This window comes from Lemur catta, chromosome 16 (assembly GCF_020740605.2).
Source record: "Lemur catta isolate mLemCat1 chromosome 16, mLemCat1.pri, whole genome shotgun sequence".
Lineage (NCBI taxonomy): Eukaryota > Metazoa > Chordata > Mammalia > Primates > Lemuridae > Lemur > Lemur catta.
This window is the reverse complement of record NC_059143.1, coordinates 2,563,995-2,635,001: the sequence shown is the minus strand read 5'-3', so window position 1 is coordinate 2,635,001 and position 71,007 is coordinate 2,563,995. Positions and strand designations below refer to the sequence as shown.

The following is a 71,007-nucleotide window of genomic DNA, read 5'->3' as shown; positions in this document are numbered from 1 at the left end:
GATCCTCCCACCTCAGCCTCCTGAGTAGCTGGGACTTATAGGCATTCACTACCATGCCCAGCTTGTTGGTTTTCAAATATCAAATCAAATTTGTAGATTTGTATTTCTGCAGTAAATCCAACTTAGTCTTGATTCATTATCCTTTTTAAATATTGCTGGATTTAATTTGCTAATATTTTCTTAAGGATTTTTGCATTGATTTTCATGAGGGATATTAGTCTGCAGTTTCCTTTCCTTTCCTTGTAATATCTTTGATTCTGGTATCACAGTAACATTATCCTCAAAAAATGAATTGGGAAGTTTCCCCTTCTATTTTCTGGGAAAATTTGAGTAGTAATGGTGTTATTTCTTCATTTAGGTTGGAAAACTAATGAAATCTTCTGGGCCAAAAGCAGAAGACTATGGAACAGTTTGTTTTGTTTTGTTATTTCCTGAGCCCATTCTTCTACAGAAAGTGGGACAGTTTTAAAGTGCAGGTTCAGTTTCTGCGGCTCTATCTTTCGTGGCCCATAGATTGTAGCTACCTCAGCCTTCCCAAATGCTGATCTCTGTCCCCTTGATTCATTGGGACCCCTAGGCTCTGTTTTGGTCCTGTGACCTAGAAGCTGCCTCCAGGGACTAAACTGGGGCATCCGTTGGTCTTTTCGTGTCTGTTTCTTTTCTGTCAGGGATCACCATCCATCATTGCCATTTGTCCATTGCCTGAAAACAGTTGTTTCATATTTTTTCTGATTTTCTAATTGTTTATGGCAGGAATTCTCTATTGGGTTTTTAATTTCCAAGCTTTTTTTTATAAGCCTTTATTCTTATTTTACAGGTAAAATGTCTTACCTCTAAAGATACTGACTTTCAAAGACATTTTCTTCTTCCATCATAGGCTCTGTTTTCTCTAATTTTCTGTTTGATGATTTTGTTCTCTCTTCTTATTAGAGGTTTTCCTCAGCTATCTATTATAGTGATCCCTGATTGCCTGCCCAGTTAACCAGTGGGAGGACTAACGTCCCTTTTGGAAGCTCTGCGTGGGTGAATTGGGGCTTCAGTCTTCAACACGGTTCTCCTGCCACCAGCTTCCCTGGTGTCTTCAGTCCAGGGCAGCTTTGTTTTACTCTCCCCTGGAGAAAAAGCCTCCAGTCTTCTAGGTTGAAAGAGAGAAATCCCCCACCTCCTCTTGAGTTGGGAAGAAGATCTGGGGACATAAAGGCAGGTCCTTAAAACAGTCTTCTTTATGTTACCTACCCCCACTCCCCACTTCCAGATGTGCTTGAGGTGACCAATCCTCAAACTTTTGGTGATTTGGGGATGAATTGGGTTAATGTTTGGTCCCTCTCTGGGTGTGACCTCTTGACTACATTGTATGGTGAGGGGGCTTGGTGCATACTCCTCACATGCCTTGCTTAAAACCCTAGAGTTATATATTTTAAAATCATATTTAAAAAAACATATGGACCAATGCAACTAGGGATATGGCTCCTTAATTCAGCCCACCCCGCAGAGACTTGGGCCCCAGTGAGCGCTGACCTGAGTGCTCACACAGAGCCTGCTCTGTCATACTGACGTCTAGATCAGTTTCAGTACATCCAGTCTTCCCACACCTCAGTCAATTTTCAGTGTGGTGAAACCAGGATGCATTCGACTCCCTTCCTGGTAAACTCGTCTTGATAGGTGAGTGTTACTGTGTAATATAAAACATGTAAAAAGCCAAATATTCTCTTATATACAGATGATGTGTTTTTATTATCACAGTCAATAAAAGGCTTTTAATAGATGTAAGTATCCAATAGCAAATAGAAAAGAAAGCTAGAAATTGCTATTTTTATTATTTATTTTTGAAAACCATCACCCAAATATTTTAAAGTAAACTTTTTTGAAGTAATACATAATTCAGAAAGGTATACAGACGATAAGTGTACAACTCAGTGAATTCTCATCTGTATAATCAGCACCTATATCAAGAAATAGAACATTACCAGCACCCCAGTAACCCTCCAGTCCTCTCTGTTTCTTTTGTCCCAAAGGTAACAACCACCCTGACCTGATTTGTTTTGCCTGTTTTTAAGCTTTATATAAATAGAATCATGTAGAATATAGTCTTCTGCGTCTGGCTTCTGTTTCAACAGTACGTTTGAGATGCTTCCGCGATGTCACGTGAAGTTGGTTCATTCTCATTGCTGTATAATATTTTGCCATGTAAATCTATTAATATTTGTACATTCTACTGTTAGACATTTGTTTTATTTCTAGCTTAGAACTACTATGAATAGCACTGCTGTGAACTTTTCTTGTACAACTTTTAGAGAAAATAGATCCATACATTTTTCTTGAGTAAATAGTTAGGAGTACTACGTTTATGCATATGGAAGCTTTAGTAGGCATAGCCAAATAGTTTTCCAAAGTGTTATACAAATTTATACTCCAACCAGCGGGCTATGAGGGTTCCATATCCTCTTATACATTTAGTATTGTCATTTTTAAAAATTTTTTCACCATTCTGGAGGATGTGTGGTTGTGATTGGTAAAGTTGCTCATCTTTGTATTTTTATTAATCATTTCAATATCCTCTTTTATAAAGTATCTATAAATCTTTCTCTCATTTTCTGTTTAGTTGTCAGATCTTTTCTTATTGATTTATAGGGTTGTATATTTGGGATTTGAGTCTTCTGTCATATGTATATGTATTGAAAATATTGTTTCCCACTCTGGACAATGGTATCATCTGATAGACATAGTTTAAGATAATTCAATTCATCAGAATTTTTTTCCCTCCTATAGTGAATGCTTACTGTGTCCTACTTAAGACATCTCAAGGCCATGAAGATCTTCTGTGTTTTCCTCTAGTGGCTCAATTGTTTTGTCTTTCGTATTTAGGTCTACAATCCACATGGAAGATTTATTACTCATTATTTTCCATGTGGGTATTCACTTGACCCAGGATCATTTACTGAAAAGACCATCTTTTCTCCATTGTGCCACACTGTTACTTTTGTCATACATAAAATGACTGCATGTGCATGGATCTGATTCTGGGTTCTATAATCTGTTCTGTTGGCCTATTTGTGTACGCGTCTGTTTCTGGACTCTCTATTCTATTTCTTTTTGTCTAATCTTGTGCCAATACAACATTGTTTTAATTACTCTAGCATTATAATGAGGCTTACACTAGCTGATGTAAGTCCTCCAGCTTTGTTCTTTTCTTTGCTTTTAGACTTTTAGAATTGGCTATTCAATTTCCATAAAATTCCTGCCAGGATTTTGATTAGAATTGGCATGAATCTGTAGATTAATTGGGGGAAATTGAGAGTATTCTATTTATTTCTTTTTTTTTTAATTTCAGGATATTATGGGGGTACAAACATTTTGGTTACATGTTATAACTGTGCCTCACCCAAGGCAGGGTTGGAGGCGTGCCCTCTCCCCCATGCAATGCTCACCGTGTCCATTAGTTGTGAATTTACACCCCCCATACCCCCAATCCCCAATGAATATTACTACCGTGTGAGCACCTTAGTGTTGATCAGTTAGTGCCAATTTGATGGTGAGTACATGTGGTGCCTATTCTTCCATTCTCATGTTGGAGGATGGGCTCAAGCTCTGTCCAGGAAAATATAAGAGGTGCTAGTTCACCATTGTTTTTTGTAATTGAGTAGTATCCCATTGTATACATATACCATATTTTATTAATCCACTCATGGATTGATGACCACTTGGGTTGTTTCCACATCCTTGCAATAAGTGAATTGTGCTACGATAAACATTCGAGTGCCGATGTCTTTATTATAAAATGTCTTTTGTTCCTTTGGGTAGATGCCTAATAGTGCTATTGCTGGATCAAATGGTATTTCTATTTTTAGCTCTTTGAGGCATCTCCAAATTCTTTTCCACAGAGGTTGTACTAATTTGCAGTCCCACCAGCAGTGTAAGAGTGTTCCTATCTCTCCACATCCTCGCCAGCATTTGTTGTTTTGGGATTTTTTGATAAAGGCCATTCTCACTGGGGTTAGGTGATATCTCATTGTGGTTTTGATTTGCATTTCCCTAATGATTAGAGATTTTCAGCATTTTTTTATGTTTGCTGGCCATTATTCTGTCTTCTTTTGAAAAGTTTCTGTTCATGTCTTTTGCCCATTTATTGATGGGGTTGTTTGATTTTTTCTTGTTGATTTTTTTTGAGTTCTACGTAGATTCTTGTTATCAGCCCTTTATTGGATGTGTAGAAAGCAAATATTTTCTCCCATTCTGTAGGCTGTCTATTCTCTCTAATGATAGTTTCCTTGGCTGTGCAGAAGCTTTTTAATTTGATCAGGTCCAATTTATTTATTTTTGTTGCTGCTGTGATTGCTTTAGGGGTCTTATTTATAAACTCTTTGCCTAGGCTGATGTCTGAAAGAGTCTTCCCTATATTTTCTTCTAGGATTCTTAAGGTTTCATGCCTTAGGTTTAAGTCTGTTATCCATCATGAATTGATTTTTGTAAGAGGTGAGAGGTGGGGATCCAGTTTCAATCTTCTGCATGTAGCTATCCAGTTTTCCCAGTATTCCATTTATTGAATGTAGTATCTGCCTACAATTTTTAGATTTTCTCTAATTTCTCTGAAATTTTTTATAGTTTGGGATATACAGTTCTTGCACATCTTTCATTATATTTATTTCTCAGTATTATTTTTGATGCAATTATTAATTTTTTGAAGATTTCATTTTCCAATTATTTCTTGCTGGTATATATAGATATACTACTGGTTTTTATACATTGAACATATTAATATATTCATCAACTTTACTGAATTCCCTTACTCTAATGAATTGTTCACAGAGTATTTTGACCTTTTATATGAACACAATTATGTCATCTGAGTATAATGACATGTTTATTTCTTTCTTTCCAACTTTTTTTTCTTTGTACTGGTTAAGACTTCTATCACAATGGTGAATAGATAATAATGATAGCAGACATGCTTATTTTATCCCAGTTTGAAGGAAATGTTTTTAATATTTTATGATTAACTATGGTGTTTGGTATTGTTTTTTGTTGATACTTTTTTTTTCTTTTGAGACAGGGTCTTGCTCTGTTGCCCAAGCTAGAGTGCAGTGGCATCATTATAGTTCACTGCAACCTCAAACTCCTAGACTCAAGAGATCCTCCTGCCTCAGCCTCCCAAGTAGCAGCCTATAGGTGTGCGCCGCCATACCCAGCTAATTTTCTTTTTTTAATTTTTTGTAGAGACAGGGTCTTGCTATGTTGCTCAGACTGGTCTTGAACTCCTGGCCTCAAGCGATCCTCTGGTCTTGGCCTCCCAAAGTTCTAGGAGTACAGACATGGCTCGCCACACCCAGCTAATACTTTCTTGGATTAAGAAATTTCTATTCTATTTCTACTTTACTATGAGTTTTTATCATGACTGGATGTTGAAGTCTGATGTCTTTTCAGCATCTGTTGAAATTATAATGTGATTTTTTTCTCCTTAATTTTGTTAATATGAATGACATTGAGCAATTGAAATGTGAGAACAACTTTGAATTTCAACTTAATTTGTGATGAATTATTCTTTTTTATGTCACTGTATTCCTTTTGCTAATATTTTGTTTAGGGATTTTGCATCTGTTCCTGAGAGAAAATGGCCTACGGTTTTAACATTTTTAATGTCCTCATCAGATTCTGATAGGATATGCTAGCTTTATAAAACCAGGTGGAAATGTTTCTTATTTCTAGTTCTCTGGAAGAGATTGTGTAAGATTGGTGTTTTAGATTCTTCCTTAAATGTTTGGAAGAATTCACAGTAAGGCAATAGCTGCCTGGAAATTTCTTTGTGAGAAAGTTTTAAATTAAAGATTCCATGTATTTATTAGATATAGGATCATTTAGATTTTCTGTTTCTTTTTCTGTCAGTTTTGATACATTGTACCCTCTAGAAACTTGAGTCTTTCATCTAAACTGTCAAATTTATTGGTATAAAGTTTCTTCATTATGTTTTTAATGTCTTATAAATCTCTGTGGAGTCTGTCCTGATGTCACCTTTAATATTCTTGATGTTGATAATATGTGCTTCTGTCTTACCTTGATTTGTCTTGCTAGAGGACCATCCATTTTTTTTCTTAAATTCTATTTTCTTTATTATTTCTTTCTGTCTCCATTGGGTTTAATTTGGTATTTTTCTAATTTCTTGAGATTGATAATTGATGCATATATGTATGTTTCCTTATAAATGTGGTTTAGCTGCATCCTATAAGTTCTAATTCATATTTATATTAATTATTTCAAAATATTTTCTAATGCCCCATATATGGTCAGTTTTGGTAAATGGTCTTTGCACTTAAAAATAATGTATATTCTGTCCTTGTTGAGTATAAAGTTCTAAGTATATAAGTTAGGTCAAATTTGTTTATTGGGTTGTTGAGATTGTCCCTTTTCTTAATATTTTGATTTCTGAGTCCTTGAGAGTGGCATGTTGATTTGCCTATTTTTCCTTTTCATTCTCTCACTTTTTACTTTTATACATTTTGAAGTTATGTGCATACAAATGGAAATTTATTATACGTTCCTGGAGAACTGACCCTTTTGTCAATATGAAATACCTTAAAGTCTATTTTCTCTGATATTTACAATTTGTTTGATGTTAGTGTAGGTATACCAGCTTTCTTTTATATGATATGTTATTTTTCATTCATTTTGAATATTTGAGTGTCTATATTTTTGGTATTTCTTTTCTAGGTGGCATTTATTCACGTTTTTTTTCCCAGTCTCAAAAACTTAGTTTTTTGATTTGATTCAGATCAGTTACTGATATGTGTGGGATCTGATGTCTGTCTTGTTATTTATTTTCTATTTTATTCATCTATTTTAAATCTTTTTTTTTTCTTGCCTTCTCTTGGATTATTTTTATTGTGCCATTTTCACCCTTGTAATTTACCTTCTTAGGTCTTTCAGTGGTAAGTCTAATAAGTAAAACAAGTATATAAATTTATAATATATGTAAAATAAGAATTACTGTGCAAAATAAATTTCTACTTTTAATTATTCCCAGACAATATTAGTACCTAAAAACATTAACAATATTTTCTTCCTTTCACCTTTTGTTTCTTTTTGCTGTGTATTTTTGTGATGTATTTTAATTCTACTTATATGTTCAGTCCCTCAAGACATTAAAATTATTGTTTTGTACAATCAAGAATATTTTTATTTATCCACATATGTACTTTTTCCATTGCTTTTCATTCCTTCTAACATTGCCATATTTCCACCTGGAATTATTTTTATTCTACCTAGAACACTCCTGTTCTTTTTTTAATATTTGTCTGCTGGGTGATACAGTCTCTGTTTTTATTTGTATGGAAGTAACTATTTCATATTTACCTTTTTAGAGATATTTTCTGTTTCTGTTGAATTCTAGTTTAGCAATTAGGTTATTTCACCACCTTAGAAATTATTTCATAGTCTTCTGAATTCTACTGTTTTCATTGAAAAGACACCATTAGTTTTATTTTTGCTATTTTAAAGGTAAAGCATTTTTTTTCAAGCAACTTTCAAGGCATTCTTTGTTTTCAGTAGTTATACTATGATGTGCCTAGGTGATTTTTCTTTGTATTTATCCTACTTGGAGTTTATAATGCTTCTCAAATTTCATTTTTCAGCCTTTCTCTTTTCAAATAATGCTTTTGCCATATTCTTTTCCTCCTCCCATTCTATAACTCCAGTCACATATATTTTACTGTTTCACCATGTCCCATATGTCTCTTTTTGATTTTTTTTTCTCCATGTTTTACTATGGATATTTTCTGATTGTATATTTTTCTAGTTCACTGTTTCTCTCTTCCACTATGTTTAGTATACTGTTAAAAATCTATTTAGTTCATAACTTCAATTATTGTGTTTTTTAGTTCTAGAATTTTTATTTAATTCTTTTATTCTAATTATCTGTTGTAATTCTTATTCTTTTCTGTTTTCTCAAACATTAATCACAGTTATTTTGAAGTCCACATATGCTATTAATAACTCTGGTATCTGGATTCTATGGTTGTTTTTCTATTGTCTGGTTTTCCTCTTCATACAATTTCTTAGCGTTCCTCGTATATTTTGATTGAATCCCTGATGTTATTTGTGGAGGAGTACAGAGGCTGTAGATGTTATTTTACTCCAGAGCAGATTTGCTTTTTCCTCTGGTAGATAGCTAGAGTGTGGGCAAACCATCTTAATCCAACTAGGCACTGTAATAGCTTGAGGTTGGATCACAGTGTTTATAAAGCTTTGTCAACCTCTTGTTTGCCCTTACTACTAGGTTCTGGCCCTGTGGGGGTACCGATGGATAGCTTCACATGTTTACCATGACCCCTCCTCCTTGGAAGGTCCTGAACTTCATTTTTAGCTCCATAGTAACAAGAAACTAAAGAAAATTTGTATTTCCATTTAACTTTGCTCCCAAATGTCAGACTATCAAGTCTGCCTCAGGTAACATCTCATGTCTTCAGACAGATATCTTTTTTCAATTCATATTTTCTAGTTGTTCTGTAGAACTGGCTGCTCTATTTTGGCCAGAAGTGAAAGTTAGTCCTTAATATTTTGAGATTTGACAATACGGATGTTTAACTTTAACTGTCCTTTGTTTAGAGCAAGGATATAGTATTCTGAGCTTAACAAGATTTTAGCTGTAAAATGTACTTGTTTACCTTTCCAGATAAGTAAAAAGGTTTTTGGCTGTTTTTTTGTTTTTATTTTTGTTTTTGTTTTTGTAGCTCTTTGTAGAAGATTTTCTGGAGTGAGTGGAAAAGGAAACTGATGAGGAAGGCTTGTTCTTGATAGGATTTCTGAGGAACTTTTCTATTATCTTTGTTTAGAATCTAATCTGTAGTATTACATTTCTTAGTACAAAGTCTTAAATAGACTTTGATGAATCTCGTTAAAAGGAAGATATTCACAAGTATGTATGGAAAACTAGCATGCAATCCAAAATTCTGCTTGGTAATATCAAGGCACCCAGGAAATCAAGTGAGAAAGTTGTTAAGTAAGTGTGGGATTTTTGTTTGGGGAGAAGAATCATTTTATCAGATAATTCATGGGACCATGGCTCCTGTCCTAGCAGCAGAGTCCCTCCCCTTTCTTGAGACCCAGTATACTTCTTTCCCCAGATTTACAACCTCTCCTTGCTAGACATGCTGGATATATCCTGGCAGATAAGCTGCTTTCTTGCTAGTTTTCTATTCCCATTTATATGTCCTTATGATACATTTTCTTCATATGGCTGTCACATTATTCATATGAGTTTGGAGACATTGCTTCCTCATAGCAATAGGAGGTCCTTATTTTATTAGTAGATATGAGCATATCACACAGCCTGTGCAGCAGCCTAGCTTTTTATTGTCCATCTGAATGCTCAAATTTGTCTATGAAACATAAAAATTCTGGTTTTAGTAGTTACTTTTGAGTTAAGGGTTTTTTCCCTACCAAGTGTTGACCTCTAGTTTCAATGGTTTCTTAAGGCCACATCTGGGTTGTCTTAAAGACCATATCACTAGAATAGACAGGGTACATGTTTTTTCTTATCAGTTATCATAGTTTGTGGTGTGTATCAAGTTTTCTTTTCTTTTTTTTCTTTTCTTTTGTTTTTTTTGAGGCTTAAAAAGGCAAGTAACTTCTCTGTGATCACAAAGAAAACAAGTGTTATACTCAGGATTCTAACTCGGGCCTGTGACTTCTGAGATCATCCTTTCAAGTGCCCCTGCTTCATGCATTGTACGTTAGATCAACCACTGCTACAGTCCTTTGTTCACTTCTCTTCCCCTTTCCTTTCTTGTCTTCACTTCAAGAAATCTTCAAAACTGTCACTTCTTTGTTAGTGTTATTAACAGGCTTATTGTCAAATCCCATCTAGATATTTTGTTAGGATAAAACAGACATTTTTATTTTTGATGTCTTTCAGACTGGATGACTGTACCTATGAGTAAGAAATCTACTCTCAAGGCAGGTATCCCTGAAGAAGAGTTGGATCAATGGACAATAAAGGAAAGATTCAGTAGAGATAGTGACTGGACATGTGCTGGCTTGTTGGAATGGCAGTGTAGAGACCAGGAGACCAGTTTGCAGCAAGTGGTACTCACTCACCAGAACACCCCATCTGGGGTTAGTGAACAGGAACGTGCGGGATCTGGGAAGGGCTGCACCATGAGCTCCTCTCTTGTTCAAAGTCAGGAATTTCAACCTAGCAGAAAAGCCTTTGAGTGCAGTGAGTGTGGAAAAGTCTTCTCTAAGAGCTCAACTCTTAGTAAACATCAGAAAATTCATACTGAACAAAACACAAATCAGAAAACTCATGTTAAAGAGAAACGATACGAATGTCGAGAATGTGGAAAAGCCTTTCACCAGAGTACACACCTCATCCATCACCAAAGAATTCACACTGGTGAGAAACCCTATGAATGCAAGGAATGCGGCAAGGCCTTCTCCGTGAGCTCCTCACTTACTTATCATCAGAAAATTCATACTGGAGAGAAGCCTTTTGAGTGCAACTTATGTGGAAAAGCTTTTATCCGAAACATACACCTTGCCCATCATCATAGAATACATACTGGAGAAAAACCTTTTAAATGTAACATTTGTGAAAAAGCCTTTGTTTGCAGGGCACATCTTACCAAACACCAGAATATTCATAGTGGAGAGAAACCCTATAAATGTAATGAATGCGGGAAAGCCTTTAATCAGAGTACAAGTTTTCTTCAGCATCAGAGAATTCACACTGGAGAGAAACCCTTTGAATGTAATGAATGTGGAAAGGCCTTCAGGGTAAACTCTTCTCTTACTGAACATCAGAGAATTCATACTGGAGAGAAACCTTATAAATGTAATGAATGTGGGAAAGCTTTCAGGGATAATTCATCCTTTGCACGACATCGGAAAATTCACACTGGAGAGAAACCTTACAGATGTGGTTTGTGTGAGAAAGCCTTCAGGGACCAATCAGCCCTAGCCCAACACCAGAGAATTCATACTGGGGAAAAACCTTATACATGTAATATATGTGAAAAAGCCTTCAGTGACCATTCAGCCCTTACCCAACACAAGAGAATTCATACTAGAGAAAAACCTTACAAATGTAAAATCTGTGGGAAGGCCTTTATCCGAAGCACACACCTCACTCAACATCAGAGGATTCACACAGGAGAGAAACCCTATAAATGTAATAAATGTGGGAAAGCTTTTAACCAGACCGCAAACCTCATTCAGCATCAGAGGCATCATATTGGAGAAAAGTGATACAAATGCAGTTTATATGAAAGAGCTTTGAGACTGAATAAATTAATTATTGAACATAAGAGGACCCATTGTAGAGAATAACTATGAAAGCTTACATCAAGATAGTCATTTTATTTACTGACAGTCAAGTTTCACAGTCTTGTGGGTTTTGAGAATGTAAGCATGTCAAATACTTCTCATTCTTTAGTACTGCCTCAAATGAATAGCATTACAGTTTGATTAGTCTGAATTACCAAGTATAAGAACCAAAATGGAACTTCATTAACAACATAAAAATTGGCATATCAAATTACATTTTAAGTATTAAGAGACACTATAAAATTGTAAAAATTAAGGTTGAAAGGAAAGGAACAAAAAAGTCAAATGGCCTACAAGCATTTCACTCTACTGGATTCTCTTGTATAAGAGAGTTGCCATCTGTAATGGAACCCTTAGTTGTCTCCTCACCCACACTCCTGACACCCAGTGTAAAGAAAGTGCAGTCACCATGCAACAGCCCAGGAGTTATCTAAATTATTCTTCTCACCTTTTGCTTCAGACAGTCTTTTGTCAGATCTCTCTGACCTGTCTGTCCACTGGCATACTACCTGTGTTGTCCTTCTGGGGCAGTTTGGTTGACTGGATGCTCTTCTGACTTAGCAACTCCTACCTGTCAGCACTGGGTCACTTGTTATGCCCCATTTGTCCTTGGGGAGTGTGGTGATCTGATCTCAGACATCAGCCACAATTCTCGATAGTGCACCCAAATCTAGCTTTCAGAACTTGGGATCTCTATCTGGGAGGCAAAATTTGATCAAAAGTCATGGGTTACCTAGCTCCTCTGGGCTCTGCTTGGCTCTGACCCTGGGGTGACCCCTAAAGTAGGAGCTTGGCCTATGTGGCCATTACCCTCAATAGTTCTGCACTGTAGTTACTCTACACACCCCAGTCAGGGCTTGCTCTGCTGTGTGATGCTCCCACCTGCCTCATGGCATTCCAGGCCACCTCCCCTTCTTTGACTTGTCATTTCCCTATGTTAGGTTGACATGAGATGAGAGCCCCAAGGCCAGTTCTCAAAATGCTCCTACCCACTTTCTTTCCCTTGTCTGGACAGTGCTTTCTGTCCACTGCATTAGAGTATATTTAGTATATTTGATACTCCCAGATCACTGAACTGCAGAATCCTGGCCCTTGCTCTGCTTTTCTCTAGATTTCTGAAGGAATTGGTTCTGTGTTCATAGGAAAACAGAATTTTGAATTTCTGCTTTGCATTTGAAAGTGATCATTTCCTGTCTTTCATTGGGCATTCCACTACTTAAAGACTCATTCTGACAGTGTGGTAAGCAACATGTTGAGTAATCCCATGGGTCAAAAAGTGGTCAGTAGCACCATTGACATTACCTGGCACAGACCATGTCCATGCCCAAAAGTTTGGGTGATACACTAGTCCTGCAGGTACAGTTTAGTCACACCTTCAGTCCTTCAGTGCTTTCAGTTGAAATCACAGAGACGAAATAACGTCTGTGCGCCTTCACACACAGCCTGTGGAGGCACGCTCCCCTTTCCCACAAGGGATGGAAGAGTCTGCAGTACTGCAAGCTGGAACATGCCACACAATGAAGGTGGGAGAATAAGTAAATGAGCATTCTTGAAAACAAAGTAGCAGGTCCCTGACTTGTGGGAGTGCTGTACATCAAGTTGGGCAACCTGCTGGCCCTACAAGATGCTGTCCCTGAGCTCCAGGTAACAGAAGAGGATATTCTATATCATGGTGGAACTTGGTGGACTCTCGGTTGTAATGCAGACTTGGAAGTTACTCAGGATTGTCCGTGCCCTGTGTCCACATGCAGCCTCACATGGCTGGCAACCCCAAATTCCACAATAAACCTGAAAAACCATGCTCACTCCTGTAAGACGTCTGCCTTCACTACTATCCATATAACCTGGAAGTCCTAATAACTATCCCCTTACCGTGAATACCGGAGAAACACGTTTCTCAGCTGAGTTGGTTGTTTTGTTTATTTTAATGAATGCAGTTGAACCAGGGCCAAGACCTGCAGCCAGTTTAAGAGTCTCATTCATCTCTGTGACAGCTCCAGGAGCTGTTCCTCCAGCAGAATGACTGCTGTCTGAAGGCCTTCCATCTGAGATACAGCCCACTTTCCTTGAGCTCATTTCCTATCAGGTTTGGGTCTTCGTGAAATTAGTCCTCTGGGATGCCCATTCACTCATCCCTGTCTGGGAAGGCAAAAGTAAGTCACTGGCCTAATATATATGTCTAGGCCAACTCAGATATATTTAAGGTAACAGTGTTTGGCCAGACAGTGGCTTTATTATATCCTACTATATGATTAACAGCTTCTTATATGGCCTTCTCTACTAGGGAAGTCCACCTTGCCTGGGTGCTATTCGTCCTCTTCTCATCTGCAGTAGTGTGGCTCTCTGCCTGGGCATTGTAACTTGCCCCAGCATCACCTTTGGCTCAACCCCTAAAAGAGAATTTTTGAGAACACTGAAATCTTTTCTGCCAGCTGACCCACACAGCATTAGACATTTCAGTTATTGAGAGGGGTTTTTCACCACCTCACCCTCAGTTGTGTTAATTCCAAAACATCTAGGAATTCCTAGGACAAGCAGTTCATTCCATACCTTGCTTTTGCGTCCTGTTAGTTGGCCACATAGACACTCTGAGTGTGACAGAAGGTGAAGGACCACTGTTTGGGACCCTTTGGGGTTGCAGACTGCCAGCTGGCAATATGCCGTCTTCAGCAGCCCCCTGCTCACACGTCCAGCCCATCCCTGTTCCATGTCATGCACAAAGACTGCTCCCAGCACACAGCAACCGTGCAGAGAAGTGCTGAACTTGCACGTGACACCAGTGTCCCCACCCCTCACCAGGACTATAGAAAAAGGTAAGAGCCAGAGAAGCTGATCCAGGACTCGCCTCCCTCATTGGGACTTTCCTCGAATACTTGAGACCACCCAGCGGGCACACCCATTGGAAGTGCCAGTTCCACTGTGCCCAGAGGAAAGGTTTGAGTAGGGGGTTAGCATCTAGACATTGATATTAACATATTCTTCATGTCTATGGGCTCCCGTGAGCAGCCACTGAAACTGCCCACTCTGTAGAGAAAAAAATTGCTTCAAATTTCCCCTTTCAGAGTTTTCTAATCCTCATCTCCAGCTGACTGATTGTTGCATCTGGGTTCTTTCTCCCTGTCCACCGACATCTGCCCAGCTTTGACTGCAGCTTCTCTCTCAGTGTGCTGCCTTCTTCCATGGCCAGCAACCGCTTCAAAGCAGCACCTTGACCCTGCAGCAGACTCGGGCTTCCAGGTTACTGTGCCTGAGCCTCAGAGTCTTGGAACATAATAGCCTTCAACTGAATGCCTTTGTTAGAGAAAACAATTTACCCCAAACGTTACTCTGAGAACACTGTGGCCTCCATCTTTCTGATTCCTCTGCTTTCCTTGTTCCCTTGTACTTTTCCCTGCCCTCGCATACACTTCTGGGTGAGTTGGCAGAATACTGTGGAGACAGGAAGCTTTCCCACCTGCTCTATCTTGCAGTTGGTGGACTTGTTGGCCCTCCTCAACTCCTGCTATATATATATTTTTGGTAATATTTTTACTTTTAATATTTCATACCAGTTTGTGAAGGGGAAAAAATACAAGGCTTGATTGTTTCTTATCACTCAAGGATTTCTCAGCTGTGCTAATGATCATTCTCTGCAAGTGCCAGGATTTGGTAGTAGTGATATATTCCCTCCATGTTCCATCTGTCACCCTATATATCACACATTACTATCCTGAAAAAAATTGTCACCACAGGAATTCATCTATGTATATTTCTGAAATTAAAATGGGAAAAGTACCCAGTGTTCTAAGATGTACAAGTTGCATTTTTGTTGCTCGGTTATCTAGTAGACATCACTAAGACATGGCCAGAAGCCATACTTATAAGTGTTTTTGTCTCTTTATAGTAGTCTGATCCTAGCTCCTCACAATGACCATCTAAAGCCTACCTGGTCCTAGAAACCAATGTTCAGGACTGTGGCAAAGAAGGATATAAAGAGCTGTATCTCCCATCATTGGAGATAACCGAGTTAACATTTGAGGCCATACCTTGTACCAAATACTATTATAAGTTCTTCACATATATTAATTCACTTAATCCTCACAATTACATGAGAATGTTAATACCATACTGTTTTGTATTCTGAGATGGTCAACCAGGTGCAGCCGCAAGAGGTGACAGAGGAGAGGCTCAGGAAAACAAAATTTAGTACACTCAAGTCCTAGAGATAGGGGCAGGACACACCAAGCAGGGCCATGTGGGAAAGACCCCAGTGTGGTCCCAAAACAGAAGACAAGAGTGAGGGGGAAGCATCAGGCCAGAGCCTTCACTGGAGTTTCCTAGGGAAAGGCAAGGCAGGCAGGGTGAAAGGTTTAGGAGTGGCAAGTCCGAATAATTTCAGTGGGTTCTGGGGTGTAGAGGCTGCCTCTAGGTCCCTGGTACATGGCCCTGGGATGATTAAGGCAGAGGAATGTTGCCTCCTTAGGTGTAAGGCCCAGATAGAAGAAGTCTGGCTCTAGATTGGTTAGTTTGTATATCAAAGGCATGCTCTGGCTAAGCCTTTGTTATGTCGAAGAATTGGCTAGCTTCAGGAAGGGCAGTCTCTCCCCAGCTGGAAAGATTTTTTTAAGATGTCAAAACATCATAACATACAGAAATTTTTTAAATATATGTATGATACGGCATAATAAAAGATCTATTATACAACTGCATTGTAAAGACAAATGTATAATCTTTGATCCTAAAAGATCATTTTTTCTTTCAATTTTAAGAGAACCTAAAACATTTCCATGATCCCCTGAAAGTATTGTGGGCCCCGAGCCTTGAACCTAAGGAGGTGAGTTCACCCAAACCACGTGGACCAAGGGACAGAGCCAGGGGCCCACAGAGAAAAAGCAAGGGTCTTTCACAGCTGAGGACACAGCCCTCTGTGGCTGGTGCCCCTCCTCGTATCCACACTTCCTGGACCAGGCCCGAATCTGAGCCTGGGTCGGGAGAGGGAGCTGGGAGCTTCGGGGGCCAATACAGGGGAAAGGCAGATGGAGCTCTGGCCTCAGGGCTGAGATCACCTGTTTGAGAGCAAAACCCCGAGGCCCTTTCCGAAACTGATGGTTGGACAGCAGACCTGGGGCTGACTCCATTCATTCATTCATTCATTCTTTTAGTCAGTCAACCGAAGAGGTAGGACCACACAGGCCTAATCAGCTCGGCAATGTGCTTTGGGGGCACTCTAAACACAGAGGAAGATATTATCTGGTTTGGGGTTTTATATTTCAAACTTCCAAGCTGCAGATAATTTCTATGATAATATGAATTTTACCAGAACATAAAAAAATGGAAAATTTTCCAATTTCATTTCTTTCCCAATTATTTTTCTTTGGTTTTTTTCCTTTCTTTTTTGATTAGTTTAGTTTTGGTTTTTTGTCTTTATGTTTTTGTTGTGTGTTTTTATTTAAAACATTAACTGCCATGTGAGTTAAATCTAACTCACACTAGTTTTGAGCCCAGGGCCTCAATCAGCATGTCTCTCTGACCTCCTGTTGCCCTGCGTTACATATAACTTATGCACAGAAAACAATAAAAATAAATTTTTCATTACATTAGAAAGTTTTGTTTTCAAAGTTTTTATTCTATTTTCATAATTAAATGCCATGGCCCCAAGAAAAAAATGTTTTTCTAGTATGGCAGTCAACGTGATGTGATAAAAAAAAATTTTAGGTGGTACAAGTGTTTTTTGTTACATGGATGAATTGTATCATGCTGATGTCAGGGCTTTCAATGTGCCCATCACCAGAATAGTGTACATTGTGCCCCAGAGGTAGACTTTTATCTTCCCCCTTCCCCACCTCCCCACTTCTTAATTTTTAATGTCAATTTATGCCATTTTATGACCATATATATCCCTTATTTAGCTCCAACTTATAAATAAGGACATGTGGTATTTGTTTGTCCCTTCCTAAGATACTTTACTTAGGATAATGGTCTCCAGTTCCATCCAACTTGCTGCGAAAGACATTATTTCATTCCTTATGATAGCTGAGTATATATATTCTATGGCATACATACACCATGGAGTATGGAATGTATATATATACATTCTGAATATATACTGAGCGCACATATTCCATGGCATATATACACCACAGTTTGATTATCCACTCATCAGTTGATGGGCACTTAGGTTGGTTCCATATCTTTGCAATTGTAAATTGTGCTGGGATAAACATATGAGTGCATGGGTCTTTTTTATATAATGACTTCTTTTCTTTTGGGCAGATACCCAGTGGTGGGATTGCTGGATCAAATGGTAGGTCTACTTTTAGTTCTATGAGAAATCTCCATACTGCCTTCCATAGCAGTTGTACTAGTTTACCTTACCACCAAGAATGTATATGTGTTCCCTTTTCATCACATCCACGCCAACATTCATTGTTTTTTGACTTTTTAGTAACGGTGATTCTGACAGGGGTAAGGTGGTGTCTTGTTGTGGTTTTAATTTGCATTTCCCTGATGATTAGAGATGTTGAGCATTTTTTAATGTTTGTTTGTCATTTGTGTATCATCTTGTGAGAAAAGTATCTTTTGCCCACTTACTGATAGGGTTATTTTTTTTTTCTTGATGATTTGTTTGAGTTCTTTGTAGATTCTGGGTATTAGCCCTTTGTTGAGTGTACAGTGTGCAAATATTTTCTCCCATTCTGTAAGTTGTGTGTTTACTCTGTTGATTATTTCCTTTGCTGTGCAGAAACTTTTTAGTCTAATTAAGTCTCATTTATTTATTTTTGTTGTTGCTGTATTTGTTTTTGGGATCTTACTCCTAAATTCTTTGCCTACTAGTCCAATGTCTAGAAGAGTTTTTCCTATGTTTTCTTCTAGCATTTTTATTGTTTTAGGTTTTATATTTAAATCTTTAATCCATCTTCAGTTAATTTTTGTATGTGGTGAGAGATAAGAGTCCAGGTTCATTCTTCTGCATGTGACTATCCAGTTTTCCCCAGCACCATTTATTGAATGGGGCTTTCTTTCCCCAGTGTATGTTTTTGTCTGCTTTGTTGAAAATCAGTTGGTCGTAGCTATCTGATTTTATTTCTGGAGTCTCTATTCTATTCCATTGGTCTATGTGTCTACCTTTATACCAATACCATGCTGTTTGAGTTACTATAGCCTTGTAGTATAATTTGAAGTCAGATAATGTGATGCCTCCAGATTTGTCCATTTTTTGTTTTTGGAGACAGGGTCTTGCTCTGTTGCCCAGGCATGAGGGCAGTGGCAATCATCAAAGCTCACTGCAACCTCAAATTCCTGGGCTCACATGATCCTCCTGCCTCAGCTTCCTAAGTAGCTAGGGATACAGGCACACACCACCATGCCCAGCTAGTTTTTCTATTTTGTGTAGAGACAGGGTCTCACTAAGTTGCTCAGGCTGGTCTTGAACCAAGCAATCCTCCCACTTTGGCCTCCCAAAGTGCTGGGATTACAGGTGTGAGCCACCACACCCAGCCCAGATTTGCTCTTTTTGCTTAGGATTGCTTTGGCTATTTGAGGTCATTTTTGGTTCCATATAAAATTTAGGATTATTTTTTTCTAGGTCTATGAAAAATGATGTTGGTATTTTGATGGGAATTGCTTTGAATATGTAAATCACTTTGGGCAGTACGAACATTTTAACAATGTTGATTCCTCCAATCCATGAGCATGGGCCGTTTTTACATTTGTTTATATCATCAACAATTTCTTTCATCAGTGTTTTGTAGTTCTCCTTATAGAGATCTTTCACCTCCTTGGTTAAGTATATTCCTAGGTATTTTATTTTCTTTGCAGCTATTGTAAATGGTATTGCATTCTTGCTGTGACTCTCAGTTTGGCTGTTATTATTATATACGAATGCTACTGATTTGTGTACATTAATTTTGTAACCTCAGACTTTACTGAATTTATTTATCAATTCTAGCAGTCTTTTGATGGAGGCTTGAGTGTTTTCTAGATATAAGATCATATTATTAGCAAATACGGATAGTTTGACCTCCTCTTTTCCAATTTGGATGCCCTTTATTTATTTCTCTTGCCTGATTGCTCTGGCTAGCACTTCCAGTAGTATGCTGAGTAGAAATAGTGACAGTGGGCATTCTTATCTTGTTCCAGTTGTTAGTGGGAATGCTTTCAACTTTTCTTCATTCAGTATGATGTTGGCTGTGGGTTTTTCAAATATGGCTTTTATTATTTTAAAGTATGTTCCTTCTATGCCTAGTTTATTGAGGTTTTTATCATGAAGGCATGCTGGATTTTATTGAATGATTTTTCTGCATCTATTGAGATGATCATATGGTCTTTGTTTTTAGTTATGTTTCTGTGATTAATCACATTTATTGATTTGCATATGTTGAACCATCCTTGCATCCCTGACATGAAACCCACTTGATCATGGTGAATTATCTTTTTGAGATGCTGTTGAATTCAGTTTGCTAGTATTTTGTTGAGGATTTTTAAATCTATGTTTATGAGGGATAATGTTCTATAGTTTCTTTTTTTGTTGTGTCCTTTCCTGGCTTTGGTATCATGGTAATACTGGCTTTGTAGTATGAGTTAGGGAGGACTCCCTCCTTGGTGTTATGGAACATTTTCATAGAATAGGTACCAGTTCTTCCTTGTAGGCCTGGTAGAACTCAGCTGTGAATCTGTCTGGTCCTGGGCTTTTTTTGTTGGGAGATTTTTCTATTACTGTTCCAATCTCACTACTCATTGTTTGTCTATTTGAGATTTCTATTTCTTCCTGATTCATGCTTGGGAGGTTGTATGTTTCCAAAAATTGATCCATTTCCTCTAGATTTTCTAGTTTGTGTGCATAAAGGTTTTCATAGTAGTCCCAGGTGATATTCTTTATTTCTGTGGCATCAGTTGTAATGTCTCCTTTTTCATTTCTGATTTTGTTTATCTGAATCTTTTTTTTCTATTCCTGTTTACTCTAGCTAGTGGTCTATAAATTTTGTTTACCTTTTCAAATAACCAACTTTTCTTTCCTTGATTCTTTGTATTATTTTTTTGGTTTCCATTTCATTTAATTCTTCTCTGAGATTTTTTATTTCTGTTCTTCTGCTAGCTTTTGGTTTGGTTTGTTCTTTTTCATTACTTGAGGTGTGTCATTAGGTTGTTAACTTGTGATCTTTCTGTCTCTTTGATGTAAGCATTTAAAGGTCTGAATTTCCCCCTTAGCACTGCTTTTTCTGGAAGCTTGTGTTATCTTTGTCATTCAGTTTCAAAAATCTTGATTTCTATCTTAATTTCATCATTGACCCAAGGATCAATGACCCAGCAAGTTGTTTAATTTCTATGACTTTATATGTATTTGAGAGTTCCTCTTGGGATTGATTTCTAGTTTTATTCCACTGTGGTCTGAGAAGATAAATAGTATGATTTAAATTTTTCTGAATTTTCTGAGACTTGTTTTGTGGCCTAACATATGAATTGTCAATCTTGCAAAATATCTCATGTACTAATGAGAAGACTGTACATTCTGCAGTTTTGGGGTAGAACATTCTGTAAATGTATGTTAGGTCCATTTGTTCTGGTGTCCTGCTTAAGTCTAGTATTTCTTTTTTGACTTTTTGCCTTGATGATCTGTCTAGTTCTGTCAGTGGAGTGTTGAAGTCCCTGGCAATTACAATGCTGCTATTTATTTCTTTGCTTAGATCTAGTAGAATTGTTCTATGAATCTGGGAGCTACTCTCTTAGGTGCATATATATTTAGGAATGTTGTTTCTTCTTGCTGAATTGCCCCCTTTATCATTATATAATGACCATCTTTGTCTTTTTTTTACCATTGTTGATTTAAAGTATATCTTATCTGATATTCCCATGATATGTGAGATACTGTTCTATTCATCATTTTGACTGATACCTATTGGCATTGTTTTCTCCCTTGTGTTACTGTTTTATAGGAGCTGTGATCTTTAACTTTTGGGTGGTTTTACAGTAGTGGTTATCAATTATTCTATTCTATGTATCAAGCACCTTTAAGCATTTCCTGTAGGGGTGGTATATAAGTGACAAATCTCTTAGTATTTCCTTGTCTGGGAAAAAATTTATTTTTCTTTCATTTATGAAACTTAGTTTTGCAGGATACAAAATTCTTGGCTGGTAGGTATTCTATTTAAGAAGATGAAAAATGAGACCCAATGCCTTCTGGCTTGTAAGTTCTCTACTGAGAGGTCTGCTGTTAGTCTGATGGGTTTTCTTTTCATCTCTCAGCTTGTAAGATTTTCTCCTTCATTTTGACTGTGGCCAGACTGATGACTATGTGCCTTGGTGATGTCCTATTTGCAGGGAAGCTTCCAAGTGTTTGGTGACCATCTTATATCTGGATATCTAAATCTCTAATGATACCAGGGAAATTTTCCTCAATTATTCTCTCAAATTCATTTTCCATGCTTTTTACATTTTCTTCTCCCTCAGGGATACCTATGATTCTTATATTAGCTCTCTTTGCATATTCCCATATTTCTCAAAGTGATTGTTCATTCTTCTTTATTCTTTATTTTCTACATTTTTGACTGGGTTAATTCAAAAGCCTTTTCTTCAAGCTCTAAAATTCTTTCTTCTGCTTGGTCTAGTCTGTTGTTACAATTTTCTGCTATATTTTGAAATTCCCTAAATGACTTTCATTTCTTTAGATTCTGCCATATCTTTTCTTGTGCTATTTTTCTCTTTAGTGAATTTTTCATTCATGCCCTGAATTATTTTATTTGTTTGTTTCTTTGTGTTGGTTTTCAACTTTCACATCTGTCCCATTTATCTTACTTGCCATCCATATTCTGAATTCCATATCTGACATTTTTACAATCTCCTTTTGGTTGTAGTCTGTTGCTGGAGAACTATTGTGATCCTTTGGGGGTGTCAAAATAGCTTTTTTTCATGTTGCTGGAGTTGTTATGCTGGTTTCTTCTCAGCTGAAACCTCTTCTGTAAGCTTATGACAGACAGGTTTGCGGTGCATCTCTTCTCCTCTGCTGGGAACTCTCCTACTCATGGAAGAGAAGGAAAGGTCCGGCACACTTGTGTCCCTACTCTAGAAGACTGACCCAGCAGGAGAGAGATGGATGCACTAATATCATCTAACACTGCTGCTCTCTTGCACCTCACATCTCACCCTTCCCCTGTGGTTGTCATAGGTGATCTGCATACTGCAGAGTGAGTGATCCCCCCTCCCAGTTTTGTCAGTGGTGGCACTTGTCCTCTGCAGTGGCTTGAGCACTGCCCTGCCCATGTCCACAGGTGGCAGCGATTGTTGGTCCACACTGGCTTGAGTGCTGCCCCATCTATGTCCATGGGTGGCAGCGATTGCTGGCCCACTGGCCCCACACTGGCTTGAGCGCTGCCCCATCTATGTCCATGGGTGGCAGCGATTGCTGGCCCACTGGCCCCACACTGGCTTGAGCGCTGCCCCATCTATGTCCATGGGTGGCAGCGATTGCTGGCCCACACTGGCTTGAGTGCTGCCCCATCTATGTCCATGGGTGGCAGCGATTGCTGGCCCACACTGGCTTGAGTGCTGCCCCATCTATGTCCATGGGTGGCAGCGATTGTTGGTCCACACTGGCTTGAGCGCTGCCCCATCTATGTCCATTGGTGGCAGCAATTGCTGGCCCACACTGGCTTGAGCGCTGCCCCATCTATGTCCATGGGTGGCAGCGATTGCTGGCCCACACTGACTTGAGCGCTGCCCCATCTATGTCCATGGGTGGCACTGATTGTTGGTCCACACTGGCTTGAGCGCTGCCCCATCTATGTCCATGGGTGGCAGCGATTGTTGGTCCACACTGGCTTGAGCGCTGCCCCATCTATGTCCATGGGTGGCAGCGATTGCTGGTCCACACTGGCTTGAGCGCTGCCCCATCTATGTCCATGGGTGGCAGCGATTGTTGGTCCACACTGACTTGAGCACTGCCCCATCTATGTCCATGGGTGGCAGCGATTGCTGGCCCACACTGGCTTGAGCGCTGCCCCATCTATGTCCATGGGTGGCAGCGATTGCTGGTCCACACTGGCTTGAGCGCTGCCCCATCTATGTCCATGGGTGGCAGCGATTGCTGGTCCACACTGGCTTGAGCGCTGCCCCATCTATGTCCATGGATGGCAGCGATTGCTGGCCCACACTGGCTTGAGCGCTGCCCCACTCAGATCCGTGAGCAGCAGTGTTTGTCTGGCCCACAGCAGCTTGAGTGATGCCCTGCCTAAGTCTGCGGGTGGTAGCATTTGTCACCCTATAGCAGCCAGAGTATATTATGTAATATACTCTAAAATGACAAATTTATAAAAGATGTTTCTAAAATATTTTCAACACGGTAGCCAGAGTAGTCCTTTTAATTTGTCAGGCCATCTCATTCCTCTTAAAACCCTCCAATTTAACCCTCCAATGTCTCCTCATCTCACCTAGAATAAAATAAAGTCCATAATTATAATGGCCTACAAGGCCACACATGATATATATACTCCATTACTTCATGTAATGGTTAGTTTTATGTGTCAATTGGCTAGGCTCTAGTACTCAGTTATTTAATCAAACACTAATCTAGATGTGAAAGTGTTTTGTAGATGTGATTAATCTCTATAATCAGTTGCCTTTAAGTAAAGGGCATTAACCCCAATAATATGGGTAGGCCTTGTCCAATAAGTTGAAGGCCTTAGGAGAAAAAAAATCTGTGTGTGTGTGTGTGTGTGTGTGTGTGTGTGTGTGTGTATGTGTGTATTTCCCTCTGGGTTCTGTTTCTCTGCAGAGCCCTCTCTGCCTTCCCCATGTTAACTCCTTCCTTCACCCTGCTCTACCACACCAACCTCCTTGCTGGGTCCTCAAACACATCGGGCAGGCCCCTGCCCCAGACACCCCGTGGCCAACTCCCCATCTCGTTCAGATGAAGCCCACACTGGACTACTCTTCAGAATTCCAGCTCCCCCGTTCTCCTTACCCTGCTCTGCTATTTTCTTTTGTCCACAGCACTTTTCACCTTCTAACATGGTGTCATTTATTGATTTGTCTTGTACATTGTTTATTGTTTGTCTCTAGGATGTAAATCCCATGAAGGAAGCGATCCTTGTCTATCTTGTCCACCAATGCATCCCAGAGTCAGCGCCCAAGGATACCTGTGGGACAGATCATGAATAAGCAGTCTGGGGGCCAGTGAGTAGGTGCCCAGGGGTGGGAGATGGGTCCTAGGATTTGTCAGCTGTGGGGCTGGGTTAATGGGTGGTGCCTGCACGGGCACTGATTGGCAGGGCTGGAGGTCAGTGGTGGGTACATGAGGAGAGTGATTGGGGCATCTCTGTAGGGGTCATTCAGGAGGCTCTGGCTTCAGTGGCTGCATGAGAAATGCATTATCTTGCCCAGGGTCACCCACCTAGTGAGTGGCAGAGCCGCAGTTGGTCTTGAGAAGTCTTAACCACGACACAGTGTGACATCAAGACATGAAAGCTCACTTAAGGAAGTAGCAGCAAGACAAGGTCTGTGGGCCCTGGAAAATTTACCAGTCTGGCAAGTAAGAACGGGAAAGATAATGTAGAAGTTGACACTTCGGGTAAATTCAGTATCCGAATGGTCTGGTAGAATAACCTGATGGTACATAGTCTGACAAATTATAGCAATGCACAGAGCCTGTGGCCATGGTCCTCCAGACTGTTACCCGTCCTGCTGTTTCTGCTATCAGGTAAATGTGAGAATGAATCACACCCAGATGGAGTTTCTGGGAGAGACCTGGGACCACAGCAATATGGTGCCATGGAATGATGATTTTTATATTGACATGTAGGATGGACAAGAGGGAAAAGATATGATAAACAGATAGACTAGCTAGTATTCCACAGTAATAATTGCTATAGACTAGTTAGTATTCTGCAGTAGTAATTGCTATCGACTGAATCTTTGTGTCACCCCAAAATTCAAATGTTGAAATCCTAATCACTACCGTGGTGGTATTTGGAGGCGGAGCCTTTGGGAGGTGATCAGGTCATGAGGGCGGAGTCTTCATGAGTTGGATGAACACCCTTGGCCCTTCTACCATGTTAGGACACAGACAGAAGGTGCCATCTATGAACCAGGAAGCAGCCCTCACCAGACACCAAATCTGCCAACGCCTTGATCTTGGCCTTTCCAGCCACTAGAATTGTGAGAAATAAATGTCTGTTGTTGATCAGCCCCCCAGACTATGGCATTCTGTTCCAACAGCCCACACAGAAGGAGGCAGCGATCCACAAGTGGAGTGATGAGGCCTAACGTTCCAATGCAACCCTTTCACTAGTCTGCCCCTCCGCATCCAGGGCTGCCTGTTCCCTTCCATTCCCTCCTCCTCCCTGTCTGTCCCCATCAGAGCCTTGTTCCTTCTTGGTCCCTCCCCTTACGTTTCTTTACCTTTTTCTCATAGGATCAAAGGTCATCTTCAAAACTCCCAAAACTGCTTACGACAACTCTCAGTGTTCTCCTCTCTGTCCACACGACAGCAGTTCCCCTCAGACCCCAAGAGATGGAAAGTATTTACACTTTGGAATTTTTCACATTTAGAAGCAAAGGTATAAATATGACAAAGAGTACTTCTGAAGCAGTTTAATTCTATAAAATGATAGTAGAAGGATTCACTTGGAATTGTGCATTCTATTCCATTTTTGAAGGAGTCTTATGAACCACTAGCTGTATGAAGAAGCAACGGAAGACCCACGTCAAACTTTAGCGAGAAGCTGCATTTGCGTAACAAGAAGTAACTAACTAAAGTGAGAGGCAATAATTGTAATAAATTAGGGAGAAATTTCCAAAGACAAAAATACAATAAACATGACAAAGCTGTAATAAATGTGTCAGAAAGTTCACACTGGTGAGAAAGCATAAAAATATAATTAATATACAAATCCCTCCTGCACAAATCTCAACGCATCAGACCACCGGTGAAACCGCCTTAGGAACAGGTGGGGAAAGCTTATATAAAAATGTAATCTTACTATTTTTTTAGAGAACTGAAACTGGAGAGAAAAACTGTAATGGTAATAAATGTGAAATAAGCCTCCAACCTAGAACTCCATTTTCACTGGAACATATAATTCATACTAAAGAGAAATAATTCAAGGGCAATGAATGTGAGACAGCTTTAGGTATAGTTCAGCTCTTAGTCAACCATGCTGTCAAAATGTCTTATAAATTCCACACATTTGAAAAGAAATAAAAATTTTATTCAAGGGTTGAAACAAATTGAACATCAAAGAATTCAAAACTACGCATGCAAAAAAAAATGGGAAAACCTTTAGGGAGATGTCAATCTCCCCTGAACACCAAGGAAATGATCAAAGGGAGAAATCACATGTTGACACTGAATGTGGAAAATCCCTTTTGTAGAAGTCAGAACTTTGTACTCATCAGAGAATTCAGAAAGGGGAGCACCCTCATGAATGTACTAAATATGATGATAACACCTTTAGTAGCAGAGGATGCCCCACCATGCACAAGATGGTTCATGTTGTGGAGAAAACCTGCAAGTGAACTGAACGTGAGAAATCCCATAAGAGGAAGCTGGAATTCACTGTGCATCAGTTAATTCCCATCAGACAGACAGGAATGAATGTGGGAAGTGTGTGGAAGTCTTCCAGGAGTCAGAAACCTCATGCTTGGGAGAAATCCTCTAAATGCAATCAATGTGGAAATGCCTTTACTAAGAAACCATTCTAACTCTAAGTGAGAGTTCAGAGTAGGGAAAATCACACAATGTTTAAAAAAATGTGGAAAAGTTTTCAACTAGAAGTCAAAACTCATTGCACATCAAAGAATTCATACTGGGAGAAACACTAAGAAAACAGTAAATGTAGAGAAACCTTCATTTTGGAGGTCGGAGTTCACTGACTCTCAAACAGTTCCTACAGGAGAAGAACCCCATAAAAGCACTAATGTGGAAAGCCTTCAGCAAGAAAACCCACCTCATTACACATCAAAGAACCCACAGAGGAGAGAAGCCCTATGAAACAGTGAAGTTTAGAATGCATTCAGCAATAAATGAAACTTCATAATTCACACTGTGGAAAACCCTAGGAATGCAACAAATGTGCGAAGGAGAATCTGTAGTACACCAAAAATGCTTTCCTGAGAAGCCCTATTAATTTAAAAAATGTGGAAACACCTAGTGCCAAGGTCAAAACTTACTGTGCACCCAAGAATCTATCTAGCCGAGAGTCTCTGTGTTGTATAAAGTGTAGTGCACCCTCAAAGTTACTTCCAGACATTATATAACAGGGAATTTATACTGATTTTAAAAAGCACTCAATTTAACAAATTTAAATTCTACCCCAGGGAAACAAAATTCCAAAAGTCAAACCACATTTTTTGTAAAAGAGGTTAGTGACAAAGAATGTCCGTGCACCTGTAGTCCAAATGTCTTCCTCCTCTGCCTCACGCTCTCCTTTCAAAGGGGACTTCCCAGTAAATATGGGGAACAAAAAGTTCTTATAGTCACCCTAAGTTGTTCACTTGGAACTAATCCTCACCATGGATACCACTCTCTCTGTCACTGCTCCCAACGTAGGGCTCCTGAACACAACCTCCCACAGGCATCACAGGGTGGTAAATGCCACCTGTGCCTTTATTCTCACAGCACTGACACCACACAAGTGTATCTGAGTTTCTAAAGGTTTGAGAGTAACTGAAGGGAGGGCACCAGGGGAAGGAAAGCAGCTGTAGTCCCCAATCCCAGGGGAGAAGACGATGGTGTGAGGACCTCACGGGGGCACAGCCCAGCTCTGGGCTCACTCTCCAGCCACTGCTGGCCCTCTCTGCTCAGAGGGATCTCGCCCAGGTCTGTCCCTCTGTGCCAGCACAGCCCCCGGCCCACCCCGAGCCACGTTAGTCCTGAATGTAAACCCACAGGTCTCCTCTCGCTGAGACAAAGAGGAGTCTCCTCCTCGACTCCAATCCTGTGTTTCATTCTGGGGTCTCCCGGTTCCTGCACGCTGCCCGCTCCCCAGGTGACAGTGGTCGGTCAAGGGACGGAACTCTCACTCACACCGGGCTGAGCCGGGGCTCATCGCGATCATCAAACTCAGACCAGAGGCAGCTGTGCCTCTCCAGAGGTGGCAGAGCCCTCTCGGTGCCTGTTTCCCAGCGTGGGCAGCAAGTCTGGTCTGACGGGGAGTGTGATCCCACATGTAGGGAAGGGAGAGCGATGTGCGGCTGGGCCCAGTGCCCCGGGAAGGCCAGCCCCGTCCACGCGTGGTCTTCATGGCCTCCCTGCCCTGGCTGCTGCCGGTGGACCTGGACTCCTCACAGCTTCCACCGTGAAGTGAGGGGAAGAAAAGAAACAGGAGAGGGAGCAGCCAGTCCCATTCCTGCCCCACCTGCTACTTGGGGTCCTCTGCGCCCTCGCCCTTCGCGGGGGCCACCACCGTGGAGGTTGTCTTGAGGCTCCGCTTCCGCTTTTGCACATTCTGCTCCGGATGGAACAGGATGACGTAGGTTTTGGGTACGTAGAGCATGCCAAGGGACACCGATGCACTCAGGCTCAAGGACACAGTCAGTGTGGTTGTTTGGATGTAGATCTAAGCCGTGGAGAGGGGACGGGGGTGGGGGGGGGACTCAGCCCTGCTCTCTCCCTCTCCCACCCCCACACGTCCCTTGCCACACAGACTGGTGGCGAATGGGAACAAGCGCTCAGAAACGGACACCAGCCTGAGCAAAGGCCTGGAGGCACGAGGAGCTGGCAGGCGCCATGTGGCTCTGGTGTGGGCAGGCAGGAAAGTGAGTGACGAGTAACCGAGGGAGGGGGGGCTAATCGTCACCATGGATACAACTGGGGAAGTGGTCCCTGTGTCTGAAAGGGGCTACAGCATGTTAATGAGAGAATGAGCCTGTTTTCAAACATGCAAATGATGAATGAACAGAGATTGAATGAAGGAGCAAATGGACCAACAAGCAAAGGCACAGGCGACTGCACAAGTATCCTGCTGTGTGCACAAACACACGACCCCGCACAGGACCGACGGATCCATGGGTTAGCAGGTGTAAAGTATGTGAGAAAGTCAAATTTAAAAAAGCAAGCAGAGTGGACATCAGGAAGAGTGGTTGGAAGAGTGGATGAACAGAGAATGACTGGATGAACAAGCAGGGGCATCGCCGATGAACAAAAGTGTGAACAAGTGTTTAAGGACACAAATGAACCAACCAAGCAAGCAACCATTCAAATAACCAAGCATGCAAATGGGTGGCCCCGGCTCTTGGAGCAATCGAGCCTTTCAATGGATGGGCAGGAAGCAACCCAGGTAGCAAGACCTACTGGAGACCCCAGTTACCTTTTCGGCTGACTGGGCAGTGCCGAAGAAGATGGGCACAAAAGCCAGCCAGATGATGCAGGTGGTGTACATGGTGAAGCCAATGGGCTTGGCCTCATTGAAGGTCTCGGGCACGCCACGGGCTTTGATGGCATACACGGTGCACGTGACCATAAGCAGGAGGCTGTAACCCAGGCAGCCGATCAGGGACAGATCCGACATGTCACACTTGAGCACCCCTCTGGCCTGCTCCGGGTCCACTGTGCGCTGCTCTTCGTAGTCAATGACGCTGTGCGGGGGCTTGGCCCCCAGCCACGCTATCACTCCCACCACCTGCAGGAGCCAACGCTGCGTCAGAGACATGGCCCTTTCCAGGGATGAGCCCATCCTGGGCCCCCACCAAGGTCTCTGGCAGGTTAGGGTCCCCTGGGGCCTCCCAACCTGCTGAGCGGGATGCTCTGGCCTGGGAGACACCATGAAGAGAGGAGGGCAGGGCAGGAGGGCCGCCTGGGCAAAGGCCTGTGATCCGGCAGGTGCGGAGAGGGGCTGTTGCGGGGGTGGGGGCTGTTGGCAGCATCAGGGCGGGTTGGGTAAGGGGCAACTCTGTGTCCTCTTCCTGTATTTTAACCATCACCAACCCCATTTACTGAGCTCCTTCAAGGTATGGTGGCTGCAGGTGGAAGCTCTGGAATCGTGGCCCTAAACACATCATCCCTCTGGCTTCTGTTTCTCCATCTACAGAATGGAAACCTTCGTATTCTGTGGCAAGGACACAGTGCTGTCTTGGGAGAGTAGCTGGTGCAGGTGCCACTGAACAGGGCCAGGCCCAGAGAGATGCATGCTCCTCACCACGCCCAGGTAGGCACTATCATCTCCCTCACGTAGGTGTGAAAACACTAGTTTGATCACGTCTAGCAACACAGCAAACCCAGTTTCTGAGGACCCCCTTCTTTCTCCAAATCCAGAGAATTGTTGAACTAACTAAAATGAAGTATGTGTGAATATATCACAGATGACAGGCAAGAGAAACTAGGAGGCGCTCAGTGGAGAGTAGGAAGAAGGTGAGCTGAGGCTGGGTGGCCCAAGCACTACCAGAGTCAAAACAGGCTTACGACAGGCAGGAGATGCAGTTTCGGTTCCCTCACAGTGACGGAGACCAGACCTTGAGCCAAGGGAAGCCGGGGGGCAGGAACTAAGACACTTGCCCAAAGGTAGACCCTGGGAGGGCTGCCCCATACATGCATGCAGGTTGTTCACTGTGTAAGAGCGCCCGATCACAGGAGCAGACGGGGCCCAGTCTGGCCAGCACGCCAGTGCCGTGCTGCGCCCTGGGAGCAGGGCTGTGTGGTCCTGCAGGGAGGGAGGCTCTGTAATAATCTGTCCACCCAGCAGGAGCACCTTTGTGACTCTGCCACAGGAAGCAGACCCGTGAACTAGGGACTAACGGAGTAAAACCCCACCCACTGTCCAGAAGGCAGTATGGAAATTCCTGTTGGAACAAGGCTCTCGCTGGGGAGGGCGAGTCACTGATGAGGATGCGCAGCAGCACCTACACGTGCCGCCAGCAGGGCTGCAACTCCTGTGGCTGACAAGGACCGCACGTGCCATACATGTGACGGACTCCAACCACGTAACAGAGGATGAGCAAAGGACGGGGAAGTGGATCCAGGACAGGCAATCCCCAGGGCCAGGTGCACAGGGATTGACTGCAGGCAAATTATAGCAACAGTGAGACGCCATTTCCCATCATCACGATGTGGTCATCATAGAAAAATACCCGGGGAGGTTGGAGGTTTGCCTTTTCGTAGGCTCTGTCGCGTCTGGAAGGGAGGGTGTGTAGCGCGGGGGTGCACGCTGGGGAGGGGAGCCCCGGTGTTGTGCGAATGTGGTCTGAGCACCTGCCCCAGTGGGTGGCGAGCCACGGAGTGTTTTAGGGAGGGGAGTGGCGGCCCCTTTCTAGGACACACCACGCACACGAGATGCTGGGCCTGACCAGGGATGCTCAGCTCCTGTCGCCTGGAGGAGGACAGAGTGGCGCGAGCCCAGGCTGTGGGAGGGCCTGGACGCGGCGTGTGCAGGGCCGGGTGCAGGGACTGCTCTCCTGGGGTGGGAGGGTGCCACCCTCCGCCTGGCCCTGAGAATCCGGCTGGTCTGCGATGTCACGCTCAGTCACCCTCCCCGTGCCATCTGTCTCTCAGCGCCCTTGGCACAGAAAACCCCAGGCTCCCCGCTCTCTGGGAGTCTCCAAGGCAGTAATACTGCTGTCTGAGGGAAACCCCAAGCAGCTCCCTTTCTGATGCACGCCACGCCATGCCACGCCACGCCGGCGGGTAGTGGAAGTAGGTGCTCTGCGCCACAGGAAAACACTGGGCCCTGTGCCTCTCACCCCATCACCCGGTCCTTGCGGAAACAGAGGAAGACAGGCGGGGGTCTCTGTCCTCCCCACCTGTGGGCCAGCTGCGGCCAAGCGTGTCTGGTTTATGAGAATAGCTTCCTTGCCGGCCAGAAAGCCAGCGGGGTCTCACGCCCACCTCACTGCCCCGTCCTCCTCCGTGGTCTGAAGGGGCAACTGCCGCTCCTGAACGAGTTCTCGTCACCGGAGAAGGCGAGGTTCTGTCGCCTGCGGCTGTTTTTTTATTTTACCACAGGAGCCAAAGTAGAAAAAAGCAACTCTAGAAATAGCACTTTTCTGATTTGAAGTGGAGAACGGCACCCCCGGCCGCCCCGGCCCCCTGGGACCCAAGGACCCACCTGCAGGGAGGTGAGGCTGAAGGTGATGACCAGCTGCGACGTGGGGCTGATGAAGGGCGGGGGCGTGACGGAGCGCTTGCCCTGCTCGAAGATGCGGTAGATTCGGTTGGTCTTGGTCAGCAGGGCCGAGTAGCTGAGGGTGGTGCCCAGGCCCAGGAAGAGCCTGCGGGCGGCGCAGACCGCGTCCCCGGGCTCTGCCACCATGAGGAAGGTGATGGCGTAGATGAGAAAGATGCCGGTGAGGAGCACGTAGCTGAGCTCGCGGCCAGAGGCCCGGACGATGGGGGTGTTGTTGTGCCGCACGAAGGTGGCCACCACCGTGGTGGTGGCCATGATGCCCAGGACGGCCAGGAGGAGCGGCGGGGCCGCCCAGGGGGAGGACCAGGTCAGGCGGACCACAGGCGTGGGGCGGCAGCCGGTGTGGTTGGGCGTGGGCCTCATGTCCCCAGGGCAGGCCTCGCAGGTGAACTCGTCCACCTGGAAGCGGTACCCGTCGCAGGCCTCGCAGTGCCAGCAACAGGGGACGCCCTTCACCATCTTCTTCCGCTCCCCCGGCCCGCAGGGCAGGCTGCACTGAGACGAGGGTACCTCCTGGGAGTCGCCTGACCACTGCAGGGCCTCCACCTGGGACACATGAAACGCAGCTGGTGACCTCTGCCCCCCGGGATCGTGGCCCGCCCCCCACACCTGGGGCTCAGTCTGTGCACTCACGTCCAGTCTGAGGGCCTCTGCCCACTGGCCCACCGCCTGGTACCCGCCACTGCTGGCACTGCCGTTGGTGGCCTGGTACTGGAAGATGTCGTACCGCCCGGGTGCATCTCCGTTCTCATTGAACATCACGGGGGTCCCCGCGCTGCCTGGAGGGAGAGCCTGTCATCCCCAGCTCGTTCTCTGGCCCATCAGAGCCAGCCTCCTGGGGAGGCCCCAGGACCAGCCAGGAGGCAGGGAAAGCCTAACAGGCGGGGGGGACGCCGCGCGTCAGGGAGCCGCAAGCCCAAGCCACAGCGAGTCACCGCTGCGCACGCACCGGGACGGCTCCTACCAAAGCCAAGTAACAGGCGCTGGCGGCGCGTGGGGAGACCGGAGCCCTCGCGTACGGCCGGTGGGAATGCAGAAGGTGCAGCTGCTATGGACAGCGGGGCAGTTCCTCAGAAAACCAAGCACAGGGCCACCATGTGGTTCAGCAGTCCCCTCCTGGGTACACACCCGGAAGAACTGGAAGCACGGTCTCACAGAGACATTTGAACAGGGCAGCCCTGTGCGCCTTGGCCACAGATGAGAGCAGCCCCAGTGCCCACCGGCCGGTGAGCAGAGAAACACATACGTGCGGTGGAGCATCATTCACTCTTAAAAGAAGGAAATCCTGTCACTCGCTACAACATGGATGAACCTGAGAACGTCGCACTAAGTGAAATAAACCAGTCACAAAAGAACAAACACTGATCCCACTCACAGGAGGTACCTAGAGCTGTCACACTCAGGGACAGAAAGTAGATGGTGGGTGCAGGGCCGGGGGAGGGGCGGTGGTCGCCGGTGTGGAGTTGTGGTTTTGCAAGATGCATAGAGCCCCAGAGATGGGCGGTGGTGATGGTCGCCCATTATCACTGAATCCCACCGAACTGTACATCCCAAGTGGTTATGATGGTAAATGTTATGCTCATGTGTGTTTTACCACAATTAAAAAAGAAAAAAGAAAGTTTCACCATCCAGGCCAGGGGATGGGTTCAGACCTGGACCGAGGCCTGCGTGACGGCATGAAATGGGCACCGGTCTGAACAGTCAGCTTTATTCTCTTAGCAGCTTGTTCTGCCAGCTTAGGGAGCTGGTCTGGAGTAGTATCCAGTTGAATTAATTAGCAGGGAGCATGGCAGAGAGAAAATGGTCAATAAATATTTTGTGGAAGAACAGAGATTTTAATTTTATGAAGGATATTAGTTGAACAAAAGCGTATCTCTCCCACAAACCATGGGCAGAGCTTGAGTCTCTTTGGGTCTCTTCAGAGGACACGATTTTGACCCAGGCCCTGCACTGGCACCTGGGGACATGTCAGACTCATGCCTTGTGCCTAGTGCATGACAGAGTGGGCAGTGTGTCCCCAGGTAGGCCCCCGGTGCCGTCTTAACTGTGCCCCACCCCCACCCAGAGTCCCGATGCCCCTCAGTGCTGTGCAGGGGACAGGAGAGTTGTGTGGGACCCACACACGGTTCCAGGCAGAAGGGATTACAGAGAAGTTCCCCAACATTTGAAATCTGCAGTTCGGGACAGGATGCTCAAGCCCAGGGAGGGAGGAGTGTTAAAAAGTGAGGACCAGAAGTTGGCTCAAGTCTCCAGCAGTCGGCCTCAGATGCCCCTGCTAGACCATTCTGCCTCTCCCACCCCTTCCATCCTGAGCCATCCCAGGCCCCACAGAGAAACCCACCCACCGACTTCCCCTCGCTGCCGTAGGTGCACAGACATCCACTCACCATTGAAGCGCACGGCTCGAATGTACTGCAGCAGCATCCGCCCATCAGTGGGCTCCATCGCTGGGCACAGGCCCGTGTGGCCGGGGCAGAGGGCCTGGTGCATGCTGTGGAGGGCGTGAGCAATGGCGTACACAGCATCGATCACAAACTGCACCTTGCCCTCCTGCTCGTAGGTAGAGTCCCGGCCGATGCGTTCCTCGCCTGCCCTAGGGATGCCCAGAGGAAGTGCGCCTGGCCCCTATGCGCCCAGCCTGGGCTCCCGCCTTCTCCCTCACCGCCCTGGGCAGCTCTCACCTGTGCACTTGCGGGTGGAACCATCTGACGGGGCACCTGAGCCGGTCAGCTTGCAGTTAAAATTCTCTTCCCAGAACTCGGCAAACCAAATGTTCCTGCGGTTGTTCTCCAGGGAACGCGTCATGAAGTACTGGTCAAATCCTAAGAGGGAGGGAAGGACAGAGGGTGGTGACCATCTGAGCCAGCCATGGTTCTCCTTTGCAGCTAGGAGTGGCCATATGACCAAGTTCTGGCTGGTGAATTCAAAGCCAGCTGGGGGCTCCAGGGTAGAATTTGCATCCCGATGCAAACTCAGAGCCTCACCACTTAAAGACTTTTATCCCTGTTTCTTCTTTGCTGGTTAGGATGTTGCTGTGAAGATGTAATGTGTGGAGCTTCAGCAGCCATCTTGTGAATAAGAGGCCACAGCACAGAGACATGAAGCAACCACAGAGAATGTGGAACAGAAGAATGGACAGAGCCCAGGGCTTTCAGAACATCCCTGACTGTCTCACACCTGAAGTCACCTCCTTTCAGACCTCTTGTGATGAAATGCCAGTATTGCTAAAACCACTCTCAGTCCAGTTTGTCACTTGCAACTTAATGCACTCTAATTGAAAGAAACGGTGTGACAGTATATACCCCCAAAAGCCTGGAAGTCCCTGGGAATCAGGGGTCAGCCTTTACAAGGGTCTGGGCTTCATTAAATAACCCCGAAACATGTCACCAAGGCATCTTCAGCTCAGCCCTAGGGGAAATGAGCAATGCTACTGTAGAGTGTCCCCGCGGGAGTCATCCAGACCTTCATGGACGGGATTGGGAGGGGAGACTCATCACTGATCAGCAGGACAGTGTGTCCCACATCCTTGCTTTCTCTTCCTCCCACCCTCACCCTCACATTAGAGAGCCTTTGGTAGGACCAGAAATATCAGCACTAAATTAAAAACCAAAAACTAAGAATCCTTCATCCTGTACAGTGAATGTGCCTTTCCTCATCTACCACCTCATTCAAATACCATCTGCAAGGCTGTGTCCACAGATCTAGGAACCCCAGAAGGGGCCTGGGTCACGGTACCAAGTACACAGGTGCGGAAGATGAGCACTCACCATCGATGGAGGCCCTCTTGGGCAGGATGGTGATGGCTCCCGCGGCCACGTCCTCCAGGCTCAGGATGGGTGAGGTCTTGGCTCCCCAGCTGTCTGAGCCGACCCACAGGAAGTGTCCTGTCAAGTTGGCCTGGCGTGCTGCCTCCAGGACGCGCCTGGCAGGGGCCAGGCTGGGGTGAGTGAAGGCCTGGGGTCTTCCTCCAGCTCAGCCCTGGGAGCCCCCTGCCTGCCCCGCTCTGCACCACTCGCCTGATCCTCCTTCCTCAGTGACAAGGACAGCAGGGGTTTAAGGCGCTCTCCCTGGGTTTCCCTCCACCCCAGGCCTGCCCACTGCTCTGCCCACAGTAACCTGCTCCACACTGGCCCTCACGGGGGCTCCTTAGGGCAAATCCCAGGCGGTCAGAAGGCTGCTCTGCCCCTCGCTCCTCCCCAGCGCCACACCTGACCGGCAGCTCTGGCCCCTCAGTGGCCTCTATACTGCCCCTGGGGCGCCTTCCCCCCACCCCCCCTCCCCGGCTCCTTTACACACTCAGATCCGCTCCGGGTCTCTCCCCGCTGTGAACTGCAAAGACCGCAGTTTCCAGGGCTACGCTTGGAGCGTCCCTACCCAGACCAGGCCTGCTCATCGCTGGGGCACCAGACCCAGGGTGGCAGGAAAGTGGTGGGGAGGAGGGAAGCGGAAAGGGAGGGTGGGCCTGGCTGGGGCAGGCCCCTCAGGGAGAGCCTCCAAAGAACACGTGATTGAATGTGCCACCGTCCCACCTGATGTCGTCCTCGTTGGCAAAGATGATGATGCCCCGGGCGTTGGGTGTCTCCGTGAGTCTCCTGATGACCTTGTTGAACTCTCCCGGCTTCGGCTCCCTGGGAATCTTGATGGACTGGGCAATACACACCCCCCCTGGGTGTCGGGATGCCAAGGTCAGCTCCTGTCCCACCTGGCCACCACTGCACACGACTGTGTGGCACAGCTGAGGGGTCCGGAGGGGTGAAATCTAACCTGGGTCCCCCTGCCAGGCCACAAGGCAGGCGCTGAGTCCTCCAAAGGAGAGGGACATCCGCCCACGTAGAACACCATCCAGGCCCACCACGGCCCTGAGGCCCACCATGGACCCACGCCCCCATCTCTTGGCTTCGGCCCCACTGACAGCCTCTGGCCCCCACCTCTGTAGGCTCCTTGATGTCCTAGAGCCCCCAGTCCCCAGCTCACCAGCCTCACGGGAGATTTGCACAAACGCCTCAACCCCACTCTCGCCATAGTTGCCCTCTGAGGCCAGCGTGGACACGTAGTTCCATCCCAGTGCCCGCACGATGTCTACCATGGCCTGGGCCTGGTATGAGTCTGGCGGCACCACCCGAGAGAAGAAGTCGTAGCGTGTGGAGTCGCTGAGCTCTGGGGCTGTGGAGGCGTAGCTGATCTGGGGTATCTGCAGGCAGGAAGGACACCCGGGTTGTGGATGGAGGGTCAGCCACTCCAGGGAGAGAGGGCAATGGGGACCCAGGACATGGATGGGACACAGAAGGTTTGGGGTAGGGAGCTGGGGCCAGACCTGGGACGAAGATGGGGCATGAAAGGTTCGGGGTGGGGACCTGGGCACCAGCTGGGGCAGCCAACAGCAGGGAGAGGCCGGAAAAGGTCTGCATGTGTGCGTGGGTCGGGAATTTTGTGAGTATGAGAGGGGAGAGGGCAGGACCAGCATTGACAGTGGTGCAAGCTGTGTCCTGAGCAACGGCACCCCAGCAAGGGGCTTGCAGCCAATCCACGTGCGTCTGGCTGGGGAAAGGGGCGTAAAGGGGCGTCCTCGTGAGCCCAGAGGAAAGCACATCTTCCTAATTCACACCAAGGGGTGGCTGGCGGAGGGGGGGCGGCCCTGGGAGGATCAGAGCAGACGGGGAGCTGGAGTGGGTGTCTGGCCTAACAGAAGGGCTTGTTGGAAACTGGGTTTTCTGTGTGTATTAGGAGCGATTACAGCAGAGATTATGGCACTGGCGGGGACAGGGGCAAGTGGGAAGGAGCGGAGCTGCGGCAGCGGGCTGAGAACAGCGGAGGAGGTGCTGGGGGCAGAGCCCTGGTGGCGCCAGCGAGCGGGTGTGAAGGCCGGAGGGGCCGGCCTAGGCTAGGGCTGTGAGAAGCAGGCCAGAAAGCAAGTGTGGGGTGTGCGGGCAGTATGGAAAGGATGACGGTGAGCATGACAGGGTGAGAGAAAGACAGAGGCAAGGAGGGAGAAGGGAAGAGAGCGAGAAATGAGAATAAAGACCAAGAAAGAGGGGAGCGGAGAAGAGAGCAGAGAAAGGCCCGGGGCCCAGTTCACTGCAGGACGCTGTGGGTCCCTGACCCTCCTCACGCTCCAGTTCCTCTTCAGGGCGACCCTCCCCCGCAGGCGGAACCTCCTTAGGGAAGTTAATTTAAAATGCCTGAGATCACAGGGCTGTGGCTGGGAAATGAACTCCCGGTTTCTTTAGACCAGGAATTGCAAAACGGCCCCCAGAGAGCCACAGCTGGCCGGGGTTGTGTCTTGTGTGTAGTGTTTTAATTTTTTTTTTTTAATCTTTGAACTCGTAGCCCGTGTCTGAAAATAGAGAGTTGCAGCACAGCCTCAGCCTTGGGCGCTGGACTCTGGGGGTCCTGCTTCCCTCGGCGCAGTCCCCACCGGCTCCTGAGGGCCCCGGGGTTTGCAATCTCTGCACTCAACCTAGAGGAGAGAGAAACTAGAGCTCCAGGCAGGGAGGGGACAGACGCAGGCAGGGAAAGGCCACAGGGCAGCCACACAGCCTTTCTGGTCGCCAAACTGAAGGTGTGTCTGTGTGTGCCACACCAACACTGCCATCCAGAGGAAACGGGGTGGGGACTTCAGGGTATGCAGGTGACAGAGGGGTCTGAAGCTGCTCTTGGGAGAACGGGAGAAACCAGGGAACAGGAAAGCCCTCCTCCAGGCGGATGGAAGCAAAGGCTTTCTCCCGTCACAGACTCCCTGTTCCACAGAACTCCAGCAACACTGCCCCACAGCCCCCCGTGAACGACCACGACAGAGAACCCCAGACTGTGATAGCCAAGGCCCTCATCCCTGATTCCCCAGTCACTGCCCCTGGGACTGCAGGGAACACGCTGCCCGCACCGAGGACCGCCCCCTGGAGAAGCGCACAGCGCAGACGCCGCGCCAGGGCATGGCACCGGGGACGCGCACTCAAGGAAGCGAAGCCCACTGGCCCCTTTCAGAGGCCCCTCAAGGGAGGTTTCAGGCAGACATTTTAAAAACGAATTTAAATGTTCAACAAGGAGGAGAGAAGTACTAGAACTTTCAGACCTATCCACCTCCCTCCCCCACAGCAGCTCGGGGCAGCCCCCCCCCTCCCCGCGTTCAAGCCCAGGGGGCAGGAGCACCCCCAGGGTTGTACAGGGCGTGCCCAGGACAAGGACACCCGAGCAGGCGGGCAGATGGGGGCCGCAGTCCAGGCTGCCTCCTCTAGCCAACCTGGCCCCAGGCGCCCTTGTCAGCCCCGGACTCGCACCCAGGGGCTGGCCCTGCGGGCGGGAGGGCAGATGAGGGGCCAGGGAGGCGGCGGGGGCGATCTGATCCCGGCCTCCGTCAGGCCCGGCGTTGTGTGAATCAGAGTATGAAAGCAGGGCCCCTTCCAGAAACGGGCAAAAGAAGAAGACATCGGCCACCCCAAGGGCGAGGGCGGGAGGGACACGCCGGAAAGCGAAGCTGCCCCGCGGCCCTCACCGCAAACAAGCGCAGCACGTTGGCGACCATGATGGAGACGGAGCTGGCCGAGGCGCCCACGACGGCCACGACGCGCTCGGGGGGCGCGGCGCGCAGAGGGGGGACGCCCCCGGGGCAGCGCACGCCCACTTCGTCGCCGTCGCCGCGGCCGCGGATCAGCGCCTGCACGAAGCTCAGCGCCTGCTCCAGCGCGTACGTGTCCCGCGAGCAGGTGTCCAGCAGCCGCGCGCCCAGGCGCACGCCGGGCAGCAGCGCGGGGTCGGCGTTGACGCGGTCCAGCGCGTACAGCATGGCCTCGAGCCGGTGCACGCCCTGCTCCTTCTTCAGCGGCCCGCACGCCCGGCCCGCCGCGCCGCGCGCGTGCACCGGGAACAGGCCGCCCAGCGTGAGGCCGCCGGCCAGGCGCACGGAGCCCGCGGCGCGCGCCAGCCCCGCCTGCGCCAGCCACGCCAGCGGCGGCAGCAGCGCCAGCAGCAGCGGCTCGCGGGCACGCCGGGGCCGCGCCATGGCTCGCGGGCTGCGGGAGGGCGGCAGAGGGCTGCGAGCGCTCGCTGGCACGCTCCGAGCGCGGGAACGAGGCGCGGGGGCCCCGTCTCCACCCCGGCCCTGCCCCGCCAGCCCCGGGCCCTCTTCCTCCGGTGCCGCCCGGCGCACACCCAGGCGCCCTCCGGAGCCGCAGTCACCTGTGCAGCCGCCGTTGGTCCAGGACGAGACTGTGACAGATGCCGACGGCCCTGAGCCAGAGGGGATTTAAGGATTCTGGGGAGGGATGAGAGGCCGCCCCGAGGGCGGAGACCCCTCCTGAGCACGAGGGCAGCGGCGCGGTTCTGCTCGCCTCCTTCCCCTCCCTCTCTTCCTGATGCCCTGTCTGTAGCCACCCAGACCCTCTCTGATCGATCTCTGTCTTACTCCATCTCTAGGTCTCGTGCCTGTTCTCTCTCTATCCTGTCCCTCCTCTTCTCGTAGCCGTCTTGTCTTCCTACCGCTGCCTCTCCCTCCCTCCCTCTCTCTGCCCCTTACCCTTCTTCTGTCTGGCCCTCTCTTTCCTGGCCACCGGCCCTCTCTTTCCTGGCCACCGGCCCTCTTGACGCGAGCGGCCCAAGGTACTCCCCGACCTTCTCGCAAAACCCCAGGTGGACGCGTGGGTGGAGGGGCGGGAGCAGAGGCTGTGAACACGGCGGACCTAAGTGCGAGGCGGGAGGGCGAGCTGGGCAGGAAGGAACCAGGGAAGCAGGAGCGAGCAGACCTTTAAACATTAGTTGTACAACCGCCCCGCAGACGGCGAAATGGAGCCTCAAGGAGTGAGACGACACACAGGGACACACAGTTTGCATGTGTCAGCACCAGGGTTTACACCCAGAATGGTGTGAAACCACCAGCCCACACTGCCTTGATGGAGGGAGGGGACAGGGCCCGGTCCCCTGCAGCTCCCACCCCCGCCTCTTGCAGGGGAGGCTGGAACCCTAAGGAGTTGTCCTGGCGATGTCCACAGCTTCCCCTGGCTCTGGAGCTGTGCCTCACTTTCTCATCCTTGGGGGCCAAGTTAGGGCCTTCACCCCGCTCTGAGGCCCCAGATTTGGCTCTGGCTGAGAGAGCGAGGGCGAGCTGGAGACAGGTGGCTTGCTCCCAGCCACGGGGATTAGCAGGCTCCCGGTACAGGGGCCTGAGCCGGCTTGGGCTCCATTAGACAGGGTGGATTATGGCGGCCGTGGGGATTTGGGCAAGGCTGGCAGAGGGAACAAGCCAGAAACATGCCACCTTTCTCTCCGCCCCCACCACAGCCAAGGGCGTGGTCTCCTTTCCCAGAACCACCTCTCCCCGGGGGAGGCCAGTCCAGCTGTTTCCACCCATTTCACAAGCGGGAAGGGTGGGCCCTTAGCGGGCGCAAGGCCCGAGCCTGCCGCTGCAAAGGTGCACGCGCGGGGCTTCGGAGGTGAACGGGCCGTGCGGGTGGGCCCGCAGGGCAGGCACAGCCCTTCCTGCTCCAGAGAGGCCAGGCAGCTGCCGTGGCTCCCGATTTGAATGAGCAGAGCAGCCACTGGCTCCTGACCGGAGCAGGGACCCTCAGGGAGCAGGAGCAGCAGCCGGAAGACCAGGAAGAGGCCCCCACCACTGCCCCCCGGGGTACAGGAGGGAGGCCGGGCCACCAGTGCTACTCCTCATTTCCGTAACTGGTCACGTAGTGGTGGCTGGTGTTTGTAAGTACCTTCTCCGCCACCCGTTCCATATCCCTTTGGCCCTCAGCAAACACCTCAGCTTGCGGTGGCTCCTTAGCTGGTGGGATCACCCAAAGCTCCATGCCTGCAGGGGCCTGGCCTTTCCCGGCCCTGCCCAGCTGGTGCTTGTGGCTGCCCAATGACTGTCGTCGCGGGGCATTCGCAATGTTGAGCAACCACCGCCAACGCGGGTTTCTGTCCAAACTAAAATCTGGCCTGAGAAAGCCTCCGTCCTCACATGCTTGTGTCCTGAAGTGCGAACTGTAACCTGACTTAGAAGGCAGGCAAACTGGAAGCCTGGCTGAGAGGTGTGCTTCTGCAACCGCTGCTGAACCTCACTCCGCGGGCCCCAGCGGCCAGAACGTGACCGCTCCCGGCCGGCTGGGCAAACCGTGGCCAAGTGCGGTGGATGCCCGGCGTACCCAGTGGCTATTTCTGACCATCACTTCCGTTTTCTGTGTGTCACTTTCCTTTTTCTGTTCATAAATTTCCTCCAAACATGCAGCAGTGCTCACTTTGAGAATCCTTTTCTTTCCTTGCACAATTAAACTTTGTTAAATTTCTAAAATTTTTCTTTTAAAAGTTCCAAAACATTTTCCTCACCCCAAAGGGAAACTCCGTACCTTTAAACAGTTACTCTCAAGTCCGTCTCCCACCCGGCCTCTGGCAAGCGCAGATCTGCTTTTGTCTCTGTGGATTTACCTACTTTGAATATTTCATGTAAATAAAATCTTATAGTGTCTCGCCTTTTCCATCTGGTTTCTTCCACCATGTTTTGAGGTTTATCCACATTATAGCATGTATCAGTACTTCATGCCTAATTTTGTAATAAAATTCCATTGTGCGTCTATAGCACAATTTGTTTATCCGGTGTCCATTGATGGACACTGGGCTGTTTCCAACTTTTGTCTATTTGTGTATGAGTATTTGTTTGAGTACCTGTTTTAAATTGTCTTGTGTACATACCTAGTTTGGGGGGTCAGGACACACCACTCCATAATATGACCATAGGAGACCAGAAGATGCCATCACAAAATATACTTCTTTAGCATATTTTGATCTGGTTAATCTGGGAAACTGTAGACACAGGAGTAGCTCTGAAAAACTGCCCTTTTGTAAAAGAAATTTACATCTATAAAGGAAATCTACGTTAGTAAAAGTATCCTGTATCAGGAAGAGGGCTGCTCCAAAAAGTTTTATTATCCGAGAGACTTTTTATTTCTATAACAAGACAACCTTTGTTCCCCATGCATTTCCTCCTCTCACCCTCCCATAAATTATCTCCAAGACAGCCCAAGCCCCTGTTCCTTTCTGTAGCTCAGGATGCTACTACACAGGCTTCAGTCATCTGCCCTTCCTCCAGCCTCATACTCTGTGGGACTCCCATGCATATGTATGTAATTAAATACGGCTTTTGTCGTCAATTTAAATCATAGTCCCACTAAAGACCCTAGGAGGGTGGAGGGAAGCCATCGTCCCCTCCCATACACGAGGGGTGGAATTGCTGGATCATATGGTAATTCCATATTTAACTTTTTAAAGAACAAACTGTTTTCCACAACAGCCAAACCATTGTACATTCCCACCAGCAACGCACGAGGGCTATGATGTCTCCACATCCTCGCCGCTGCGAGTTCACCAGCTTGTCTGAGTCTGGTACCAGAGACAGGACACCCACACTCACAAGTCACATGAAGCAAATTTATGACTCACGGAGGGTGGCAAGAAATGACAGAAGCCCAGTGTTCATGACAAGCTAGTCCTCTAAGGCTCAGAAAAGCTGCCCAGGGTGGGTGAAGTTTCCTTTGCATGTGCCCCACTGGCACCAGGGCTGAGGACCCCAGGAGGGGCCCGCCCTGGGTTATGTATACTGTGGGGGGAGCACATGATTTGCAGGGCCAAAGCACTGAAGGATGTCCTGCTTCTAGGGGGTACAGGAACAAAGCCTAGGCTGTTCTGGCCGGTCCCTCCTTAATAGAGTGTTTTAGTCCCAGCACATTCTATAGTTATTCTTGAGAACTACAAATGAGAAAGTGGGGAAAACTGTGTCCGTCCAAGGCCATTCTGAAAATCCTGTAACCAACACTTATTTTCTACTTTTGTGATTATCACCTCTCTAGTGAATGTGAAGTTACATCTCATTGTGGTTTTCATTTGCATTTCTCTAATGACTGATAATATTGAACATCCTTTCACATGCTTTTGGCCACTTGGGCATCTTCTATGAAGAAATGAGTATCTAAATACTTAGAGCCTTTTTTAATTGGGTTGTTTGTCTTCTTGTTGAATTTTAAGACTCATGTATATATACAGGATACTGTATCCTTATTAGATATATGATTTACAAATATTTTATCCCATTCAGTGAGTTGTCATTTCACTTTCTTGAGAATGTCTTTTGATGGACAAAAGTTTTAAGTTTGAGGAAGTCCAAATCATATATTTGTCTTTCATTGCTTGCACTTTTGGTATCATATCTAAGAATCTATTGCGAAACCCAAGGCCATGAAGATTTACATCTATATTTTACTCCAAGATTTCTATAGTTTTAGCTCTCACGTTTAGGTCTTTGATCCATATTGAGTTAATTTTTGTGTATGATGTGAGGGAGGGATCCAACCTCATCCTTTTGCATGTGGATATCCAGTTGGATACATGGAAGTCCTCTATGGTAGGTAATATTTGGTCAGAGACTGAATGAAGAGTGTTAAAAAGCAATGTTGATGTCTATTAGGAAGAGTGGACAGCCCTTGGAGATCCCAGGTACAGAAAAATGTCACGAAATAGCCTGAAAATGCTTGCGTTGCATAAAACTGCAGATAAAAAGTAACCAGAGGTATTGGAATAATAGGATTGGAACAGACCACTCAAATCATAAGCAGGTTTGTAACGAGAACACTAATGAAAACCACAATTCTAACAAAAATAATAGCAAAGTTAAGGGGGCATGATAAAATGTTAAATACATAAATGTTAAATGTTAAATACATATGTGTGTATCTACACATATGTACTAGAGTAAATTGAGAACTTCACCTATTAAGAGAGATGAAAGCACCTTGGAGAAAGAGGGTATGATGAAGGAGGGGCTGATGCCACTGAGTTATGAGGACCATGCAGAGAGCAGGTGGCCACCTGAGCCGAGAGAGACTGTGGGAGCAGGAGTCGGCCAGGTACAGGCCCGTCTGCTCAAGTCGCACTGCAATCAGCGGTGTTGGTTTCCCTGTGTCCAGACCCTCTGAGTGCAAAGTATCAATGTGCTGGAGGAAAATCCCACATAAACCACGAAACCCTCCACATACCACCAAACTAATCACAATACAGAAACATGTTGCAACGAAATATATTTCTTCACAAAAAAATTCAGAATAGAAAAAAAGAAAACATGCAACCGTGCATTCTATGAGGCCAATACATCGTACAAGAAATAAAGTTTATAGGCCAAACTAAGGAGCATAGGTACAAAAATCCAAGTCCAATATTTGCAAGCTGAAATACACAAAAATGTCATAACCAAGTCTGGTTTATCCCAGAAATGCACTTTAGCAGATTAATGACTTAGAAAATCTATTAATGTGATTCACTGCATTAACAGATTAAAGGGAAAAAACATGATTATCTAAATGGATGCAGAAAAGGCATTTGATAACATCTAATATTAAATTCATGATTTTAAGTTTTGCAATCTAAAGATCTTCTTTAAACTGATAAAGTTATCTACTAAAAGCCTACAGAAAATATTGCACTTAGTGATGAGTTATTTGAAGTATTTATTTCCCTTAAAATCAGAACAAGACAATAATTCCAATTATTACTCCCCCTAGCGGGCACTAGTCAGCACAAGAAAAAACAAGAACCATAATGGTTGATTTGGAAAATACACAGCTGTCATTGTTTGGAGACAATATGATTGTCTACTTTATTAGTCGGGGTTCTCCAGAGACACAGAGAAAAAATATACATATAAAGAGATTTCTTATAAGGAATTTGCTCATGTATTTATGGAGGATGAAAGGTCCCAAGATCCGCAGTCTGTAAGCTGGAGACCAGGAGAGCTACAGTGTAGTTCCAATCCAAGTCTAAGACCTGAGAATCCAGAAAGCCCATGGTGTTGGTTCCAATTTAGCTAGCAGCCTCCAGACCCAAGCAGAGCTGATGTTTCAGTCTGAGTCCAAAGCCAGGAAAAAATCAATAGCCCAGCTCAAGGCAGGCAAGGCAAGAGGCAGTTTCTCTTAGTCAGAAGAGGGTCACCCTTTTTGTTTTATTCGGAGCTTCAGCGGAATGAATGAGACCCACTCGCACTGAATTAAAGCAATTTGCTTTACTCAGTCTACTGAATTAAATGTGAAACTCATCCAGAAACACCCAGAATAATGTTTCACTAAATGTCTGGGCATCCCGTGGGCCAGTCAGGTTGACACATAAGATTAACCATGACACCTACATAGAAAATAATATATAAATATAAGAGCAATTCTAAAATTATTTGCCTTTTTATACACCAGGCACAAAAATCAGAAAATGTAACTTTAAAAAAGACTCCATTTATACAAAAATGTATAGGATAACTAGGAATTGTCTGACCAAGGGTTGGCAAAATCTTTAAGAAGACTATTAAGACAATTTGTTCAAAGACATAAAGAAGAACTAAAGGAACTGGGTGATAGAAAATGTTGATGGCTAGGAGGACTCAATAAGTGTAAAGATTCTAGTGCTTCTCAAATTGAGCTATAGATTCAATGTAATCCCAAACTATATCCCAAAGGGATATACGTAGACTTTAACACATTGATTCTAAAATGTATGTAGAAATTCAAAGGGCAAAGGATAATTGGTTCCTCTTCAAGAATAAAACAAGATGATATATCAAGATATATTACAAAGCTACATTAATTTGTGAGTGGTAATGGTGTAGACACAGATATACAGATGAACTTTATAGAATAGAGTCCTTAAAATAAGTTACACATATATATGGAAAATCTGTATAGGGAAATCCATTTTATATATATATGGAAAATTGATTTTGCAAATCCTAGGGAAAAACACAAATTATCAATAAATGATTTTGAGTAAATTGGGTAACCATAATGAAAAGAATGAAATTGGATCTCTACTTCATACCATGCGCAAAATTGCTTCTAGATGGATAAAGATAAATATTAGAATAAAAATTTAAAAGATTTTTTAATGTATGAGTACATGTTCTCTTAACCAAGTCTGGTGAAGGGCTTACTAAATATGATTAAAATGCTAAAAGCTCTAGCACAAAAGGAAAAGAATTATTAAATTGTCTATAAAACTACAAGCCTCTGTTAACCAAAATACATCATAAAAGGAGTGAAAATTGTTGCCATAAACTGTGGCAATTGAGATATTTACCATGTAGGTAACTGATAAACAATTAATGTACACAATAGGTATAGATATGAATCAGTAAGAAAGAGACAACACAATAGAAACACTGGCAGAAGACCTGAAAAGCATTTCACAAAAGAAGAAACTAAAATGGGCCAGGCATGGTGGCTCACACCTGTAATCCTAGCACTCTGGGAGGCCAAAGTGGGAGGATCGCTCGAGGCCAGGAGTTCAAGACCAGCTTGAGCAAGAGCAAGACCCCATCTCTACTGAGAATATACAGAAATTAGCTGGACAACTAAAAATATATAGAAAAAATTAGCCAGGTATGGTGGCGCATGCCCGTAGTCCCAGCTACTCAAGAGGCTGAGGCAGGAGGATTACTTGAGCCCAGGAGTTTGAGGTTGCTGTGAGCCAGGCTGACGGCACAGCACTCTAGCCTGGGCAACAGAGTGAGACTCTGTCTCAAAAAATGGACAGTAAACATATCAGATGTTTAACTCCCTTAATAATGAATAAAGTGAAAATTAAAACATCAGTGAGTTAAGACTTAATTTTATTATCCTACTTGATTGGCAAAAATTTAAATCTCTAATCAAATTGTGAGGAATCCTCATAAAACGTTGTTACTATAAATTGGTTTAATCACTTCACAGTTTGGCATTATATTGTAAGGCTGAAGATGCACATACCCTAAACCTGCAATGCCACTTCTGGGTAGATCCCCTGAAAAGTTTCTCATCATGCACACACTAATGACACCATGTGGAAACAGCACACAGTGACCACTGACAGAATGACAGATAAACAAATTGTGACATAGTTGCATGTGTACTAAAGAACAATAAAAATTAAGAGCTTCGACCACATGTATCAAGATAGATGAGTTTTACAGATATGATGCTGAGTGAAACAGTGAGCTGCAAGAGATCAGGCAGATGTCTTATGGATACGTACTTGGAAATTTTATTTTTTAAAAAAGCAATGGAAAAATTAAAACAAATCCAAGAGGATGGTTACCACTGGTGATGGTAGGGAATGGGGACAAAACAAATAATAATTAAAATAATAATATAGTGATAATGTCTAATACTTATATAGTGTTTACTATTTGCCACTGTCCATACTTTATTATACTTAGTTTTTGCACTATTCATTTCTTTAGTTTTTGACTGTAAAAAGAAAATAAAAGTCTCAGATAGAGACCTCAGGCAGCTGTGAAGAGCTGGCCCCACAGACCATTCATGAAGGGAACTCCTGCATGACTTTCCATGAGCAAGGACCTGCACATTGTAACTTTAGCTCCCAAGCTATGTCTAGCTCCAAAAACTGAGGTCTGTTTGATTCCACTCTGATAATGAATTACAAGTAAATTTTCACAGGCAAGAGAACAGTGACAAGACAGTCTCAGACATCTGCACCTACCTGGGAACATCTGCATAACTGATGCTTCCTCCACTCCCTTTTTCTCTTCTAACATTTGCCTCACCTTATGTAAAACATAGATTTCTTGGGTCTCACAAGAACGTCACCATTTTTTCTCATACCACAACCTCCCTGCCTTTTTTGCCTTCTTTATTCCTTTTCATTTACTTAGTCATTCATTTATTTATTTATTCACTGAGACAGTGTCTTGCTCTGTTGCCCAGGCTAGAGTGCAGTGGCATCATCATGGCTCGCTGTAACCTCAAACTCCTGGGCTGGAGCAATCCTCCTGCTTCAGCCTCCCAAGTAGCTGGGACTACAGGTATGCACCACCACACCCAGCTAATTTTTCTATTTTTGGTAGAGACGGGTTCTTGCTTTTGCTCTGGCTGGTTTCAAACTCCTGAGCTCAAGTGATCCTCCTGCCTCGGCCTCCTACAGTGCTGGGATTACAGGCGTGAGCCACCTGCCCGGCCCCACATGCCTTTATATGCTGAAAACTTCCAAATTTCCTTTCAGAAAAACAGCCAGTTTTATCTGTGGTTCATGTTTTCCCCAGGTGTATCCCCAACTCTGGTTTAATAAACCTCCGTTGATTGAGATTTTCACCTCAGTCCATAGCCTGATGTCTGTCCTTTTTCTGTTGTAGTATCCCACACAGGACATGATGTCACATTTAGTCACCATGTCTCCTTAGGTGCCTGTTGGCTGGGACAGTTTCTCAGACTTTCCTTGTTTTTAAGGACCTTGACAGTTTTGAGGAGTACTTTGTAGAATGTCTCTCTACTGTGATTTCTCTGATGTTTTTCTCATTATTAGGCTGGGCTTATGAATTTTTGGAAGAAAGACCATGGAGGTAAAGTGTCATTTTCTTCACATGATATCAAGGGGTGCATACTATCACTATGACTTAGAACTGTAATCGCTGGACAGTGTTTGTCATGTTTTTCCACTATAGTTACTCTTTTTTCTACTTTTCCATATTGTGCTGGTTAGAAGGAAGTCACGATGCACAGCCCACCTCAAGGTCCACTTCTTCGAGGGCAGAGTATTTACATTAATTATTTTTAATTCTTTTGCATCAGAGATTTGTCTACTCTCCCATTTATTTATTAAGCCACTTATTTATGTCAGCATAGACTCAGATATTTATTTTGCACTTTGTGTTATAATCCAATTCTACTTTATTTTATTGCTCAAATCATTCTACCTCTGGTCATTAGGAGCTCTTTCAAATGGCCTTTAACATGTCCCCATCACTGGTTTCTGTTGTTATTTTGAGAACTTCTTTACTTTCTGGCATTGTAACCAGCTCCAGGAACAAAATGGCCTTTTTGCAGTTTTCTTAGGTTTCAAGTTCCCAGGCCAGTAACTTTGTAACTTTCTCTTTTACTGATCCATTTCCTTGATGAGTTGTTTTCAGAAATGGCAGAACCTCCTTGCAGCCACAAGATAACTACAAGGCCTCAACCACCTGATTGTTTAGAGAAGTCAACATAAGCCATAAGCGGCATTTCACCACAAATCTTGCCCACAGGATGACCAGTATTGCCCCCAGCTCATTAAACTATTAAAATCCACCCCGGGAGGGGCTTATCTGCCATTTTTTGATCACGCGATATATTGTATGTGCCAGTGTGATTTCTCACTGCACTTGCGTCCCCTGTGCTCCATCCCAAACATGTAATGATGCTCACTCACTTCATGCATTATTCATTTCATCTCTAGAAAAACTCCTGACCCTGTCAGTTGGGGAGGTAGATTTGAGGCCATCCTCCCACCTCCTGATTTATGTCTTCCGCAATAAACTTACTTTCTTCCTTGACAATCCTCGTGTCTCAGCAATTGGCTTTCTGTGCAGCACACAACTGAGCCTAGGGGAAAAAATCCCTTTGCATGTCTGTTAACAGCATTACCAGTGCTCCAGCTCACCGTGTATATATTCCCTGCCTCAGCTTCAGAACCTATTTCTCCAAGGAGCTGTGGTTTCTTTTATTGGAAAATAGTGTTCAAAAACAAGATATGAGCTCTAAGTTTGTGCATTGCTACTGGATCTTCTTTGCTTTTAGAACTTCTCAGCTGACAGAGCAAAAAAATATATGTGTACATCAACTTGAGTAGATACACATATCTATAAATATTTCTCTGTCATGATTAGAGCCCACATTAAGCCAAACAGTTTATGCTGATGTCTCCAACTCTAATCCATCACCACACCACTCCCCATTTCAAGATCCCTAACTTTATCACCTCTGCAAAGTCTCTTTTGCCACATAAGGTAATAGTCACGGGTTCTGGAGATTAAGATCTGAACATATGTGGGGGGTGAACCAGCCTACTACAGTGCGTAGTGGTATCTCACTGTAGTTTGAATTTACAAATCCCTAATGACTAAAGATGTTATGCAAACTTTTATGAGCTTATTTGCCATTATTACATCTTTGGCGAAGTGCCTGATCAAATCTTTTGCCCATTTTTAAAATTAGATTTTTTTTGTTGTTATAGTTTTGAGAGTTCTTTATATATTCTGGGTACAAGTCCTTCTCAGATCTATGCCTTCCAAACATTTCTCCAATCTGTGGCTTATCTTTTCATTTTCCTAAAAGTGTCATTTGATGAAGTTTTAATTTTGATGAAATCCACGTCAACATTTTTTCTTTTATGGATCATGCTTTTGGTGTTGCATTTAAGAAAACTTAGCCTAACACAAGGCGACAAAGATTTTCTCGTATTTTTTTCTAGAAGCTTTAATGTTTTAGGTTTTACATTTAGTTCTATGATTAATTTTGAGGGTTTTTTTTTTAATGGTGTGAGCTATGAATCAAACTTCACTTGCATGCGGTTGGCCAGGTGCTCCAGCACCATATGTTAAGAAGTCACCGTGAATTGCCATTGCCATCTTTGTATAAAATAAGTGGGTCCATACATGTGTGGGTCTATTGATGGATTCTGTATTCCGTTCCATTATCTATTTGTTGTCACCCAACCAGGTTCTTTTTGCCTGTTGCACAGGAAAAGCCAATGCACGGAGACAGCAGGGACACAGCAGAGGTTTACTAGTTAGCAGACAGCTGACACGGAAACGAGCAGAATTTCTTTAATCCATCTCCCCGACAAGCTCTAGGCTGGGAATTTGGCAGGCCCGGGACTTAGGGAATTGGCGTTGCTGTTAGGCTGGGTCGGGGATAAAATCACAGCAAAGGAGAAACTGCGTTACTGCAGGGAGTCAGCTCCTCGGCAGGATGGCTCTCTGGTCTGGGCAGCATCGGTGGGCCCACAGGAATGCAGGGTCTGGAAAGCATCTTAAAAGGCAGTCTTAGATTTCACAATAGAGGTGTTATCTATAGAAGAGACTAAGAGAAGTTATAGATTTTGTGCCCAAATTCCTCAACAGTAAGCAATTCTAGGGAAGCAGGCTAGGGGCAGGGAATTCTGAACTGTAGCTACACCTTACAAAGGGTAGACCTCTAGCAAAGTTTTAACCCCTTGGTTTCAGTTTCTCTTTCTCGATCACATCCCTCATTCACTGTCTGGATTGCTATAGATTTATAATAAGTTTTGGAATCATCTAATGTCAGTTCTCCAAGTTTGTCCTCTTTTTTCAAAGTCATTCTGGGTATTCTATGTCCTTTGAATTTCCATACAAATATTGGAATCACCTTGTCAAATCACCAAGCCTGCTATGATTCATGGGGAGTGTGCTGAAACTGCAGATCAATTGGGGGAGAATTAACAACTTAATATTGATTTTTAAGAACATTTACCCATAAACAAAGTATATATATCTCTACTTATTTAGGACTTTTAAAATTTCTCTCAATAATGTTTTGTAGTTTACAGTAAATAGGACTTGCCTGTGATTGTCAGATCTATCCTTAAGTAGTTTGTATTTTTATGCTATTGTAAATAACTTTGCTTTTTAAACTTCAATTTATGATTGCTCATTGCTAGTAAGAAGTACAACTGATTTTGAATATTGACATTGTATCTTGCAACCTTGCTAAACTTACTTTCTAGTTCAAGGAGCCTCTTTGGAGATTCCATCAGATTTTTCTACATAGACAATTATATAAGTTGTGAATAAAGGTAGTTTTACTTTATGCTTTCTAATTCAGATGCTGCTTCTTGCCTTACCCTGACTGCTAGCGCTTACATGAGAATGATGAATAGGAGTGGTGAGAGCTGACATTCCTGCCTTGTTAACTGATCTTGGGGGAACAGTAATTCTTTAGCCATTAAGAATGGAGTTAGCTATAGGTTTTTGTAGACAAGTTCTTTTCTAGTTCTTGTTTGGTGAGAGATGTTTATCAAGAATGGATGTTGGGACTTTGCAAATGCCTTTTCTGGGCCTTGCCCTGGAAGACTGTCAAAGCAGTAAGCTGGGACAATCACAGGACTCACCTCGTTTGTTTTTTGTCTGTCAGGAACCAATGTCCTTTGTTGCCTGATGTTTCCTGTTATATATTTCATCTGTTGGTGGTGTTGGTGGTATTCATTTAAGGTAGGAGGGTAATTCCAGGCCCTTTTACTGTATCTTTGCTGGAAGTAGAAGTAAATAGATTTTTATGGCATTTGATACCTTTCAATCCATTGCTGCTATTATTCTTTTTTATGATCAATTCTGCTTATCTTTGTACAACAGAACCCCTTCAAGCTGGTTTCTGTGTCCTTTTTTTTTCCCAGCTCATTATGGGGGTACAAAAGTTCAGATTATATATATTGCCCATGTCCCCCCATCCCCCCGAGTCTGAGCTTTAAGCGTGTCCATTCCCTAGACAGTGCGCATCACACTCATCACGTAGGTATGCACCCATCCCCTCCCCCCATCCCCCCCGTCAGAACTTCAAGCATGTCCATTCCCCAGACAGTGCGCATCGCACTCATCAGGTAGGTATACACCCATCCCTTACTGTGTCCTTTTGACATGAGACTTTGATAGCTTTCTTGCTCTCAGGAACCATACCTGTTTCATGCACCTCTGCCTCAGAGTTACAATAAGCCATTTAGCTAAAGAGCCCTTTTATGTTAAGCGCTGTTTGGAGACCATAATTTGGTAGCTAATTGCCATTGGCTTGTCATTCCTTCTAGGTCTTTACAGTGAATAGAGACAGAGAAAAAAAATTTTTATTGAAAGAACCAAGAATTGACTGTTGACATTTTCAGTTCAAACATCAAACAATAGGCTTTTCCCAACTTGTAAGAAATTTCATTTCTATTTCTTTTGGCTTATGCAGAAAAGCTTGCCTGCTGATGACATTAACTTAAAATTGTTGCTTTGTCCTGCAACACGTATATAAATTTGAATTTATCAATATCATATTTTTACTGTTAGTAAGAATATTGAATGTAGCTTCAGATTATTTTGTGGTTGGTTACTAAGTCATAGATCATATTTCTATTTTCCCAGTGGTTTCTTATAAATATTTAACATACATATTTAAACATAAAAAGTGTACATCTAAAGTCATCTGGTATCCATGTTATCCCCCTGAATAAGACAAGAATCTTAGCATGCTATCATATCTTCTATTTTCTTATTGTCACTCTCTTTTGTAATCATCTGGGTTTTTAATCGTTATTAAATTATTTTCAAAATATGCCTCAAGAATCATTTTGACTCCTATATATTTTACTTGTTAATCTATTTGGCACTGTTTCCTGTAATCCATGTAAATTTTATTTTCTTGAATTCTTTTTTTTATAAATTATATTCATTACTAATTCCATCGGGGTATTAGAGGGATTAGAGTCTATGGAAATACTTTCCTCCTCTAAATGCCTTTGCTTCACTCACAATTCACTGCAAGATTGGAGGGTTACAGAATTCGAAATTCAAAATCATTTTACTTTAGAAATCTCGAACTCTTGAGCTCAAGCGATCCTCCTGCCTCAGCCTCCCAGAGTGCTAGGATTACAGGTGTGAGCCACTGTGCCTGGCCCCTCATTTTACTTTAGAAATCTGAGGACATTGCTCCACACAATCTTGTAGAACCCAGTGTTGCTGAAAAGTCTGATGTCAGCTGCACCTTCTTTGGTTTTCTTGGAGTAGTGAATATTCTTGGTTACCCAATATCCTCTCCCCTTCCTATTTTCCAAAAGAACCTTGATTTTATTTACATATCCACATTATACCCAGGTCCTGGAGTGTGGAGTGAAGGAAGTGTGGAGTGCAGTGAAGGAAGCAACCTGTTTTTTGATGACATCACAGAACCACTGATGGTGCTATTGCTGGAGTTGGCCCCAGTGATTTCTTGCTATGTCTTTATCATTTCTGTTAGGCTTGCTCAGGGTGGGAAAGTATGGAACAGAGTGTGGCTAATGGAAAACTTAGATAATGATCATACGGCTTGTGAAACAGTAGCCACAGGGTCTGGAGAGTCCAGGGGTTATAAATTTAACTCTGACCACAGGCAACACCAGCAGGAACTGGTTTCTATTCAGAAAAATTCACCCTCCCTTCCAAACCTCCTATAAAATTCACCACTCTCCTCCTCCTAAGGGTGGATGCCTTTTTCACCCTCCACTCATCTGCACCCAGATGCCCAAAGTGAATAGCATTTTGTTACACCTGAGGCTTTGTGTGTCTCCCTCTTGGCTCCAGACCTAACAATTTCAGCCAACTTGAGCAGTTCTATCTTCTATTACTTGAAGCAAAAAATACACTGGTAGTCTTTTATTTCCTCCTTTTTTCTGGTTGCTTTCAGGGGTTTCTGTTTATTTCAGAATTCTGATATTTCATCCAGGGTGTATTTTTTTATAGACTGCTCCCACCCCACCCTATCCATTATGCTCAACACCTTATGTTCTGTTTAATCTGAAGACTCACAGCTTCCTCAGCTTGAATATGTTTTCTCCTATATCTCTACCAATATCTCCTTATGTAATCTATTTTTTATTAATTCCTCCCCTCCATTTTCTTTGCTTTCTTCTTCTGAATCTTTTAGATGCATTTTGGATTTCAAAGCACATATCTGCTGCGTGTCTTCCAAGATTTTCTCTCAGTTTCTGTTGTTCTGATGGCATTTTTCTAGAGCTGTATGAGATTTACTTCTTTGAAAATTACATATGTCTTTTTCTGTTCTTTTAAGGAGTATTAAGTGAAAAGGGGAGGTAATCGTGGGTACTCAGTCTGCCACCTAATTGCTGTGTTGTTTTGCCAACAATGGTTCATAACTGTTACATTTTTATATTTTATTATTTTAAAATAATAATTAAATATAGAATTAACATATGGTCCAAAAGTGGAATTGCTAAACCATATGTTAATTCTATATTTATTTTTTTTTTGAGGAACTGTCATACAGTTTTTCAGGGCAGCTGCACCATTTTACATTCCCACCGTCAATGCACAAGGTTTTCAATTTCTCCACATCCTCACTAATACTTCTTGTTTTCTGTTGTTGTTTTCTTACTTTTATAATAGCCATCCTAATGAGTGTGAAGTGGTAACTCAATGTAGTTTTGATCTGTGTTTCCATAATGATTAGTGATGTGCATTGTTATCTTTTATCAATATAAAACAGCCCATTTTGTCCAACTTAATTATTTTTATTTTGAAATGATCTTTGTGTCATTGTAACACAGTGATCCCGGATTTCTTTTTCATATAATTTTACCTGGCATCTCTTAGTCTATCCCTTTATTTGCTACCTTCAAGCATCCTTTGGCTTTAAGTTTTGGCTTTAGGTCTGTCTTTGTAAACTCTGATGTTTGGTATTTTAAAAATCAACCCTTACTGAGCACATTTTATTCGGCGTGTACAGTGCTAGTCACTAAGGATGCAGTTGTGATAACAGTCAGTGCTGGAGGAAAGGCTTTATGTTACGATTTAAAGGAGATATTTCAAAGGAAGAAATGAGTGTCAAGAAAAGGGAAATACTAGCTTTATGCTTTCGTTTTTACCCAATGTGAGTGCCAGTTAATACATATTTTTGTAAGCTACAAAATTTAGACAGAATTTTTTTTTTTTTTTTGAGACAGAGTCTGGCTCTGTTGCCCCGGTTGGAGTGAGTGCCGTGGCGTCAGCCTCGCTCACAGCAACCTCAAACTCCCGGGCTTAAGCGATCCTCCTGCCTCAGCCTCCCGAGTAGCTGGGACTACAGGCATGCGCCACCATGCCCGGCTAATTTTTTCTATATATATTTTTATCTGTCCAGATAATTTCTTTCTATTTTTAGTAGAGACGGGGTCTCGCTCTTGCTCAGGCTGGTCTCGAACTCCTGACCTCGAGCGATCCACCCGCCTCGGCCTCCCAGAGGGCTAGGATTACAAGCATGGGCCACCATGCCCAGCTAATTTTATGTATGTATATATAATGTTTTTAGCTGTCCATATAATTTCTTTTCTATTTCTAGTAGAGACGGGGTCTGGCTCTTGCTCAGGCTGGTCTCGAACTCCTGAGCTCAAAGGATCCTCCCGCCTGGGCCTCGCAGAGTGCTAGGATTACAGGCATGAGCCACCGCGCCCGGCCTAGACATAATTTTTTAAATTAAAAAAATGGTAAAATAGACTGTAACAGTTCTCTCACCACACACGAACAGTCAGCAGTCTTCACAGTTTAAAATTCATACTCACTTTTCCCTCGTATTGTTATTGTCGTTATAATTACAAATAAAATGGGTGCACGAAAGGAAGAGAAATAGGCTCCAGGCTTCTCGTTCTCCAGCCTGACCGCTTTCCCTAGTCTTGGTGCCTATGTTCCTTCTCGGACACCGTAGAGGGCTGTGCCGCGGGGACGCCTGGGAAGTGTAGTCCGAAGGGAGAGGCGCTGCGGTTCTGGCAGGGAACCGGTGGGCTCTCCCGTGCGCAGGCGCAGGCGCGCCCCGAGGCTTGGCGGCGACGAGAATGTCTGTGAGCTAGGTGTTCCGCTCGCCTCCAGTACGGTGCACCGCCCCGAGTACCTGCCGCGGCGGGCCCAGGCGCAGGCTGCCGGTGAGGGCCGGCCCGGGGCGTGCGGCCGCTGCGGCGGGGCCGCGACGGAGGGCTGGCCGCCGCGCCGGTCTCCGCCGAGCCCGGGTTCCGGGCGTGCGAGCCGTCGCGGCCTCGGCAGGTGGACTCGGCCGCCGAGGGGGCGTTGCCTGGAAAGGGCCCCCGCGGAGGCCGGAAGCCCGAGTCGCCGCCGGCGACACCTGGGCCCTAGTCTCCCGCCAGGCTCCGGGAGAAACGGCCCCAGAAAAGAGACTGCGGAGAACTGCCTTGGTTCAGTGTCCGTGAGCCCTTGGGGCGATTTTCGGCTTTTAGCGTCTGTTGGTTTAACCCTCTCCCCTACTCCGTTCCCCAAAGTTTAAAGTTTTTATTTTATATTTACTCATTTTTGTCAATCCTGCTTGTCTAGCATTGTTTTTCTACAGGTAATCCTAGAGTGCTTTAAGTATTTCCTTTTTTTGTTTAGTGTAATTTCGTCCACTTGCTAAGTTACTTCCCTTTTCTCTAAATGTTGAACTCCTTTCTAGCCGGCGATGCTATTCCTCTTGAGCCCTTGTGTGGGGGGGGAGGGCGGGACCGAGAATGGGCAACACTTCCTTTAAAGCAACTTTTTGATGAAGTAAAACTTCCATGAGTAAGAAAAGAGAGGAGTAATTTTTGGTTGGCTATTCCAGAAAAAGGCATCCATTCTTCAAATGCTGTTTTCCACCTTGAGCAATATCCAAGTCCAGATGTGTGGAATTTTATGTCATTTCTCATTAATCTAACATCTCTGTGGGCCTCACTTGATTGTGCCCTTTGCCCTGTTAATGCACATCAGTGGTTTTAGTCCCTTGGTTTGTTTCATCTTTATTTATAAACCGGTGGCTGAAAGGTAGCGGGTTTTGGTGGCGGTGCTCAGGGTCCGTCTCTGCAGATGCTCGGCATATGGAGGTTTCTAACTGGTCCGGCCTAATGAGGGGAGAGCAGGGGTGCGGCCAGGGTGAAAAGACCTCACAGTGCCCTTCTGCATTCCAGGTGCTTTCTCTGAGAGGGCAGCAGGGAGGGAGAAATGGCCGGAAGGTTGCTGCCAGCCCAGGCACAGGTGAGTGAAAGCTGCTGCTTTCTTGAACTGCCTTCAGGGTTCAGAGATGGTAAACCTGTTTCATCCATTGTTGAGCTTCTCTAGGCCTTGAAGCCCAAGGAAGGACCTGAGGACCTGCTAGGTAAGAAACTCTAGAAGGAAGATGTTTCCTTGCCTCAGAGCCAGTCTAATTTGCCAGTGAATTTGCCACTTAACAGTTAAGTACTTGTTGACTAGGAATTGAATGGAGCCCCAACCCTTTCCTTCTACCAGGCCTAGAGCTTTGTGAAGGATCCTGGTATGTTTTTGCCCTGTGGAGGACAAAAACACCAAGGAGCCAAATAATTCCTTCATAACACTGGGATTTCGAAGGGGAGATGCACTGTCTTTGCCCTCAGGGGACTGAGGACCAATCAACATATGGGAGTAGTCCGCCTAAGGAGGGACCTCATGTAGGAAGGTGGTCCCTTAGGATTATAATACAGCTGAAAACTTTCTATCACCTTGTGATGTCATAGCTGTCATAGCACACTTATTTTTTTAAAAAAGAAAATAAATTTAGTGTAGTCTAAGTGTATGGTGTTTATAGAACCTACAGAAGTGTACAGTAATATACTAGGCCTTCACATTCACTCACCACTCACTGGCCCAGAGGAACTTCCAGTCCTGTAATCTCCATTCATGGTAAATACCATAAGTACCCTATAAGGGTGGACCTTTTGTTTTTTTCCATCTTTTACGTTATATCTTTACCTTTTCTATGTTTAGGTATACATGCCTACAATATTTAGTACAGTAACGTGCTGTACAGGTTTATAGCCTAGGAGCAATAGGCTCACTATACCGTATAGCCTGAGTGTAGGTTTGTGTAAGTGTATGATGTTTACACAACAATGAAATTGCCTAACAGTGCATTTTAAAGAACATATCTCCGTCATTAATGATGCATAGCTGTATTTCAGGGTAAGGGTCCAGGTGATTTTCTAGAAAAATTAAAGAAAGAAACCTTGTGAGCAGGTGTAGTCAGGGAAACTCTCTAGCAGTGTGAAATTTTGGGTTCACACAGAAGGACGAGGCTGTACAGATGGTGAATGGAAGGCATCCAGAAGAAATTGAAGCTTGGGCAATGGTTTGGAGGCAGATGTGGGTAAAAGAGCCTTCCCTGAGATGGAAAGTATCCTGGTCCAAGTGATTTCTTCCCTTCTTCAGCCTTTCATGGCATTTAACTCTGTATCATTAATAAATTATTGGGAAAATATAATTAAAAACATAATCCTCCAATCCGGAAAACCTCTACACAAAGGTAGAAGAGAAAGAAAATAATTTTATTATTGAGTAAAGATTAAACCAGATTGTGAGGCACATCACAGGCAGTCCACTAAAGAGATTGTAAAGACAGAAAGCTCACTCTTTTATATAGCTAAGTGGCTACTACCGAATATGTTTAGGTAGGTTTTGCAATTTGGAGTGACTTGTTAGGCCCATCTGCTTCCAGGAAACTGGGCAATTGGCTTCTATCTTTGTTAAAAAATAAACTTTGGCACTTAAAATTTTAGAGTTTATTTGAGCAGGCATTGGGCAGTTCTAAACAAGAAGTTGTTCGGGGTTCTGCCTAAAGGAGTGAGGGGAAGTTTTATAGGGTGAGTGCAGAAGCAGAGCAAAGAAAGTATTTGATCGGTTAAAGTTTGATTGGTTGCCTTATTGGAACTGTCTCTGTGCAAAGTTCTTGATAATATAACTAATGTTTGGGTGGTGCTTGTGATTGGCTGAGCTTAAGATTCATTTTTGGGGGAACCCAGGGCATTGGAGCCATCTCAGCCTAATAGCATCGTATCAAGTTATTTGAACATATTCCTTGATGCAGTTGTCTATATAATGTGGTTTTATTTTGTTTTATGGAACCTGAAAAGACATATAGCAAAAAGTTAAAACTTTTTCTGGTGGTAGAAAGTTAGATTAGCATTTCTTGTTCTCTTCTTGCATATTCATCTTTTCTAATTTTATTTTTTAAGAAAACAATTCTTAGTAAGGAAAGAAAGGGGCCACTGGTTCAGAGTGGTGACTTGTGGTCCAGTGAAGCAGGAGAGAGGTAAAAGAACAAAGGCTTCTGGGGTGGAGAGGGAGAATCCTGACTGCAGTCTTCTCCTCTAGCTCTTATTGAAAGGTTATGCAGCCCACCACCGGGGCCCTCTCCTGGCAAAGCTGCACCTGGGACATTCTCAGAGCCTTCCCAGCTGTGAATGTCAGTGTCCTCTCCCCTAGGACACAGAGATGGCCCATGGTGATGACAGAACTAGGACCCAGTGACCTCCCTTCCAGGCAAGCCAGGTGGTCTCCCAACTATTCCTCCCTAAGTGAGTGTGCTGGCGCCTCCTTCTAAAACCTAACTCTTATGTGTCATCTGTAAGATGAGAATTTGGTCTAGGTGACTGTACATTTCCAAGTCTAAAGTTCTGTGTTTCTCTCATTTTGTTTCATAATTTCAAGTGCTTATCTTGTTTGGCTGCTGTGTTTAAGCTTTCTGAGGGGGCACCATGCTTTGCTCATAGTAGATGCATGATAAATACGTGTTCAGTAACTGAGAGGTTGTCCAGAAATACTTGACTTGAAATACTTAGAACCCTGAGTTGTGACAGGGTTGCTTCGCAGTCTTCCCATTGTGAGGATGGTCCTGGGTGAGCAGGAATGGGTTTGCCATTCCAGGAGTCTGTGACATTCAGGGATGTGGCCGTGCTCTTCAGCCAGGATGAGTGGTTGCACCTGGACTCTGCCCAGAGAACCTTGTACCACGAGGTGATGCTGGAGAACTACAACAACCTGGTCTCACTGGGTAAGGAGCTTTCCTTGTGATACAGAATCTGCCATGAGAGCATTTTAGTATTCTCTAGGGAGGACATTGGAAGGGCTTGAGCAGGTTTGGCTTGCAGATGGTCTCAGAGAGTGGCTGTTGCTAGTCCCTTTGGCTGTGTGGAGAGCTCACAGCTTGGTAGAGTTGACAAAAGGTGTCTTTTCTGTGCTTTTCCTGTCTTCTGCTCCCCCAAGCTCTGTCACCCTGGGTCCCACAGCGCATTCCAGCTGAGAGGAGTGCACAGACAGAGCCCTAACTTTCTTCCTGAGACCACCTCCTGGCCATCCATCCTCTACGAGCCCAGTTTTAACCCCTTCTCAGAACAAACCCCCTTCTCCCTGGCACGTCCCTCTGCATTGGGAGCTCTGAAGTTGGGTCTATGTGCCAGAACAGCCACTCATGTCTTTCTCTTGTTCATGAACAGGGATTGTGTTTTCCAAGCCAAAGGTCATCTCCCAGTTGGAGCAAGGGGTGGACCCCTGGATGATGGAAAATGGGATTCCTCAAGGCCCACTTCTGGGTGAGTGCCAGAGTGATTGGGAAATGGGCATAGCATTTTCTGACTGCCTGGACACAGGGAGGAGGCTGCACTCTGGGAGACACTACAGGGGCCTCCTTGATGTGCCAGGCCAGGTGTGGATGCTGGGGAGGGCCATATCCTTTCTCTCCACTTTTTTGATTACTTGATCCATCAGGTTCAGAGGGAGGGTTGAATTCTCCCAATATGGATTACATGTTTGTCAAATGTCTCTTGTAATTTGCAGAATATGTAATGCAATATATAATGTGTTATCGCCCATCTTTTTCCTTTTACTGGATTGACTCTTTTTCTAAATTACATTCTCTTAGTGGTTTGAACATACCTTTTATCATTATAATACATCCCTCATGGTTCCATCTTGAAACAATCTTTTGCTTTGACTTTCTTGTCTACAACTTTTTAAACGTGATTCAGCAGAAACAATAACAACAAAAACCCAGATGTATGTGTAGGTATATGCACACATGAAACAGGGAAACTGGGTATAGCAAAGTGGTAACAATTACGGAATCTAACCAGAAGGTTTGCGGATTTTTATCATGCCACTCTTCTAACTCTTTTATGTGGAAATTTTTAAAATAATATGTTCCAGATCCTGGCTCTTAGGACCTATCACTTAAGTCTCTGAAACCCTTGTGGGATGCTGCATCCTAAGCTCCCAAGTTCTGTTCTACTTGGGATTTTGTCTTTGTTTCTGGCACCAGAGGAGGGCTCTCTTGAGCTTTGCCACTTACCTGGCATTTATTCTTCTCTCTAGCAGGACATAGGCTTTCTGTGTCAGTTCAGTGTTTCCGTTCATGAACTCTGTCTTCAGATTTTCACCTTTGGTATGACTAGAATATTTTCTTGAGTAAATTTTTTCAGCAGTATTCCTGTGTGCAGTATTTGTATGTGTCTAAAATCAGTTCTTTTTTCTCTCTTCTGGGAGTTGTCTTTTGGATCTAGATTTCTGGTATCAGTTTTTTACCCCCTTAGGATTGTCCAAACTTTGCTCCCCTGTCTTTGAACACTGACTGTTGTTGATAACAAGTCCTCCGTTAGTCTGATTCTATTTCCTGCATAGGCAACCTTTTTTTTCTTTTCTGTCTTCTATCTGGAATCTTATAGGATTTTCCTCTCTATCTTTGGAATTTAGACAATTCATTATGTTGTATCAAGAAGTGAGTTTGTTTTTGCTTTAATGTTATTTGGCATTAACTGGGCCCTCTGCTTTGAAGACTTAATCATTTTTGTTTTCATTTGAGAGATCTTTTGTTTCTGCTACATACTTAACATATATTCTGCCACTTTCCACCAACAATTTGAGACAACTGACTGGAATAAAGATGTAATAAAATAGAAATTCAATCAGAAACCTAGAAGATAAATATATCTGTTGGAAGACCAGAATGGTAGCTATAAATAAGTTTCAAATTTGGCTCTGAGCTTTCTGGTTGGCAAAGAAACCATTAAGTATCAAATTGTTCTTTTGGAAGCACTTATAAAAATCAATTATTTTTAATTCGTACAAGTTATACATGCTATTGTGAGAATAAAGTAGAGGATGAGCAAAAAAAGGAGAGTCACCTGAAATTTTACTAAGTGTGATCAACTCCTGCTGTGAATTTACTATTTATCTGTTCAGACTATGTAAATATTTGTTTGAGTGTGTTTGTGAATTAGAGACGGTACACAGAAAGAGACAGACAGATTGATTGTACATATTGTTCCAGAGTTTGTTTTTAATTGTGAATGTCCTTCAGTTATTTAGCCCTCAGTAAATAGAGGCCTACTTCATTGAAAGGACTTTATTGTTAAGCCATGTTTTATTAAACAATCTTCCTTTTAGAAATTTTAGTTTCTAGTTTTTCCCTATTATTAATAGTACTAGCATGGTTATTGGAATACAAAGGTATAACAGAAAGAGAAAAAGATCTGAAGAGTAAATCATTGAAATATAAAAGCATAAATATTGTAATTGAAAAGGCAAGGTATGTGAATTCAAAATCCACAGAGGAGTTTTTGAAACACTTGGGTTTCATTGATATCAATGAAATGCAAACTAAAGCGGTGAGATACCATTTTCGCTTATTAAATTACCAAGGATTAAGAAATATATATCCACTGTTTTGCTACTGCTCTGAATGATAAGCAGTATCTTTAGTGAGATTTTGATTGGTACAGTCTTTCTGGAGGATGGTCTGTCTTTATTAAAAGTTTAGAAATTTCTCAAGAAAATAATTTCATAATTGTGCACAGTTACAAAGATACTGTAACACAAGGTATTACTGGTGTAAAAGAAGGCTAAAGGACTCTCAGAGAGGACTTTATTAAATGATGGTATGTTCATGCATTGGACATGTTATATAACCATTAAAATCATAATATCAGCCTACTTTATTGACATGGAGAGAAACCTACGATTTTTAAGTGATGTGGGAGTGGGGAAAGCTTATTATAGTTTTAGCCCATTTTTATTTTTTAAGTAAAAGCGATTTGTTATATACAAAAAACTCTAGTGAGCTAAATCGCACATATAGTAGTGATTATATTTGCATGATGTGTTTATAGGGAGACTATGTTTTCACTTTTATCATTTTCTGTGTTTTCTGAATTTTCTTATAATTATATATTTCCTTTTTAGTTAAGAAAATAAAAGCTCTTTCATAAAATATATTCATTTCTTTTGAATCAGTGATTCCATTTCTTGCATGGTATCCTAAGTAATTGAAAAGGTGGAAAAAAATTATTCTCAAAATGTACTCTTCTCCCTGTATTCCCCAGTAGTATGATACTGTGTCAATCTCCATTGAGCTGCTCAAGCCAAAAGCTGACAGTCATCCTTGAGCCCTCCCTTTCACTTCCTCTGTATGCTCTAGTCATAAGTGGAGATCCCTGCCAGCTTTACTGCCACAACATTACAGTCCATTTGTCACACAACAACCAGAGTGATCCTATTTAAACGAAAACCCTATCATCTCTCTTCTAATCCCCAGTAGTGCTTAGAAGAAATTCCAGACGTCTTCCTGTGGCCTGCAAGACTCTATGTGGTGTGTCCCAGCTCACCTCTTTTCCTCATCTCCCCTTGTTCACTCTGCTTGAGGACACACTGGACTTTGTGTTCTGGAACACAGAAAACTTAGGGCCTTTGTGTTAGCTGTTCTTTCTAACTAGAATTATCTTTATACCTACATTTTTGCCCGACCAACTCTTGTTATTTAGCTTTCACCTTTAATTTCATTTTCTCATCACCCCATTTAAAATACCAGCTTATTCATTCTTATTGCATATCACCTTGTTTTTGTTTTCTTACAGTCCTAATCACTCCTTGATACTTGTGTGATGATTGATTGTTTGGTCATTGTCAATATCCCACTGCTAGAATGTAAGCCTTGAGAGAGTAGGCCCTTTTCTGGCTGGTTCCTTGTAAGTCCCAGAGTCTTGACCTTTGCATAGTACTAAGTGGGCACTGAGTAAATACTGCTTGAGTGAGTGAGCAGATGTCCATGACAGCATTATTTATAGCACTCTGATGAGTCCCAGAGCAGTACTACTTGAGACCCTGTGTTTTATAGAGCTCTTCAGGGGCGATGGCTCTTTCATGTCTTATTTTTAGCCTCTCTGCAGTTTTCCCTTGGTGCTCTGGTGGCTGACATAGCAGAGGAAGCTAACTATAATACAGCCTGTGCTCAGCATTGCCTCCTATACCAATGGTCTGTGCCTTGTTACTAGATCAGGCCTGGCTTCTGCTACTGGAAGAACTTTCCTCTGAGCTCCTCAGCCCACCTGCATACAGGTTTCTTTGGACTCTCCTACCCAGGCATGTCTACCATCCTGCTTCTTTCTCTTTCTCTTCTTTTTCCCATCCTTTCCTAAGATATTGTGGCTATATTTATTAGCCATCTTTGTATATTTTGATGTCACTTTTCTTTATTTCTAGTGCAAGAGAGACTGATATGTTTTGTTTATTTTAGGATGGGAGAGCTTGTTTGAAACCGTTGTTTCTGAAGACGAAAATCAGGAAGTCATGAAAAAACTCATAGTCGATAGTCCTTTTGACTTCAAGTTGGGAAAAACCTACATAAATGAGGACAAGATAGAGAAGCAACAAGACAGAAAGAAACTCTTCAGGAAAGTGTTAGTTACCATCAAAAAAATCTACATGGAGAGGAACTTTAAAGGTATTGAACTTGGGAAAAATCTTGATCTAAAATCATCACTTATTAGAAAACCCAGAATTGTTTCTAGAGGAAGGAAACCTCATTCACAGCAGTATTCAATTCTGTTTAAACAATTAGGAGTCAACACTGTGCGTAAATGTTACAAATGTAATATCTGTGGGAAAATCTTCCTCCACAGTTCTTCCCTGAGTAAACATCAGAGAATCCATACTGGAGAAAAGCTGTATAAATGTAAGGAATGTAGGAAAGCGTTCAGCCAAAGCTCCTCCCTAACTCAGCACCTGAGAGTTCATACTGGAGAGAAACCTTATATATGTAGTGAATGTGGAAAAGCTTTCAGTTTTACCACATCTCTTATTGGACACCAGAGAATGCATACTGGAGAGAGGCCCTATAAATGTAAAGACTGTGGAAAAACATTTAAAGGTAGTTCATCCCTTAATAATCATCAGCGAATTCATACTGGAGAGAAGCCCTATAAGTGTAATGAATGTGGGAGAGCCTTTAGTCAGTGCTCATCTCTCATTCAACACCATAGAATTCATACTGGAGAGAAACCATATGAATGTAGTCAGTGTGGGAAAGCCTTTACTTCAATATCGCGGCTAAGTAGACACCATCGAATTCATACTGGAGAGAAACCCTTTCATTGTAATGAATGTGGAAAAGTATTCAGTTACCATTCAGCCCTTATTATACATCAGAGAATTCACACTGGTGAGAAACCGTATGCATGTAAAGAATGTGGGAAAGCCTTCAGCCAAAGCTCAGCTCTTATACAGCATCAAAGAATTCACACTGGAGAAAAACCCTATAAATGTAATGAATGTGGGAAAGCCTTCTCCTGGATTTCACGGCTTAATATACATCACAGAATTCACACTGGAGAGAAACCATATAACTGTAAGGAATGTGGAAAAGCCTTCAGTTCCCACTCAGGAGTTAATACTCATCGAAAAATTCATACTGGAGAGAAACCTTATAAATGTAATGACTGTGAAAAAGCCTTCAACCAAAGCTCAGCTCTAATTCAGCACCAGAGAATTCACACTGGAGAGAAACCGTATAACTGTAAAGTATGTGGGAAAGCCTTCAGACAAAGTTCATCCCTTATGACACATATGAGAATTCATACAGGAGAAAAGCCTTATAAGTGTAAAGAATGTGGGAAAGCTTTCAGTCAGAGCTCATCTCTTACTAATCATCAGAGGACTCATAATTGAGAAATACTATATAAATAAAATGCATGTGGGAAATTTTCCAACTGAAGTTTATTCCATAGTGAATATCAAAGAATCCATCCTGGGAAGAAAATGATGAAGAGTAGTTAATTGTGGATGAAACTTCAGAAGTTAGACCTCATCAAACATCAGAGACTTCATGATGCAGGGTAACCTTGGGAATATTAGGAAAGCTTCTGTAAAATGTTTATTCATATGTTCTTAAGTTATTACTATAAAGTTGAAAATTTGTTAGGTTGCAGGGTTAATATTCTTTTATTTTCTTTCTAGTGATGTATGATAACAGCCACCAGCTTCTATAAGCATCACTGGAAAGCCTGCTGCTTTATGTGAAAATGCAGCCATAAAATCCAGACTTCAGATAATCTAGGAATCTATTTTTCTGAAACTACATTTAAGTGTTATGCAAGCCGGTTGTACTAGGAAGAATGTTTTAGAAAAGAAATGTATACAGATGACCTGTAGCTACCTCACTGTCACTAAAATTTGAGTTTTTTATAATCTTAAAGCAAATTCTGTACTTGGTGGTGGTTAAAACTTTTGGGTGGTTTCTCTGCTTTCTAAGCCATTCACCTGAGAAGAAAATCACTCTGTAAACTATGCAGTTACACTGTCCTTTCAGTTTTCTTCCTACTTGTTCTGAACTCTGAATTAGATCTAAAGTCACTTTAAGTCATAAAATTCATGGTGTTTCACTTGTTTTTCTGATAAAGTGATTACCTTTGCTGTGTTGAATCAAGAAGTAAAGGTTATTCAGACAGTTACTGCTTTTGTAGTTTAATTTACTGATAAATGTTGTTCAGAATTATCTCACAATGTAGCTGTGGAAGCACAGCTCTTGGCTTCCAGGCTGTGCCTCCTTCTTTGAGCTCTCTGTTTACCAGCCACCAGGAAGGCCAGGAACAATATGGAACTTAGGTTGTCATCTTTGAAGGTAAAGTGAACCAAGTGACTTTCACCCTTAACATTCCACTTTTTCACCTTCATCAGATCACGTTCACTCCCTGCCCATACACTGAAAGCCACTGGGCAAATATCTAGGCTCTGAGTTTGGATGCCTTTTCCTCCAGAAGGTGGGCTTATATTCTTCAATAAGTCATTTAGCCTATGTCAGCATTTCTAAAATGTGAATCATGATACCGGCAAGTTAAAAATGGTTATCTCACAAGTAAAACTGGAATTACTGAGCTTTATGGAGGGTAATGTCACCTAGTTTACCCAAGTTTATCAGGAGGAGGCAAGCACTTAGGGCTGAAATCCCATTCACAAAGTGCTAGTTTCTTTCTTTGCCAAGGAACTTAAAAAAATAAAAAACCACGAAAAGGTGCTATTGAGAGTGGAGACTAAGCAAAGCAAAAATCACTGCATTCAGCTTTTGCCTCCTGGGACTAATCAGTCTCATTGTTTCTGAATTGTGAGGGGCAGACTTTTCTGGGTCATTAAAGGCTCCGTCTGTAATGCCCCCTTCCCACAACTGTTCTTTGCAATTCTTATATCTAGCTAAGGTGAGTCGATACCTAGGAAAACATAACTTCCCCAAGTGTTAATAGTCTTAAAATCATCAAAAAAGTTAAATCTGAATTAAAATTCCACAGAGAAAACATTAGGCCCAGTTATTTTTAAGGCAAGATCTATCAAACTTTTAAGTAACAAACAGATAAGTCTTATGCAAAATCTTCCAGAGAAGGTAATATGTAAGCACAATAATGCTAATATAACCCAGTACCAAACTCAGATAAAGAAAGTATAAGAAAGGAAAATTGCAGGCACTATTACCAGGAGCAAGAAATGTAAAAATTCTAAACAGAGCAGTAGCAAATGTAATCCAAAAGTACCTAACCATAATTAATAGCATTATGATAAATGTAAGTTTATTTACTGAAAACTTGGGGAAAACTGGTAAAATGTTAAAAGAATTATAGAAATGGTTGACAGAGAAAAAAATGGATTCCTAGCCTCACTGTAATAATTATATGAATGGCAAAACTGTATAACTTTTGGAAGAATAAGGAATAATTTATGTCCTTAAGATGGAGAAGGATTTCTTAAACAGGATACAAATGAGCTATATAAAATTTTTTATTTCCTCACATTAAAGAATTATACCAAAAAGTGAAAAGAGACAAGACAGACTTTTCCAAAATATACCCAAGAAATAATTAGAAACTTTAAATTTGTGTAAATCAATAAAACTAATAGGAAAATGGGATAAATACATGACTAATTTTACAGAAGAGGAAATATAAATTTCCAGAAACATGGAAAGATTATTAACTTCATCAGTAGTTTAAAAATGTGAATTACAGGCCAGGCACTATGGCTCATGCCTGTAATCCTAGCACTTTGAGAGGCTGAAGTGAGAGGATTGAGGCCTGGAGTTCAAGACTAACCTGGGCAACATAGTGAGACCCTGTCTGTACAAAAATTTTTTAATACAAATTAGGCCTATAATCATATGATTTTACAACTACAGATGAACAAAAATTATTAATAGAATGTGTGATAATATTGAACTTTGGAAATGTGTGTGGAATAACTAGAATTCATTACTACTTGGGAGTATAAGTCGATAGAGATCATTGACATCTTGTAAAGTTGACCATGTGCATATGTACATGTTGTATGACAGGTTCCACCCCTACATATATACTATTAATAAATATTTGCATATGAGCATCAAGAGATATGTATAAAGATATTCTTGGTACTGAGCATAATAGCAAGTAATTTTTAGTAGTCTCAATGTCCATTAATAGGAGAATGGATAAATTTTGGAATAGTAACACAGTAGAACAGCAGTGAACATGGATGAGCCAAAGCTATATACAAAGCATGGATGAAGCCTGGTGTGTTGGCTCACTCACATCTGTAGTCCCAACTACTCAGGAGACAGAGGAAGGAGGATCACTTGAGCCTAGAAGTTTGAGGCCAGCCAGGGCAACATAATGAGACCTTGTTTCTGAAAAACAAACCAAAAAAGATAAATTTCAAAATACATTCTTGGGCAGGTGTGGTGGCTCACACCTGTAATCCTAGCACTCTGGGAGGCCGAGGCAGGTGGATTGCTCAAGGTCAGGAGTTCGAGACCAGCCTGAGCAAGAGCGAGACTCCATCTCTACTAAAAATAGAAAGAAATTATCTGGCCACCTAAAAATATATATAGAAAAAATTAGGTGGGCATGGTGGTGTATGGCCTCAGCTCAGGAGGCTGAGGCAGAAGGATCACTTAAGCCCAGGAGTTTGAGGTTGCCGTGAGCTAGGCTGACGCCACGGCACTCACTCTAGCCTGGACAACAAAGCAACACTCTGTCTCAAAATAAAAATACATTCTTGAGTCTTAAT

General features: G+C 43.9%; 3 protein-coding genes and 1 long non-coding RNA gene across 11 annotated transcripts in view; 2 read left to right on the top strand and 2 right to left on the bottom strand.

Annotated features, from left to right (window-relative positions):
- The window catches only part of ZNF454 (zinc finger protein 454), a 23,985-nt gene extending 10,867 nt beyond the window's left edge, over positions 1–13,118 (top strand). For both annotated transcript variants that reach the window (XM_045527769.1, XM_045527768.1), the window contains one exon: positions 9,905–13,118. In XM_045527769.1, coding sequence (XP_045383725.1) covers positions 9,905–11,235 — 1,331 coding nt within the window. In that variant the 3' untranslated portion in view covers positions 11,236–13,118. The remainder of the gene's footprint in view (positions 1–9,904) is intronic.
- A 15,525-nt stretch (positions 13,119–28,643) lies between these two features.
- Positions 28,644–40,395, bottom strand: GRM6 (glutamate metabotropic receptor 6). The gene is made up of 10 exons (XM_045527767.1): positions 39,889–40,395; positions 37,374–37,590; positions 36,929–37,064; positions 36,167–36,321; positions 35,081–35,221; positions 34,787–34,987; positions 33,033–33,178; positions 32,322–32,945; positions 29,592–29,903; positions 28,644–28,841 (listed from the first exon to the last, which is right to left on the bottom strand). Exons 1-10 carry the CDS (start codon positions 40,393–40,395, stop codon positions 28,644–28,646), a joined length of 2,637 nt encoding a protein of 878 aa, XP_045383723.1.
- Positions 40,396–51,969: 11,574 nt separating this feature from the next.
- Positions 51,970–57,570, bottom strand: LOC123621819. The gene is made up of 3 exons (XR_006729267.1): positions 57,462–57,570; positions 53,289–53,426; positions 51,970–52,228 (listed from the first exon to the last, which is right to left on the bottom strand). It is a non-coding gene; the product is annotated as an uncharacterized LOC123621819 (long non-coding RNA).
- Positions 57,571–57,694: 124 nt separating this feature from the next.
- On the top strand, positions 57,695–68,429 carry ZNF879 (zinc finger protein 879). 7 transcript variants are annotated; one of them, XM_045527760.1, is made up of 6 exons: positions 57,900–58,092; positions 58,222–58,237; positions 58,830–58,896; positions 61,579–61,705; positions 62,148–62,243; positions 66,218–68,429. In XM_045527760.1, the coding sequence occupies exons 3-6, from the start codon at positions 58,864–58,866 to the stop codon at positions 67,645–67,647; spliced, it is 1,686 nt and encodes a 561-aa protein (XP_045383716.1). In that variant the 5' UTR covers positions 57,900–58,092; positions 58,222–58,237; positions 58,830–58,863; the 3' UTR covers positions 67,648–68,429. The 7 variants fall into 7 exon arrangements, with proteins under 7 accessions (XP_045383717.1, XP_045383716.1, XP_045383718.1 ...); XM_045527766.1 differs by adding an exon at positions 61,138–61,203 and having other exon boundaries at positions 57,901–58,237; XM_045527765.1 differs by adding an exon at positions 61,138–61,229 and having other exon boundaries at positions 57,901–58,237.
- The last annotated feature ends 2,578 nt before the right edge of the window (positions 68,430–71,007 follow it).

Bases quoted from the DNA above. Each gene is read 5' to 3' on its own strand.
- ZNF879 (XM_045527761.1), top strand. From the start codon at position 58,864: ATGGCCGGAAGGTTGCTGCCAGCCCAGGCACAG. The intron at 58,897-61,578 runs GTGAGTGAAAGC...TTGCCATTCCAG, and splicing joins TGCTGCCAGCCCAGGCACAG to GAGTCTGTGACATTCAGGGA. The intron at 61,706-62,147 runs GTAAGGAGCTTT...GTTCATGAACAG, and splicing joins CAACAACCTGGTCTCACTGG to GGATTGTGTTTTCCAAGCCA.
- GRM6 (XM_045527767.1), bottom strand. From the start codon at position 40,395: ATGGCGCGGCCCCGGCGTGCCCGCGAGCCGCTGCTGCTGGCGCTGCTG. The intron at 33,179-34,786 runs GTGAGTGGATGT...CTCTCCCTCCAG, and splicing joins TCGAGCCGTGCGCTTCAATG to GCAGCGCGGGGACCCCCGTG. The intron at 28,842-29,591 runs GTAACTGGGGTC...TCCACGGCTTAG, and splicing joins CTGCCCAGTCAGCCGAAAAG to ATCTACATCCAAACAACCAC.